Here is a 72,089-nt window from a genome sequence, read left to right as displayed (position 1 = left end):
CAAATTCAATCACTGGACAGAAACCATGAGAGTGTCCGACTCTGTGTTATCTGACTCCCAATCACATGCCCTTTTCTTTATGCCTCATGGATTCTCCCTTCCCTGGAGTCAGTAGAGAGTGTTCTGTGCTATAGGTTTTGGAGAAAAGTTGTAAGGAGTTAAGGAATCAGAGCACCAGTTGAACAGGGTGACATCCAAGGTCCTTTTCAGCCTAGCACATCACAGACCAAGAGGCTGTGCTTTGGAGTAATAGTCTTAGTTCTTCATTCATAAAACAGAGATAATGACACTGCATATCTCGTAAGGTTACTGTAAGGACTGAATAAAGTAATGAATGTAAAACACTTAGTTCAGTGACTAGCACACAATAAGCACGAGACCAATGCCTCCCCTATTATTCTGAATCAATGAAAAGGAATGTACTCTATCTACCTTTCTTTTTTCAAGGGGTGATCATCAAGGTTTCAGTCTCAAATGGTTAAGGCAGACACTTCTAAGAGCTCACTAAGTTTTTCTGATGGGAGGGAAGTTATTTTTTGTTTTCAGATGACGCCCATATATATACAACACTTCAGTCTTTGCTGTGGACTCCAGACTTCTGCTTTGTTCGGTGGCCTGGGCGGGATGGAGACAGGAAGAGGCACTGAGACACAGTGGCCCAGGAGCTGCAGGCCAGGCTGGGAGCAGCAGGGAAGTGGCCCCGTGAGTCACAGGCTGGAAAGCTCCTGCAGGGCCCCTCCGGCTCCTGGGCTTCTCACACTGGGAGACATTTCCTGCTCTTTGCACTCCCCGCACCCCCTCCCCCAAGAGTTCCTTAAAACAAGGTTATATGCCAAGGGAAGGAGCGTTTTTTAGTGTCTGCCAAGGCTGGGAATCTCCCAAGCCTTGAGAAAACTGTGTGTGAGACCAGTTGGTTCTCTTGCTGGGGCTTACCTTGCCATCTTGGCCAAAGGAAGACAGTAGTATCCTTTCCTTGGGGGTTGGAGGGGCCTAGCTCCCTTGTGAGTTAAAAAGTCAAGTGTTACTACCAAAATGGTCCCTGCACAGCACCCCTGGAAAGGGCGAAGACTTCACTTTGGCTTTGGGTTAGGCAGCCCATAATCCCCTGGGATTTGTACACTCAAGCTCCACATTGCATGAAGATCAACATAGGAAGCCCATGTCCCTTGGGGAGAGGAGCTCCTGTGGGTCAACTCGGTCCAGACTCAGCCTTTGACAGGTTTATGGATGACGGAAGGCTTTGGCCTCCCAGCTGGCTCAGGTTGGGACTCTGTCCAGTCCCCACTTTGGACCTGCAGATGGATTAGGCCCCAGACTTTCCTGGGGTCATTTGGAAACTGCACAGGACCTCTAACATATGGCGCTGATAAGAATCTCTCTCTCAGAGATAAGGAGCTGTTTAAGGGAATCTGAGGAAGCCTGGGGGTTTGTTTCCATAAAGCTGGACAATGTAAAGTATAATCCCTACAGAGATGTAATTAGCTGTTAAGCATAGTAAGTAGCAAGGAAGGGAGGCCTTTCTGGTGCACGAATGCATGCGAGACCACACTAGGGGAACTGAGAGGGGTTTCCTTTTCCTGCCAGATCATTAGAGTCACAACTTGCTGACGGACCAAGAGGCTGAGCTTATGGGAGCTGCAGCAACCAGAAGACTCCGCAGGACCTGGGGGAGCTGTGGCTATGCACAACCCAAGGCCCACGGGCCTCTTGTTTCTCTAATATTGGGAGGGTCAGAGAGCTATCTTTGAGGGAGGCTTTGAATAAATCACATCCAGGCTCACTGTGGAGCCAGCTCACTTAGTGCTTTCTGCTAAAGTAGGGTTTGCCACTGCGGTTAGTTTGCCGGGTGGTCTCGGTGAAGGCTGAGAGCCAGGACTGCCGGCTGGGTTGAAGCTGCAGTGTGGCAGACAGAAGGCTCACTTGTGGCCAAGTAGCTACTACATGGCCCTCACTGAGGGTACCAGTGGCACATCTGTGGCACTTCTATTGACTCAATATACTAATAATGGCAAATTATTAAGCGCTTACTCTGTGCTGGGCAGAGTACTAAGCAGCTATGGAACTATCTTCTGATGTATTTCCTGTAACAACCCTATGAGTTAAGTAGTAATATCATCACCAATTTACAGATGAGAGAACTGAGGTTTAGGCAGGTTAAATTTTGTACAAAGTTATACAGTTAGCAAGGAGTGGATACAGGTTTTAATCCCAGAAGCTGATTTAGAGCTAAAATTTATAACAAATACTTTAAGGCTCATTAGAAATCTCTCTCCAGGGATGCCTGGGTAGCTCAGTGGGTTAAAGCCTCTGCCTTTGGCTCTAGTCCCGATCCCAGGGTCCTGGGATCGAGTCCCTCTCACTGCTCGGCAGGGAGCCTGATTCCCCCTCTCTCTCTGCCTACTTGTGATCTCTGTCTGTCAAATAAATAAAATCTTAAAAAAAAAAAAAGAAAATCTCTCTCCACAAGCCTTGTGGAGAAATCTACCATTTCTTAGACTCCAGTTGGTATCAAGATTAACCCCAAATAAAATGTATTTCAAAAATATGTTCGTGGCGTCTATAACAATACACTTTTCTATATCTCCTCTTCGTCTGCCTGATCTAGCCTGATCTTTGGAAAGTCATGTGGGGCTTTTTTTTTTTTTTTTTTTTTGTCATAGTTGACTTTATGTTGTTTGGGAACTTTTCCAGATGATGAAGGAACAAAGTGATCTGTGAAAAGCAATTGTGATCATGGCTTTTGAGTGTCTTCAAATTTTACAGATACCGGGTTTTCTAGGCAAATAACCAAGAGTCAGGGGAGGATGCTGGGGAGATCACTACAAGTTAAAATCTGGGATTAATAAGCGAAATCTAGACAGTGTCTTTCCTTTGACACGGCCAGCTATCACTCCAGTAGTCAGGTTATCGGGAGCTGGTATGCCTGAAGACGGTGAGATGCTCAAGGGTGATGATTGGCATGCTATCTTTTTTGGGGTAACATTCTCTTTCTCTCCCAGCCGCCTTTACACATCTTCCAACCAGAAACCGTTGAACACTAAAAATGTCTGATCTGAGAATCCAATTTGCACTCACTGCAGGGGCAGATTGTCATGTGACTGCTTCAGGACTCAAGGGCTCTCTTCATGACGCTGGCCGGATCTTTGATCCACTGACCTGGGATGGGAATTCCCTAGGGACCAGATCACTCTAAGAGGAAGCTTTAATGATCTCTCTGAAAGGACAGATTATTTTTCCACCAGGCACTTAATTAAATGTCTGTCTCAGGCTACTCCTGACCTCCACCACAAGCAGCTGGGGTTCCTAGTCCATGGTCCTGCTCGGGGCCCTCTCTGTAAGGCACTGATCCGCACAAGGGGACAGGGTGACCGTCTGAGAGTTTGGCGCACCAGATAACAGAGTATGTCCACTAGGCTTAGGATGGCAAGGAAGTAAGTGGCTTTGTGGACAGCAAGAACCAGGTGGTCTTGGAGTAGAGGTGATCCAGTCCGCCAGGCTATGCTGAGACGAAAACACAGCTGACTCCATATCTTATCAATGGCCGTTTTGCGTGATTTAAGACAGCCCAGTATTAAATGGAAAAAGTGTGTGTGGGGGCGGGGGGAGTGGGGCAGGCATGGAGGGAAAACTGAATGCCGAAGTACTAGCTTCCAGAGCCTTCAGGAGATAACGTCCCACCAGGCGCTGTGTGGGGGCATTGAGGGCAGCCTTGCCCTAAGGTGAACTAAGAATCTCAAAGCGATCTTTACATTTTCTGATAAAGCTCTCCCTCTGGCCTACTGGCAGCAGCTGATGAACATTACATTTGAATTAAGCGTTTAGAGCAGCAGGGAGCGTTGAGATAAACCTCCGCAATTATGAACCCCCTCGCTGTTTAATGGCACGAAAACCATCAGTAGTGTGGTAGGCCTGAGCGCATTCCCACAGTGATCCCGCCGTCTTGTGGGCCTGGCTTATTATGTTTTATTGGCAACCCGCAGCCGTGTTAATTGTGTGGCTATTCCCACGAGCAGCTGGTCCCTGAGAGGTGCAGTGTTGTCTCTCCTTAGACCAGCTTGCTTCCTGGTTAGAGAAGGCTGTGGGTCAGTTTGAAAACTGCCATTCTTATTTGTGGCTCTCTGATTTTTTTTCGTCCACGTTTACCTCAAAAGATCCTAAGTCACCACTCCCTGTCCCCCAACTGTCCAGACACACACAGTGCTTTTGATAATCTGTGATGAGATTGGATGCTGTGCCGGATTTTATTTCTGAGAGTTTGTGGAACTCCTCCTCTAGAGGAGTGAAGAGTGATTTGCATGAAAAAAGCTTTCTGAAGCTTGTTGGAATTTATAAAAACGGAGTGTGTGAAGATTCCAGAGCCCAGACCTTCCACAACACACCAACCAAACACATACAATTGTTAAATGTTGTATTCACTTGGTAGTTAAAACTAAACTCGGTAATTACTGAAGTACAGTGAAACCGTTGTTAAAGGTAATGCTTGACAAAGTGTTTTTTTGTAAACAAAAAATAAATGCTTTAATAGAATGATTGAACAGATTATCCACATCCTTGATCCTTAAGGTGTTACAATTACACAGTCACATGAAACAGGCTTGGGGTGGGTTCTATAAGGCTCCCAAGAACTAGACATCAGTCATAATGTATTTTAGAAACAAAGACCTCAGTCCCAGGAGAAACTTACATAGCAAACCCCAAAGCAAATCCCCATTTTGAAGGTTTAAGGAAAACAAGGATAGAGATGTTTGCAAAGGTGTCTTTATCGGTGAAAATGCATTCAGGTGAAACCAAAAGGAAACCCTGACTTGTGGGTTTATCCCTGAAGACCGTGACTTTGCCTTAGAATAATTTGGTAGCTTTCTAATAATTAGTAGCTTTTAAAATCTCCCTGGAGATTCTGACACAGAGTGAAAGTTAAGAACTACTGGTTTAAGTAATAAGAAATATATTACCTCACATGACAGTAAGTCCAGAGAAAGAGGGGCTTCAGCAGCACTACAATGCCCCTGAAAGACCCAGGTTATTTCCATTTCTATGTCTCCCCATCTTCAGTGGCAAGTTGAGTGTTTCACAGGAAGCAAGATGGCTGCCGTTGGCCCAGACCAGGAGAAACCATCTCATCCTGGGCTCCCTCTCAGCAGCAAGCCAAGGGTCCCCAGTAGTTCACCAACTCCAACGAAACTTCACCTGACAGCTCAGTGGCCAGAGCTGGCCCATTTCTGAATCAATCACTGGGTAGGACCAGTCAGGTATCCCCTTGGAACTGGAGGTGGGACTGTGAAGCCCAGAGCTTTGTTGGGAAGCCTTGTGTCCCTGTAGACCCCGGTCTGTTACCAAAGGAAAATGAAGCGTGAATGAGGTAGGCAATTCGAACACTCACTGGAGTATAGTTCTCTACGAGTGTTGATGTGAACTGGAGTAACGTTTGGCTTTATTTTTCTTTGGCTTTTACTACTTTGTTTTCAGGTCACAAAAGTGATATATGTTCTTAGTGCAAAATGTTTGAAATTCAGGAAATTAAAATCATATTTCTTTTTACCTGATAACATTATTAAATTTTGGTTTCTACCCCCATATACATTCTACATATAGATTTATATATATATATTCATATAAATATGTATACTTAGAATATATCCATATAGCATTGTATATATAGTATATTGATATGTATATGGAATATATAAACAGAAAACGTGATTAGAAGCCAAATATATATATAGTTACAAGTCAAATATTAATATTAAAAACACACATATATATATTTTGTGTTTACATGTATATAAGTGTATTCTGTATATATACATACAAATGCATGCATATATGGGGATATGATGGAATTATAATAAACATGGTGTTTTGTACATCTGCTTTTTCACTAAAAATATCCTGTGAACATTTCCTCATTTTATTAAATACTCTTCTAAATTCTAATTGTTGATGGTCACAGTATTCCATTGTTCATAGCCTGTTACGATAGTTGTTACTGGACATTTGCTTCCTTTCCACATTTTCTATATTATAAATAGTAATTTGTTAAACAGGGTCGTGTTGCTCTTTCTTTTGGGGATCTATTCCTAGAGGCAGAGTGGCAGACTTAAAACAAGAACACTGTTTAAAGCCTTTAATAACTATTGCCGATTTATCAACTGACACGATTGGTATGATCAAGGAAAGCAATTTAGCGAATATATTTGGTCAATTGTATCAAAAACCTTTAATATGTGTGTATCTATTAAACCTGTTCCTCGGAATTTATGCTGAAGAATTAATCTGAATTAAACAAAAGTAGGAGAGGGCTATCTGTACAAAGGTGTTACTGGCAGCGTCTTTAGAACATTAAACTCTTGGAAACAATCCGAGTGCATTAGAAACACATTACTTGAGGATTCTTGGAAATCCTGTAACTCTTATTTTTCAGATGTGGAAAAGTAACATTCAGCGAGTTAAAGTAGCTTCCTAGCATCACACAGAAAGTTGAGTTGCTCTGACTCCCATTGTGAATTGTAGGAGTTGACTTCTAAAATGTATAGCTTTCAAATTGTTACAATCTTTTTCATAATGAATACTCAGCTTTACCAAAATTTGCCAATTTTTTTTTTGCCATTACTTTATACATTCATTTCTGATTTCTGGTTTCAGTTTCTTTTTGCATCCATTATTTTCTGTGAGGATTTATGCATTAAGTTTCCTTGTGGGGGCACCTGGGTGGCTCAGTGGGTTAAAGCCTCTGCCTTCGGCTCAGGTCATGATCCCAGGATCCTGGGATTGAGCCCTGCATCCGGTTCGGCGGGGAGCCTGCTTCCTCCTCTCTCTCTGCCTGCCTCTCTGCCTACCGGTGATCTCTGTCAAATAAATAAATAAAATCTTAAAAAAAAAAAAAAAAAGTTTCCTTGTGGTGCCTGGATGGTGCAGTGGGTTAAGCACTTGATTCTTGATCTCAGCTCAGGTCATTATCTCAAGGTTGTGAGACTGAGCCTGGTGCTACCTGTGGAGCCTGCTTAAGATTCTCTCTCTCCCTCTCCCTCACCTGCTTTCTCTCTCTCTCAGAAAAAACTTCCTCAACCTTTGCTAATCTGATATCTATCTCATCTTCAGTCTTGAATGATAATTTAATCAGTTATACAATTCTTTCTTAACAGTTTTTCAGAATTATGATTATTCCATTTTCTTCTTCTTCTTCTTCTTCTTCTTCTTCTTTTTTTTTTTTTTACATTTTACTTATTTATTTAACAGAGACAGACACAGTGAGAGAAGCAACACAAGTGGGAGTCAGAGAGGGAGAAGCAGGCTTCCCACCGGGCAGGGAGCCCAACATAGGGCTCGATCCCAGGATCCCAGGATCATGACTGGAGCCCAAGGCAGACGCCTAATGGCTGAGCCACCCAGGCACCCCTATTCCATTACCTTCTGGTAATTATTACTGCTGATGAGGATTTACTGTCTAATAGCCATTTCTTTGGAGATGATTGTTTTTTCTCCCTTCCAGCTTTAACACTTTTGTTTTTGAATTTAGTATTTGCAGTTCTACTATAATGAGTCTAGCTATAGATTTATTTTTTTTTTTTTATTATTTTTTTTTTTTTAAATTTTTTATTTTTTATAAACATATATTTTTATCCCCAGGGGTACAGGTCTGTGAATCACCAGGTTTACACACTTCACAGCACTCACCAAAGCACATACCCTCCCCAATGACCATAATCCCACCCCCTTCTCCCAAACCCCCTCCCCCCGGCAACCCTCAGTTTGTTTTGTGAGATTAAGAGTCACTTATGGTTTGTCTCCCTCCCAATCCCATCTTGTTTCATTTATTCTTCTTCTACCCACTTAAGCCTCCATGTTGCATCACCACTTCCTCATATCAGGGAGATCATATGATAGTTGTCTTTCTCTGCTTGACTTATTTCGCTAAGCATGATACGCTCTAGTTCCATCCATGTTGTTGCAAATGGCAAGATTTCATTTCTTTTGATGGCTGCATAGTATTCCATTGTGTATATATACCACATCTTCTTGATCCATTCATCTGTTGATGGACATCTAGGTTCTCTTCGACCTCTGCCGCAGCAATATCTTCCTAGGAACAACGCAAAAGGCAAGGGAAGCAAGGGAAAAAATGAACTACTGGGATTTCATCAAGATCAAAAGCTTTTGCACAGCAAAGGAAACAGTTAACAAAATCAAAAGACAACTGACAGAATGGGAGAAGATATTTGCAAACGACATATCAGATAAAGGACTAGTGTCCAGAATCTATAAAGAACTTAGCAAACTCAACACCCAAAGAACAAATAATCCAATCAAGAAATGGGCAGAAGACATGAACAGACATTTCTGCAAAGAAGACATCCAGATGGCGAACAGACACATGAAAAAGTGCTCCATATCACTCGGCATCAGGGAAATACAAATCAAAACCACAATGAGATATCACCTCACACCAGTCAGAATGGCTAAAATCAACAAGTCAGGAAATGACAGATGCTGGCGAGGATGCGGAGAAAGGGGGAACCCTCCTACACTGTTGGTGGGAATGCAAGCTGGTGCAGCCACTCTGGAAAACAGCATGGAGGTTCCTCAAAATGTTGAAAATAGAACTGCCCTATGACCCAGCAATTGCACTATTGGGTATTTACCCTAAAGATACAAATGTAGTGATCCAAAGGGACACATGCACCCGAATGTTTATAGCAGCAATGTCCACAATAGCCAAACTATGGATAGATTTATTTTTATCTATGCTGCTCGGGATGTAGAGTCCCCTTCAATCTGAAGTCTCATTTATTTCCTCATTTCCAGAAAATTCTCAGCTATAATCTCTTTGAATATTGCCTCTTTCCCACTCTTTCTGTTCTTTCTGGAATTTCTAGAGGTGCATTGGAGATTGGAGATTTTCATTCTGTCTTCCAGGTTTCCTTGATTTTTGTTTCACATCTCTCATTTCTTGGCTCCTTACTGCATTAAGGTAATTAACATTTCTGTGCTTTAGTTTCTTTGTCTGTGACTTGTGGATCAAACAGTTCTCACATATGATGGGTTTGTGGGAAGGTAAATGAATTGCAGTAGGCAGCCTGGAAAATGGTCTCCAGTGATATTTAAGGAGGAAGGAGAAAAAGGAGAAGAGAGAGAGAATGAAGTTATTATCCCCAACGTTTTCTTTTTCAAGACATTGCTGCAAGTCAAAAATACAACAAGACTGCTCAAGGCAGTGTGTAGCAAGAAAGAATACCCATGCTTACTATTTGGAGTTTTACCCAGATGAGGTCTTCAGTCCACCTAGGCCAATATAGGAAGAAAAATTTATGAAGGTGAACATTTATAAAATAGCTTAGCCTTAGCATTTTAAAACATTATTTGAGCAACAACAAGGATGAATCCCATCCATAGATGTAATGAGAGGCAGGTGCAAGTGACAAAAAGATACCTAAGGTTAGAATTCTTTTGGTTGAAGTCCATTTGTATGGAGTTCAAAATTAGGCAAACCCAAATTACACTGTTTGGGGACACATACATACTAAAACTGTGAAGAACAACCAGGAATTTTTATCACTAAAGATTACATAGTGATTATCTCTGATGAGGAAACAGGAGAATGTAACTGGGGAGAGCCATGACATGGGGCTTCAGGGGCACTGGTTATATTCAATTTCTTAAATTAGGTAATTGTCCTCTGGGGTGGATCTCTTGGGATTTTGGTCTTAATATGGGCATTAACTTTGTAATTATTTTAACTACATCTAAGTCTTATGCAATATTCTGGACTATGATAGATCTCATATTAAGAAGAAAATATATAGGAATATTATTTTATTTTTTGATCAATTTTTATATCTAGTGATATGATGTATGTTTTCAGAAGTAGAACCATGGTTTATAATATGAAATCTGTACTTGTAACCACTTGACAGCATTTTCACTGTGGCCTAGAAATCGCTTGTTCTAATTCAGATCCATGTAGGTATTAATTTCTAAATAAGGTCCACTCCGATAGGAAGGTTTTTCAACAGAGACTGTGATAGGGAATGGAGGATTGCATTAAGACCTATTTTAGCTACTTCCTGATTTTCTGCAGAATGAGCTTCATCTGATCTGTGGTTCTCACGTCCCCATGGGGTGCTATTCTTGTGCTATTGTTCAGGGGTGCATACGAGCAGAGCAGAAACATTTATACATGTCTAGTGTTCCAAGTGACCTTCAGTGGGGAGAGGAACAGGGCTCTGGAGTGTTCATCAAGGGCATGGAGAAACAGCAGACCCCAGGAGCAGTCCTCTCATGGGGACAGATATCCAAAACAAAACAACAAAAACAAAAAATATTAGTGTGCTGTGTGGGGAATAATAATGCTGGGGCAACTATTTCTATGAGAGGTAGGAAGAGCTTTCTGGTTTGGACAGCCTTGTATTTACTAGAGGGTGAGGAAGAGAGAGGCCAAAGGCCAGGGAGGATGTGCTTCCTTCCTCCTTTTAATTGTTCAAGCAGTTACTAACACACACACACACACACACACACACACACACACACACACACAGTGGTCTACAGTATGGGCTTGCCAAGAGTAGATTCTCCATATATGCACATGTAGAAAAGCAAGCTGACTAGATGCTAGCCTTCCTACCTTTATTTATGTGTTATATTGTAGAGAACACATTTACCTCATACCATGCTAGGTGTTGCAGCTGATAAGCTTTGATGTTAGGCAGCTTATATTTGAATGTTTTGGGTCTTACTAGCAGTATATCATTTAGGAAATTATTTATCCTGGCTAGGCACTGGTTTTCTTATCTCATTCTTACCTTTCAGGATTATTGCAAAGATGGGCAATAAGGTAAGGTGCTTAACATAGTCCCTAGATTTATAGTACTTGCTCAATGAATGGTAGTAGCCATGGTAATTGTTTTGGTTGTTCTCTCATTAGGAGAACATACTAGCCATTTAGACAAAGACATAAAGTTGTGTATTTAGTCAAGATCTTGCTGGAAAGTTTTTTTCTGCTAGAGCTGAGTAGAGAAGTTTGTTGAAATGTGTGGACCATTTATTTTGAAAGTTACTCCAAGATTTCCAATAGGAGGAATCATTAGTGATTTGTTTGTTCAACAAATATTCAACAGGGCTTTAAGACATTGTGCTAGACAGTAAACTAAGTGCTAAAAATAAAATGGTGGGCAAGATAGATGCATTTCTGCCTTTGTGGGGCTTACAGTGTAGGTGTATTTTTTTTTCTTCTTGTTTCCTTTTTAGGGCTCTATAAGAAATATTCTATGGCTAACAGTAGAATAACAAGATCTTTTGAGATGCCCATTTATAGACCTCATCCTCTCAATAGATCTTAGTCTGAGTGTTTTGGGAAGCAAATGCTTACTACATTTGGGGATTCCTAGCTCAATCCCAAACAGGACACCAGCCATGAACTGGCCATGGCAAATTCAGGCAAGGAAATCTACAACTTCAGGAACCTGAACATTTCCGACCTATTCTGGAAGGATTTGAAAACCACTTAATATAGATATCCTGTAAAATTCTGTTCTCCTGGGATCCTTTAGTTAGTTTTTATAGAAGTATTTTCTTCTATCTGTAAAGTAAGAATCACAGCAAAGAAGGAGCAACTCACCAACTACTCTCTCCCTGCCTGCCTACCCCTTTCCCCTTTCCTAAAGAATTTGTGGGCTTTTTGTCTTTTTTAAATGTCCAGGATTTGAACTATGAATACTTCAGGCTACAGTTTGTTTTGTGAGATTAAGAGTCACTTATGGTTTGTCTATGTTTATAAAAAATAAAAAAAAAAAAAATGAAGGAATACTTCAGGCTACAGCATAGTTGAGGGAATTTTACAGCATATACCTGAACATTGTCTACCTACAGTCTGCCATTGACATTTAACTATATTTGCTTTATGTGTATCTGTCCATCTATTCATTTCCCTATCTAACCATTGACCCATTTTCTTCCTTATTGTAAAGTAAATTACAGCATCATTATGCTTCCCTATAAATATTTCAGTTGCATCACATTAAGTAGATTCAGTACTCATAGTTTTTCCTTTGATGTAAAATACACAAATGAATAAATCTTCATAAATATTAAGTATATATTTGCTGATTTTGACAATTCATGAAACTGTATATAACCCAAACCTCTTTCAGGAAAAAAGGCAGTAGCATTAGACCCAGGAAATTTTAATGCCCTTTTCCTTCCCAATTTCTGCCAACTCCTGTCCCCACCAACGTCAACCACAGTTCTGATTTTTTTCTGCCAGAGAATACTTTTTTCCTTGTCCTAGAATTTTGGATAAGTGGATTTGCAGAGAATATGCTCTTTGTGTTAGGCTTTTTCCACTCAACGTAAAATTTGTAAGATTATTCACATTGTCTGTATCAGTAGTTCACTCCTTTGTGTTACTGAGTAGTATTCATTTTATGAATATGCCAGACTCTATCTATTTTCCTATTGATGACACCTGGACTGTTTCCAGTTTGGGGTTATTTTAAATAAAGTCACTGTGAACAATTTTTTTAAAAAAAGATTTTATTTATTTGACAGAGAGAGGACGTGCACAAGCAGGGGGAGTGGGAGAAAGAGAAGTAGGCTCTCCATTGAGCAGGGAGCCCAATGCGGGGCTTGATCCCAGGACGCTGGGATCATGACCTGAGCCAAAGACAGATGCTTAACCCACTGAGTCACTCAGACACCCCTACTATGAACATTCTTATGCAAGTACTTTGTGAATGTATGTTTTTATTTCTTTTGGGTAAATACCTAGAAGTAGAATTGCTGCATCAAAGACAAGTATAGGGTGCCTGGGTGGCTCAGTGGGTTAAGCCTCTGCCTTTGGCTCAGGTCATGATCTCAGGGTCCTGGGATCAAGCCCCAAATCCGACTCTCTGCTCAGCAGGGAGCCTGCTTCCACCCCCCCACCCCGCCTACTTGTGATCTCTCTTTGTCAAATAAATACATAAAATCTTTTTAAAAAAAAGAGACAAATATATGTTTAATTTAATTAGATATTGACAAACTGTTTTCCAAAGTGGATGTACCATGTTATAGTCTATCAATAAATGCATAAGCATTGTAGCTGATTTACATTGGGGGTCGGTATATTTTTTCTGTTAAAGGTCAGAGAGAAAATATTTTAGGCTTTGTGAGCTATATGGACTCTTGCAACTAAACAATTCTGTTATTCACATCTTATAAACATATGAACTTGGTTGTGTTCCAGTAAAAGTTTATTTATGAAAAAAAATGTTTATTTACAAAACCAGGGTGAACTGGCTTTGGCCTGCTGGCAGGAGTTCATCACTCTACCTCTATTCTTCACTAGCATTTGTGTCATTTGTTTTAATTTTAGCCATTCTGGAGCACCTGGGTGGCTCAGTTGGTTAAGCGGTTGCCTTGGGCTCAAGTCATGATTCCAGGGTCCTGGGATCAAGCCTGGCATCAGGCTCCCTGCTTAGCAGAGAGCCTGCTTCTCTTTCTCCCTCTGCCTGCTGCTCTGCTTACTTGTGCTCTCTGTCAAATAAATAAATAAAATCTTAAAAAAATTTTTTTTATCCATTCTAATAGTTGTGGAATGGTATCTCAATGTGGCTTTAATTTGCATTTTCCTGATGACTAATGATATATTTTATAAAGTGTCTATTTCAGCCCTCTGCTCATTTTTTAGCCATACTATCTTGAGTCCTGTGACTTCTTTTCATTCTAGATACAGTTCTTTCTTGGATTAATGAATTGCAAATATTTTCCAAAAGTCTGAGAATTGCCTGTTTATTGCTTGGTCATTCTACTTGGCAGGTGGTGGTCTCTTATTGATGTTTTAATTTGTATTTCTTCGATGAAAGTTGATGTGGGATAGCTTTTCATATGCTTATTTGCCATCTGTTTATCTTCAGTGGAGAGGTGTCTGTTAAGACCTTTGGTCCATTTTTAATCATTTTTTCCCTTATTGTTGAATGTAAGAGTTCTTGTATATTTTGGGTAACAATCCTTTATCCTTTTGAGGTATTATTTTGAAAATATCAATCTGTGGACTGTCTTCTTATTCCTTTAACATTGTTTTTTACAGAGCAGAAGTTCTTTTAATGGAGTTCAGCTTCTCGATTTTTCTTTCATGGATCTCGCCTTTGGTGTTGTATCTAAAAAGTCACTGTCCTCCCCAAGGCCATCAAGATTTTTCCTATGTTCTCTTCAAGGAGATTTCTAGTTTTGCATTTTTACATTTAAGTCTGTGATCAATCATTTAGAGTCAATTTTTGTGGAGGGTTTAAGATCTGTGTTTAAGGTTTCTTTTCTCTTTTCTGCATGTGGGTGTTCAGTTGTTCCCACACCAGTTTCGGGGTTTTTTTGTTTGTTTTTTGCTCTGAGAGAGAGCACAGGCATGCACACATTGTGTGTGGGGTGAGGGGACTGGCAGCAGAGGGAGAGGGAGACAGGGAATCCCAAACAGGCTCCATGCCCGGTGTGGAGCTGACACAGGGCTCAATCTCATGATTCCAAGTTCATTACCTGAATGGAAATCAAGAATCTAATTTCATTACTCTGACTGAGCCCAGACGTTCCACCACACCAATTATTGCAAAGACTGTCTTTGCTCCACTGGGTTGTGATCAGTTGACTTTATTTGGGACTCAATCTGGGCTCTCTGTTCTGTTCCATTGATCTATTGTCTTCTTTTGCTTGTACCACACTGTCATGATTATTGTTACTTTATAGTAAGTGTTGAAGTTGGGAAGTTTTGTTCCTCCAACTTTTTTCTCCTTTAATATTGTGTTGACTATTCTGTTTCTTCCGACTCTCCATGTAAACTTTAGATTAAGTTTGTTGATATTTATAAAATAACTTGCTGAGATTTTAATTGATATTGCATCAGATCTGTAATCAAGTTGGGAATAACTAACATCTTGACAACATTGACTATTCCTGTCCATGAACATGGAATATCTCCCCATTTGTTTAGTTCTTTGATTTTGTTCATTTGTTTTATAGTTTTCCTCAATATAGATCTTATACATGTTTTGTTACATTGATAAGTATTTCATGTTTGAAGGTGGTAGTGTCAATAATATATTTTAAGGAAGTGTGCACAACTTTGAGAAGAATTTTCTGACATGTTCTTGGTCATCTTAAGGAAGCAAGAGAGCAGTTGGCTTAGCTGACAGGTTGGGGTATGTGTGGGATGCCACAAGCAGGAGGATTTTGTATAAGTTGCCTGATCACACACTTGCTGAATCAATGAAGTGGTTCCCCCCACCATCTTCTGCTAAGCCCATCACTCTTTCTGCTTCCAGTGACAAGAAACCACATATGGGAGAGAGTGAAGATATGAAATGGAAGACTCTAAACCTGCTTGACTTTGAGACCTCAGATTGCCATTTATGCATAAGAGGCATCAAATGGTCCCCAGGCCAGCACCCTCCCTTTGGATGAAGAGCATTATAAGAAAGAAACAAGGAGGTGGTCATATTCCAATGGTCACATGTATTCCATTTCATCAGGTTGGTTAAGACAAGCTTCCAGTGGCCAACCTCCTGCCATATTTCACAGAGTATTTTTCTTCCTTTTTAAATTTTTTTTAAGTAAGTTTTTTTTCAAGGGGACAGACATTGGTTGGCTTATAGTTTCCTCTTTTCTTTTCTTTTTTTTAAAAAAGATTTTATTTATTTGACAGAGAGAGACACAGCAAGAGGGGGAATATAAGCAGGGAGAGTGGGAGAGGGAGAAGCAGGCTTCCCACTGAGCGAGCAGAGAGCCTGATTTGGGGCTCGATCCCAGGATGCTGGGATCATGATCTGAGCCGAAGGTAGAGGCTTAACCCACTGAGCCACCCAGGTGCCCCAGTTACTTGTTTTCTAATCCAGGCTGAAGAGAAGGAGTGTGACTGAAATTCATTTGTTGGGGATTTTTTTCAATAACTGTCTTGTATGATACTTTCTTTCTATGCTTCTCTGACTTATTTTGTATTAAAAGCCCAAAATGAATGCCTTTTTACAAAGCAAAAAAAAAAAAAAAGTGTTTTCAATTTCAAATTTCACTTATTCATTGTTGGTTTATAGGAGAGCAATTGACTTTTGTGTTTAATCTTATATCCTGCAAACATGTAATGATTGCTTATTAGTTCCAGGAGTGTTTTTGCTAATTCTTTTGGATTTTGTACATAAAAAACCATGTCATCTGAGAACAAAGACAGTTTTATGTCTTCCTTGTCAATCTCTATGCCTTTTATTTCTTTTTTTGCCTTATTGCATTAGTAGGACTTCCAGTATGATTTTAAAAGGGAGTAGTGAGAGAGAACATCCTTGCCTTCTCCCTGATCTTAATGGGAAAGCTTTGAGTTTCTCACCATTAAGTATGATGTTAGCTATAGGGTTTTTGAAGATAGCTTTTCTCAAGTTGAGGAAGTTTTCCTTTATTCCTATTTTTTTGTTTTCTTTTTTTAAAAAATTTATTTTTTAATTTCTTTTCAGTGTTCCAGAATTCATTGTTTATGCACCACACCCAGTGCTCCATGCAATATGTGCCCTCCACAATACCCACCACCAGGTTCACCCAACCTCCCACCTCTCTCCCCTCCAAAACCCTCAGATTGTTTTTCAGAGTCCACAGTCTCTCATTATTCCTATTTTATCAATCATTTAAAGCATTCCTTTATCATGAATAAGTGTTAGATTTGTCAAATCTTTTTCTGCATCCATTGATATGATCATGCTGTTTTTCTTTTTTGGTCTGTCGAAGTGTTGAATTACATTAATTGATTTTTGAATGTTGATCTAGCCTTGAATACCTGGGACCCCTTCAGTTTTTAATTTTCAGAGTTGTCCACACTCAGCCCCCAACAATTCACCAGTTACAGTTCAAGTTTTTCTATCTTGGCACTGGGTCCCAAGGTGGCTTCTGCTTGTGAATTTCTGCTCCAACAAGTTATGGTTCTCTGTATTCATATGTCTATTTCTCCAGTATGAGGGGGCAGTGGTTTGCCTGTGACCTCACTTCTCTGACAGATCTGAAAAGAGTTGCTAATTTTTCAGTTTGTTATGTTTTTAACTTATTAGGACAGACTGACAACTTCTAAGCTCCTTGATGGACTAGAAACTGGAAATATGTTACATATTTTCTTCATTTTTTTCTTCCTTCCTGTATATTCAAATTTCCATCTGGTATCTTTAGTCTGAAAAAAATTTTTTTAACATTTATTTTAGTATAGGTGTGTTTGCTACAAATTCTCTCAGCCCTTTTACATCTGAAAATGTCTATTACCTTCATTTTTGAAGATTTATTTTAGTTGAATATAGAATTCTATGGGGACAGTTCTATTTCCTTTAAAGATGTTATTCCATTACCTTCTGAAGCATTTTCTGTCTTGCATAGTTTCTAAAGAAAAATCAGTTACCATTCATATCACTGTTCCTTGTAGTATGTCTTTAATTCTCTGGTTACTTTTAAGATGCACCTTTTCTCTTTATGTTTCATCAATTTGATTATCATGTGTTTAGGAGTGGTTTTCTCTGTTTCATTTTTCATGGGACTTGTTGAACTTCACAGATCCATGGTTTGATATTTTCATCAAATTTGGAAAATTTCAGCTATTATTTCTTTGAGTATTTTTTCTACCTGGTTCTCTTCTTTAAGGGACCTCTTTCACCTTAAGGGACTACAATTACATGTATGTTAGACACTTGATATTATTCTGTGCTTATCAATAATCTACTTTCCTAATTTTTTCCTTCTCTTTCCTCTTGTTTGAATAATTTCTATTGATTTTGCTTCCCATTCACTAATCTTTTCTGCAATGTCCACTTGTTACTTGTAGGCCCTCCAATTTCTTAGATTTATTTTTCAGTTCTGTATTTTTAATTTTTTAGTGTTTGAATTATTCTGAAATACTTCATTTCTTTATGAATTATATCCATATTTTTCTATAAATTATTTAACATATTTATAATATGTTTTAAAGTCTTGGTCTGATAATTCTCATAATTGGGCCATTTTTGGATCTGCTTCTATTGACTGGTTCTACATCCTAAGTGGAAATAAGCTCTATCATGCCATTTTTAAAATGCCAATCCTCCTAAAAGATTTTTAGTTGGTGTAGGGAGGATTTCAACATGATCTATGTCAGTGAAGCCTCTTTTCTGGCCCAGAACTTACCTAGAAAATGGAAGACAGAATGGATGCAGAGATGGTGGAGATATTTGAGTGACTCTAGACAACTGAAAAGTCCTGGCTTTTAGGTGTGGGAGATTTTTTGGATTCAGTTCTAGACCGCACCCTTTTCTTATACTCTATATACTTTTATACTGGTTGATATGTTCCATTCTTATGACTCAAATTACCATCTATATGCTATTGAATTCCAAATCTGTTCCTGTATTCTGAACAAGTTCCAAACCCATATATCTGGCCATGTACATTTTCACTTAGAGGTCACTTCTAACTGAGAAGGGTTGAACACTTAACTTACATACATGTTCTCTCTTTCTCTCTCTCTCTCTCTTTCTCTTTTTCTCTCCTGCTAGACTTTAGGCTTTCACAGTAGAAAGTTTATAAAATATTTTATAAAAATTTACAAGAGATTTTTATCTTTACTAAAAATATTTAGGTATCAATACCAGATTCCAAAAGCATGCACTTTAAAAATTAGAGTAACAATCTAGGGGTACCTGGGTGGTTTAGTTGGTTAAATGTCCAATTTCTTGATTTTGGCTTGGGTCATGATCTCAGGGTTGTGAGAGAGCTTAAGATCCCCTCTCTCCATCTTCCTCTGCCCCTACCCCTCTAAAATTAATACAGTAAAAATTTGAGTAGCATACCATATTTACATCATCTTACATTAGATTTTTTCATTATTTAACCTTTGAATATCTATCACTTATATAATCACAAATTTAACAAGCCTATTAAATGAAGTTATTGCCCAGGAGAAAAAATGATTTGGAAGGAACATAAGGGATTGTTTTTGAGTGTATAAAGGGATCATATGCAGAAATGCAATGTCTCTCTGCCACTTCATCCAAAAAACCAAATAAACAGTTCTGCTAACCTTTCTGAGTTGGTGTGAGTTGGTGAACTCCATGAAAGTAAAGTATGAGTATCAGTAATATATTTATCACTGAAACTTGAAAGAACAAGATTTTGTTAGGTTTATCCTTGGGAGTCAAAGGGCATATGTTACATTCCTTAGCCTTACATATGGCATAGTCCCCCCAAATGTGACTGCTAATGTGAAATTTACAGCTAAAACCATTATGTATTTCTCCCAGTATGAGATTACTAGAAAAGATAACCTTCCTTTCTTTCTTTAAACCACACAGGTGGCAATTTGAGGCTCTGTTAGTAGCAGTTGGATTAGGCCATTAAAACAGGGGTACTTAAAAAAAATCTTTAAAAATCTTGTGTAAGATCCATTTCTGATTTCCATGTTCTCCTATTTTACATCTTTAATGGACATGACAACAGAGACTTAGTGTTTGTCTCAAAACTGCCCCTGAGAAATTGCAAGTTCTGCATCCAGGAAGACGCTGGGCTTTCTCTAGAAAAATTCAATGTGTATCTTTACATATTTCAATCCAATTAGACAATGAGACAATCCAATGTGTATCTTTGTGGAAGGCCAACCCCAAGGGACCAGACTCAGCCTGCACCCATGTGTCCAGAGCTGGGTACACAGTTGGTTTTTTTTTTTCATAAGTTGATAAATAGAAAAGACACAAAATCAGATTTTTGAGCACAAAAAATCTGGTCAGAGACCTGTATTCAAGTTCCAGTTCCAAAAACCCCATTAGTTGGCTAACTTTAGGCAATGCTTGCCTTTCCTTTGCTGAAAAAATAGAAATACCAGTACCTTTTTTGCATGGTTGCTACGGTAATTAAATAAGACAATCTAGTACCTCATACCAAGACGGTGTTCTATAAATGTCAATTTTTTCACCATCATTTTTCCTTCTAGTCTCTAGGTAAGTTATGGAAAACAGTGGTGAAAATCATTAGCTACAGCCACAAAGACATCAGTGAAAGTTCTTTGGAGGTGAATATTGTATATGTTTGTATTTTTTATTTATTTTTATTATGTTATGTTTGTCACCATACAGTGCATTATTAGTCTTTGATGTAGTGTTGCATGATTCATTGTTTGCATATAACCCTCAGTGCTCCATGTAATATGTGTCCTCCTTATTACCCATGCCCTTTGTTCTTTGTTAATCCTACAGTTCAGCATGAAAAGAAAGAAGAGAATTATGTTCTACTAAAGTTGTCTACTTTCAGCTATTTGCAATCTGGCAAAATTCCCCCAATCAGAGAGCAGCATCTTGCTGCTACTTTTCTATAGATACCTCAAGCTCTAGAGGTATACCCAGTGAAGAAAAATTGCTTTCGATAGGCATCCTTTGTCCCAGCAGAGGGTAGAGCTTGAAAAACACTCATGAGAAAGCCAATCCTGTTGACAATGCCAAGGATATAACACTGACTCGGGTTTTTCTCAATTCAGTAGTAGCAGCTCTCCACAGTCAGCCTCAAAGGAAAAAGAGGCTATATGAAGAAGGTGAATTTGGTATATAAAAGCAGAGGATTTCTGATATATATATATATATATATATATATATATATATATATATATATATATATCTCAACTATTTTTTTTTCTGGTGGTTCACATGGAAATTAGAACAACACTGCTTTTCTGAAAGCTATTTCAGGGTTCCACACATCTTGTTGTGCTTAAGCAGTGCTGTGCTGGTGAGCTGGCTCTCTGGGAGGAAAAAAAAACCCTGTTTGTGGCACCTGCTGATCTCCATGGTAAATACTGACACCATGGCTGATTGCAGGCTACCAACATGACATTACTGAGCATGGAGTTGGGAAGGGCCATGAGTAATTGGCTCTCTTGAGTTGGTGCAAGCTGGCTCTGGCACACCACTGTGTGAGCTTGAGGCTCACATAAAGGGATAATAGCTATTGGCAATCTCAACAGTTGTTGAAAATAGATGTCATCAAGTTCTAGAATTCACTGCTTCTCCCTCTCCGGCCTGCATTTTGGTCATTGTTTCTCCCACTTTTGGATGCAGCTTAGTAAATCTCACTGCTGTGGACCCCAGACTCTTTGACTTAATGAAGATTGATGTCTTCATTAGATTTCGAAAAGGAATGCTCAAACATTTTATTACCTGGTTGCTGGTGCCTAGTACTCTCTGTTCCATGGCCCATCTCCCCCACCTCCTGTGACACATTCCTGAAAAGGCTCCAGGAAAAAAAATGTTACGGCCTTGGCAGATCAGCGATTTCTGATTGTGCAATGTCCTTCCTGAGAAACCCCATTCCCCAAAGACGGTCATTCTGAAATAGGAACAAGAAATAGGGGTACAGGTTGGCTACTGAGAGGGCAGTAGAGGAGGCCAGATGGCAGTGAACGGGGTCAGCATAAATCTGGGAAATGGGATCCTTGTCTATCTTACCAATTTTAGAGGTTTAGAAAAACTAACAAAGGGTTCATTGGAAAAAAGAAAGGGATGAAATATTTGTTACTTTCCCAAATATTCTACTTCCATTTTAATTATTATTTGCCCTTTACAAAGCAACTACACAAGCATTATCTCATTTGTTCCTTACAGCAGGCTGATGAGACATAACAATATTGTTAATATAATAATATGTTACATGTAATAGAGTGTATAATATAATAAAATAAATATTAATAATGATATGATAATTTTTCCCTTACAGATGAAGACACTGAGACTCAGAGAAGATAAATAACTTGCATAGGGTCATACAGATGTTAATGACAGTGGAGGAATTTGAACTCTAGATGCCAGGCTAGAGGCATGTATGATGTATACATACATCAGACTACGTATATATATATGTGGTGATTGGAACTTTCTGTCAACTCTGATTATTTCATCACTTGCTCTAGGTAGAATCAGAATGGTAGAACATTAAGAAATCACTAAGGTTATGCTACTGTCTGAGAAGTTTCAACATGCTCCTGGGGGTCAGATGATCTCCAAGGTGTAATTTAGGGACTCCCTTATCTAGGGCTGACAGGGAAGGAGAGATTCTGCAAAAGTAAAGTGTGTAATTGTTCATATACCTAAAGCTTCCACATTTCAGATGAAGTCTAAAATTATATTGCATATCACCCTGCATTCTTAAAGGTAGAATGCCAAGCATAGCTTATTTTCTTGTCAAATTTGGGCATCATTGTAAATCTCAATGTTTTTAGACTTTAATTTATAATCCTCTAGGGTTTTATACTCCAAGGTTCCAGACTCCCATGCTTTTTGGAGTTCCTGGTTTTTGTTTTTGTTTTTGTTTTTTAACTCCTCAATTGCTGTATTTACCTTTAAGAGTTTCTACACTCTCTTCTCTCTTGCTATTTCCAATCTGTTAAGGAATGAGGCTCTAGTCCAGAGAGACTTGATCTAGTAGGAGTAGATAGGTTTTAATAAAGACATGGATAATCCTTCTAGGAGTAAACACTTTCTACTGTCTTTATTTTTAGGGGTGTGGTAAGGGCTTTTGCTGTGCTGCTCGGATTCTTTCACCAGACCAGTTCTTTTGTCACTCAGCTGCTGTGAGTGTTGGTGACCAATGGCTTAGAGCCACACCCATCACTGAAGACTTGCTCTTGGTCCTCTGGAGCTGATCCATCCAGAACTGCCTGGGAGGTTGTCCCCTGACTTCTGGGTGTGACTTGGTGACAACTACTGATGAAGTAGTATAAAGGCCCAACCCATTTGCCTCCAGGTGGGACAATTCTGTGAGGCCACCCCTGTCCCAGAACTTCCTATAGGACTGATCTGAGGCTGGACCACAGCTGAACCCATGTCCTCACTTTGCTTCTCTGCCCTGTCTTGCTTCTGTCACTTCCTTACAAATCCTTCCAGTGAGCATTTGCCTAAGATCCCTGACTCAGCCTCTGATTCCAAGGACTCTACTATAACAGGCTTCCCCTGCTCCTGCTTTTCATTTTTTTGGCTATATGCTGGAGAGGTAAGGTAATAAAAGACTTCTGTACTCTTTCCTGTCCCTTCTCTCAACCCAACACTAAGAGGACAGCCTAATCATGAAATAAAGACTGCATAATGAGAAAAAAACAACTTTCTCAGAAAGATATATTGGAAATTCCTTCAGTTCTCGCTCTTGAAAGTTTGATCTGTAAAGGAACTTGAAATTGTCCTGCTGAGGGCTCCTTATGTTAGAGGAGTCTGGCGATCTATATATGGAATCTATCTATACATAAGAATTGATAGGATCAAGAAACATCCGAGAGTATCTCCATCCTCAGACCTCTTATTCTATCCTTGTAGTCTGAAAGGCCACAATTGCAGAGGCTTTCCTTATAATTCACCAGGCTCTCATCCAGCCCTGGGTGAGAGGAAGTGGGGGAATCAGTGGGGATGGAGGACAAAGAATAAGGATTGTGAGCTCATTTTGACAAGGTGGGGCTATGGAAGCAGTGGGGAGGATGCTAAAAGAAGGAAAAAGCAAGAAATCGGAGCTTGAGGAGGTAATATATGTTTTCTTTTCTTCACAGTGCCGATGGGGGCAGGTTCTGTCTGCTTGAATTCACACGAATCACACGTAATTCAAATATTTTGATTATTTTATTACAGACTAAGTAATTCCTGCCTTTGTTCACATTTTCCCTAATAGTAACAATAACAACAACAAATATTGTTTGAACATTACTCTATGCCTGATATTGTGGTAAGAGTTTGCCTATATTAGCTCATTCAGTTCTCCCCCCAAATCTATGCTGGAGGTGTTGTTGGTACTCACTTATCATGGAAGAGGAGATTAGAGTTTAGGGATGTTACTTAACTTGCTCAGAAACACAGATGGTACCTGCCATACCTAGGTTAATCCACCTCCCTCCACAGTCAATACTTAAACCACTGTGCTACAGGACTTTTCCAACCATGGCTATTTTCTTCTTCCTCTGCCATTTTTGATGCTCTTTGTCCTCCGAGGCCCATTTCAAGTTTCCTTCATACTAAATACTATGATTGAGCACCTTCTCTCTGTATTGTGTCCTCGTCCTCCATAAAACTTGCCCACACTGTTTTCTACCTTCTTTAAACACCTTTGAGACTTTAAGGTAGAAAGTGAATCTTACTATGAATAGATTTGTATTGTTTGCTAAGTGTTTTCAGTGGGTTTATTTTGTTTATTTTTCCACAAAGATTTTAAACAATCACTGGGTCAGGATCAAGTCTTTCAGGTCCCCCTTTTTCTCAGCAACACCCAACACAGTGCTGGGAAGATGTGGTAGGAAGCCCCCGACTCTTAACCCATCCAGTGGCTGCATTTTAAGGAAAGAGAAAGGCACATGTGTGGATCTGATAAGTTCCAAGTGCTATCTGTAGAAGATGTCCCATCAAGTGACGATCAGCTATGTTTACCATTGAAGTCCATAGCAGCAAGCCAAGAAAACTGTCGCAGAGCCTGGGGACAGAAGTTCATGAAGATCACTGCTTGACAGGTCAGGGTAAAGGTCCCTTTCTTTCAAAATATGTGAAGGGGCAGGAAACGTGTGCACCAGGTGTTTTGTGTTCATGGCTGCCTGGGAAAGATAATTCTGTCTGTTCGATAAGAACATTGTGCTCTACACAGCAGGTTGTTTTTCCAGCAGCTATTTTCTGCCTGTAAAAAAGAGCATCGCTGGCTCTCAACTTCTTTCCGCAAATCCCTTGGGCTATAAACAATAACAAAAGGTATCTTATATTTATACAAAGCTGTCCTTAGAAAAGCTCAAGGACCCAAACGAAGCTTGTTTTCATATATGAGGTCTTATATAATACAATCCCCAAGGGAAAGAAGTAGAGGGTGACAATTTAGTTAGGAATGCTGTCATTCTCAGCTAACAAAAATCGAAAAGTGAGCTCTACCGTGCCACACGCAGACGGTCGTGACCCGGACAGGAAGTCCGTCTTCTCCACTTCCTGTCCCGGGTTCTGCACCCTGGGCCACACTGCCTTGTCAGAAATCTGAGAGGAGGAGACACTGGAGGAGAAAGATTGTTGAGAGAAAGCCCAGGCACACGAGAAGAGATGCTGCAGTCTCACGGTCTTCAGGGACTGCTGTCTCCCCTGCTCAAGATTCTCCAGCTCCTCCAGTGAGCGTCCTTCTTGTCCTTAGTAGAAGACAAGGACAAGTGCTATCTGTAGAAGATGCCCCATCATCTGGGGGAGAATTTCCAGCACCCTCATTAGGAGTTATAGCTGAATCACAGCACATTTTGGAGGTCTGGGTGGTTTAGGGGAGAAGAGCCATCCGAGCAAAGGGCATCCTGTAAATATTTATTGCACACTTGGATACAAAGATGAGTAAGGCATAAGCTCCACATTCAGTAAGTGCATCATCTAGCAGGGGATATAAACACAGGATGAAAGGCTCTAGGAGTGCTGGCTGAATACAATAATGGAAAGGCTGTTACTTTTTTTTTTTTTTTTAAAGATTTTATCTATTTATTTGACAGACAAAGATCACAAGCAGGCAGAGAGGCAGGCAGAGAGAGGAGGAAGCAGGCTCCCCCAGGAGCAGAGAGCCCGATGCGGGGCTCGATCCCAGGACTCTGGGATCACAACCGGAGCCAAAGGCAGAGGCTTTAGCCCGCTGAGGCACCCAGGCGCCCCAGCTGTTACTTTTGATTGTAAATTTCAGTCAGAATGCTATCAGGCTGGGAAAGAGGCATTTTGGCTGGAGTTTGAAGGATAAGCAGGAATAGTTTTCTTTTTTTAAAAAAGATTTTGTTTATTTACTTGAGAAAGAGAGGGAGGAGAGCATGAGAGGGGAGGTCAGTGGGTGAAGCAGACTCCCCATGGAGCTGGAAGCCCAATGTTGTACTCCATCCCAGGACTCCAGGGTCAATCACCTGAGTTGAAGGCAGTCACTTAACCAACTGAGCCACCCAGGCACCTTAAGCAGGAATAGTTTTAAAGGATATCTTCTTACTGAGATGGTCACTGTATTAAAATCACCTGAGGAGCTTTTAGAACATACCCCATCCTTAACTAATTAGATGAAATTCATCCAAATGTAGCCTGGACATTAGTATTGTTAAAGAGCTCCCAGGTGATTTCACTGAGCAACCAATACAGACAACCAGAGAAAAAGCATCAGCTTCAGAATTAACTCGTTCTAGCACCCAGTGACCTTGGGCAAGGTCCACTGGGGGGTGCCACAGTGTGAGTCTTCCACAACTTCACTGTTTGTTTCCTCCTACTTCTACCCACACCTGTGAGGAAACTCTGGCATGGGAGAGTCCCTCTCTGACAAACTTTCCTTGAGAGAAAAACTGTGGATCAGGAGTCAGGAAATCTGCATTCCATCCCAGCTCTGCCACTGAGGTGCTGTGTGGGTGTGCTGAGTCACATAAGGAAAGAAAACAAAACATTTAGAATTACTATTGGCAAGATATTGCACTAGGTACCCAAGGCATTTCTAGATCTCAAGTACCCCATCTGTTGAGGTTTCTAGACCAGTATTTCTAGGTCATAAAGTCTATTTAATAGACTATAACCAGAATTATTTTTTTAAAGATTTTATTTATTTATCTGACAGACAGAGATCACAAGTAGGCAGAGAGGCAGGCAGAGAGAGAGGGGGAAACAGGCTCCCCCTGAGCAGAGAGCCTGATGCAGGGCTCAATCCCAGGACTCTGGGATCATGACCCAAGCTGAAGGCAGAGGCTTCTATCCCACTGAGCCACCCAGGTGCCCCTAACCAGAATTATTTTAAAAGAAAGATATAAAACATAGTAGAAAAATGAAGTGCACCACATGGAGTAGGGAAAATATTGCGTAGTAAAATTTTATTTCAGTTATTTGTGCATGTGTTTACTGGGTCATGATGTAAAATATATTTCACGTTGTAGCTTGGAAGTTTAAAAGTTTGAGACTGCTCTCTTTAGCAGCACATATGCTAAAGCTGAAATGACACTGAGAAGATTATTGTGGCCCCTTTGCAAGGATGCCATGCAACTTCGTGAAGCAGTCCATATTTTTTTACGTTATATGATTTTAATCACATGTTTTTTCAAAAAGTTTGAGAAACGTGGGATTAGGTGCTCCTTATGGACCCCTCCCTTCTAACCTATAGCACAGGACTACTCTAACCTGCTGAGAACTCTCCTTTCTGTGACCTTCTTTTACTTAGTATCATGTAATTCTGGCTTATCATTTATTCCTTTTAAGGGGAACCAGTATGTTGTAGTGGTTAAAAGCACTCTCTTGAGTTAGCTAACTGCATGTTTGAATTTTTCTTCACTTGTTAGTTGATTGATCTAGAAAATGTACGCAACTTTTCTCCACCTTGTTTTTCATATAGGTGATAACACCCAGGACCAATATGGTTATACAATTAAATAGGAGGGTGTAGGTAAAACTCTTAACACAAATCACCTTGTTCACAGAAAGTACCCAGTGATGATATGACCTCTTGTTCTGCTCAGACTTTTTAAAAAGATTTTATTTATTTGAAAGAGAGAGTGAGAGAAGGAGAAAGCACACATAGAGAGGGTTGAGCAAAGGGAGAGGAGAATCAGATTCTCTGCTGAGTAGGGAGCTCAATGTGGGACTCAATCCCAGAACCCTGAGATCATGACCTGAGCTGAAACCAAGAGTCAGATGTTTAACCGACTGAGCCACCCAGGTGCCCCCCACCCAACCCCACAGTCAGGTTTCAAGGTACAGTATATAATTTAGTGCCTGGCTTATACAAAATCATAAATACCTTCTGCTTATCTGGAAAAACAAGGATTTCCGCTTCAAGCGAACCTAATGCTGGAGAGCAGTTGTTCTCTCTTGACATGCCACATTACCATACAGGTCTTGGGATGAGAAGCTGGGCATTCTTTGTGTCCTCTGCCTATACATTACTTCATACTTTTCCTCTCATATGGTCAGCTCAACCTGGGAAGGTAAAGCAGGAGGAGGCAGATCCTGGCTATGACTTGCTTCAAGGATCAAAACAACCATGACATTTCAGTGCCAACAAAATCAACAGGTAGATAGAACCTCACAGACTGGGCATCTATCTGAGAAGGTTTTGGAAAGAAGCCTAGGACAAAGAAATGAGAAAGAGCTGTTGGCCCAAACACTAGAAACTAGGGATAAGATTCAGGTATTATACCAGAATAAATGGCCATTATCAAGAAGTCAACCAATAAACAACTCATAGGTCCTAATTGCCTCAGAAATAGGTCAGGGACCAAGACATTGTCTTGTAAATGATTCATTTCAGAAAATGCCTACTAATCAATTACTAGGATTTCTATAAAGTAGCTTTGCCTGATTTATAGGTGGTGATCATGGGAATTGGCTCATTGATTCTAGAATGAGAGAAGCAGTGATACTGGTAACCTAATCTACTTACTCCGAGTAGCTACAGAGAAATTAGCTGCTGTTAGTGGAAGCCAGCTCATTACCAAAGAGTGAAAAGAAACCCATTCATCATGGCAGAGCCTCACACCAACCCAGTCTCCCTGGAGCATTCAGCTATGCTGAGAAGATGTTGATGGAGAAGGGGATAATGACCCATAAACAGATAGATGAAAAAAGGAGTAGGGGGTGATGAGAAGGATTGAGGGAAGCCTCATGAGCTTGCACATGGGAAAAATGGGCCTTAAAATTATAAATATGTTAAAGTACAGTATTATAAGGACTATATAAATAGTATTACAAAGAAGAGAATTGTTGAAAGTAGCCCTCATTGCTAGTATGTTTTTTTTTCTGGAAGAAAACTTGGTTTGAAATTGGTGAAAAGAAAAAAAAATGTATGTGAATAACATAGCCCCACCTAAAAATATGTTGCTAACACAATGGTTTTTCAGGAAAGAAAAGGCAAGGATGCCTAGAAATAGCTGCGTCTAATCAGCCCCCATCCCAAGCAATCAAATGAAGTCCAGGAAATTCCATATGTAACCAGAAGAATAGACATCCTGGAGCATTTTGCCACAGTTCAGATTAGCGGAAACAGACCCCCATCAGCCCTAGGAACAAAAAAGAACTAAAGGTGAAGAAACCACTGCAGGTCCCTGTGCCTCCCTTCTGGGAAGGTGGTGGCCTCGAGGTGAGAAGGATGGGACTGGGGCTGTTACTGGGGCCACACCAACAGCCCTTTGCTCTGAGACTGCCCCTTCGAGAGCAACACAGAGTGCTCTGTTTCTCCTGGGAAAATAATAAAAACAACAGTGGGTAGGGCTCAGCTTATCCTCCTGATTTATTCTAACCATCTTTAAAAAATGTTTGTTAACACAGCCATGGTTTATGATGAACACTTTTTGGGTCTTGTTTAAGAAATCCTTCTCTACCTAAAGGCTGTAAGGGTCACTCTGCTGTAGTTTTTTTTTCTAAAAGATCCCAAGTTTTCCCATTCACAATGAATTCCTCTTCTCTATGGAAATGAAAGTCACAAATTTCACTTCATTGAAATTAACAACTTCTGCTTACTGAAAATATCATGAAGAGAATAAAAAGATCAGCCATGAACTCTGAGAAAAATCTTGATACTACATCTGACAAAGCAATAGGTCCCAGAATATATAAAGGATGTCTGCAACTTGTCAAAAAAATGTTTAGAAAACATGTTGTAATTCCCAAAAATAAACATGATATAATTCACAAAAATAAATAAAGAACTAAAAAATTCTCAACTTTGAGGCAACTGAGTGGCATCCAACTCTTGGTTTCGGCTCAGGTCATGATCTCAGGGTCCTGGGATCGAACTCCACATTGGGCTATTTGCTCAACACAGAGTCTGCTTGAGATTCTCTCTCTCCCACTGCCCCTCCTGTTCTCATGGTGTCTTTCTCTCTCCCACTCACTAAATAAATAAATAATCTTTAAAAAAATTTAAAAATTCTTAGGGTTCCTGGTTGGTTCAGTCAGTTAAGTGTCAGCCTTTGGTTCAGGTCATGATCCCAGGATTCTGGGATCCAGCCCCATGTCAGTCTCCCTCTCCCTCTGATGCTTCCCCTGCTTGTGCTCTCTCACTCTCTCTGCCAAATAAATACATAAAATCTTTTTAAAAATACATAAAATTAAAGGATTCTCAACTTTGTTAATAATCAGGGAAATACAAATTAAAATCATAATGAGATATCATTTTATATCCACTAGATGGACAAAAAATTCTGAAGTGTGATAATACTAAATGTTGGTGAGGATGTGGAAAAACAGAACCTTATATACTACAGTTGGGACTATAAAAGAGCACAAGTTCTTTGGAAAATAACTTGGCATATCTAGCACAGGTAAAGGTTACATTTCTGTGGTCCAACAATTTTATTCTTGGGTACATACCCTAGAGAAACCCTTGCACATGTGCATTAGGAGATATGTATAAGACCATGGTGAAAGCACTATCCATACTTTCTCAGAGCTGAGCAAATATTGTTTGGGGAGAAAGACATTGTGGTCAATTATTTTTAAAAAGCAAGGGTATGATAAACACAAAAATCAGGAAAGTGGTTGAATATTTGAGGAGAAGGCAGGAGGATGGGAATGGGAGAGGAAGACATGGCTAATTTCAATTATATTTTTAATATTGGGATCTTCTGTTGGCCAAAGGGGCTTACATGTTTTTCACATATTCCATTGTAGGCACAGAATGTTATATAATAAATTGCCTTTAATTTGTTTAAAAAAGGAGTGGGGGGTGGAGAGAGAACAAAGAACAAAAATTTCTAACAGCTCAATGCCAAGAAAAGTGAGATCTTGGTAATAGCAGTCTCACTAAAATGTGGGGGTATGAGAGGGAAGGGTCCCATGAGAAGTGATGGATTGCTCTCCGTGGAGGGTCTGCATAATATGTGTGCCCCTGGAGGCCCTCCCAGAGCATGGGCAGCTGTCCTTGTGAATAGGGCCTGTGCCCAGGCTCACATCCCATTACTCAGGTTGGCAAGTATGCTGAGTGAGCAAGTGGTGATCAGTATGGGAAAGACATGCCACTCAGCACATGAATGTTGTATGTGGTAGATTTATTTTAGATAAGTTTATATGCAGAAAACTGAGGGCTGTTCTGGGGTAAGGCCTTTGATCCACTTTTGGGGATACTCTACTTTTTACCCTGATTGTATAAATTTGACATTGAATTAACTATTTTTTCAATAGTTACCATTTTGAATGTTATTCTAAAGACTCAATACTTGGGTCTTGGTGTTGTTGGACTTTGTAACCCCAAAACTACTCATAGCTACAACCCTCTTTCTGTTGCTATTTGTATTTTTAATATATTTGGGTTTTACCCACTTTCTTAAAAGGATTATAGTCAACCAGATGACAGGATTTTCTAAAGCTCTGTTTTGTTCATCCTTAATGTCAAGACTTGGCAAAATAAGTGCTTGATAGGCTTTTTACTTTGAAAAAATTATAAATTCAAAGGAAATTGAAAAAGTAGTACAGAGAAGTCCTGTGTATTTTTCACTCATTTTCCCCCAATGATTATACCTTACATAACTATGGAATAATGTCAAAAGAGGAAACTGACATTGCTGAAATGTGTGTGTGTGTGTGGTTCTATGCCATTTTATCATATGTATAGATTCATGTAACCACCAACCAAAGTTGAGATGCAGAACTGTTCCATTATCACAAAGATCTCCTTTTATAGTCATACCCAGCCCTTTCCCCTCCATTCCTAACCCCTGGCAGTGGCTAATCTGCTTTTTATTTTTATAATTTTGTCATTTTTTTTAGAATGTTATATAAATGGAATCATTTGGAATATGATCTTTTTAAAAAATATTTTATTTATTTATTTGATAGAGAGAGGGAGATATACAGTGAGAGAGGGAACACAAGCAGGGGGAGTGGAAGAAGGAGAAGCAGGCTTCCCGCTGAGCAGGGCGCCCTATGCGGGGCTTGATCTTAGGACTCTGGGATCATGACCTGAGCTAAGGCAGATGCTTAACCATCTGAACCACCCAGGCGCCCCAGTATATGACCTTTTGAGACTGACTTTTTTCACTCAGCCAAATGCCACTTTCCCATACTGATCGCTTAGCCAAGTGCCACTGAGTTAGGTCATGTTTTTAAATCTAATTTGCCAGCTTCTGTCTTTTAATTGGTATATTCAAACCACTTACATTTAATGTAATAATTGATATGTGAGGGCTTAAATATGTTTTTAATTTATTTTTTTGTTTTTATTTTATTTTTTCTTTTCTTTTCTTTCTTCTGTTCCGATTGTAATTGTTCTATCTCTAAGCACTAATTCTTTCCTCTGTCCTCTCTAGTCTGTCATTGAGCCCATTCAGTGAGTTTTAAAATTTGGATTATTTTTCCAGTTCTTAAATTCCTATTTGATTTTTCTTTATATATTTTTTATTTTTTTACTGAGTTTTTTTTCTATTTTCAATTTGTTTCAAGTATATTTGTAATTGTTTGTTGAAGCATTTTTGTGATAACTGCTTTAAAATCTTTGTCATCGGGTGTCTGGGTGGCTTAGGTCATGATCCCAGGGTCCTGGAATTGAGCCCTGCACCAAGCTTGCTGCTCAGGGAGAAGCCTGCTTCTCCCTCTCCCACTCCCCTTCTGTTTCCTCTCTCATTGTGTCTCTCTCTGTCAAATAAATAAATAAAATATTTAAAAATAAATAAATAAAATCTTTGTCAGATAATGTCAACATTTATGTCATTTCTGTGTTGGCATCTACTGATTGTATTTTCTCATTCAAGTTGAGATTTTTCCTAGATTTTTCCTCCCCTGGTTTTTAGCATACTAAAAATTGTATCTTGGATATTTTGAATATTATATTATTGGAGTCAATCTTATTTGACTCTTCTGTTTTAATAGATTCTCTTTGATACAGTGCTGATAGAGAGGATAGTGGGCACTGTCTTACTCCTATCTGATGGAGAGAAGTTGAGGTTTTCCTCTTGGCCTCTGTGGACACTGAGAGGCATGGTATCTCATTATGGCTGGGTGGGTAGGAGATCAGACTCCTTACCAGGCCTCCACTGATACAAGTTGGCTGGGAGGGAAAGGAGCACTTGATACTGCTCCTATTTGGCCTTTGATAATGGTGGTGGGGCCACATTTTTTCTCCAAGGTGTTTACCTAGAGTACAGTAGTTACTGTCTAAAAGTTTACTGTCTTGCTAGGTTGTTCCTTTCCTGGTCCTTTGTAGAGAGAATAGACTTTGAGAGGACATTCTTTGTCTCTGTCCAGTGGCACTTCCTGATTGTCTGCTGCTCTAGCATCTAGTCTGAGATAAAGAGGAAAAATAAAACCCAGGGCATTCACCTCTGTGCCATTCTTTGGGTCATGAGGTCATTAGACAGTCTGCCTTCTCTCTGAAGCTCAAGTCTTCTTATATTCCTTTTATATATAATGTGGTTTCAACTCTATTTAGTGGGAGTAATGGGGGAACTGTGTCTATTCCATTTTGTCCTGGAACCAGAAACAGTACATAGGTTTTAATTGAATGGATTGGTGAATCTCTACCCTTCTTCTCTATTTCCCAACGTTCACAGAATGGAAAAAGAGCATACAGTACATTCTAGAATACATACTACCTTGGAAGAAACAGAGGGTCATCTTTATAGACATGAGAAATTGATAGAACATATCTTTTTCTATCCAGAGTTAAAAGAGCCACATCTTATTTTTCGTTTCTTTGAACTATCCCACTACAAAAAAAAAAAAAAAAAAAAAAAAAAAGTATCACAGAAGTTGGATATATGTTAAGTCCTATCTCATTATAATTCCTGATGCCCTATATGTAGTTGACATACTACACAAAAAGTGCAGATACTTGTTCTAGTCACTGGGTATACAGCAGTAAGCATAATTTAGTATTTTAGTATTTGGCAATAATGTTATGTGGCCTGATCTTCTTTTATCATAATGGATACTCAGTGGTTTTTTTTCAATCCAGAAACTTCTTTCTTTAGTACTAAGAGACTTTCTTGTTTTATATATTTCATAATTTCTTTCCTTCTATTTTCTCTGTTTGCTCTTTTGGAACTTCTATTTGTAGGATATTAGACCTATGCTTTTGATTCTCTGATATTTCCTATCTTTTTGATTATCTTTGGTTTTCTAATCTTTTCTTATCTTCTCTTTCATATTTTACACCTGGATGTCTTCTGAAAATTTTTCTCAATTTTATTTTCAGACATTTTATTAATTTTTATTTCTGCTATCTTACCTGAGGTCTATTTCCTATCTTATACTATCTTTTTCTGGTCCTGGTATCAAGTTACAATAGTCTTATAAACTTTGGGAGGACATTCTTTGTCTGTGTCCCTTGAAACTTCCTGGTTGTCAGCTTCTCCAGCATCCAGTGTAAGATGAAGAGGAAAAATAAAACTCAGAGCATTCACCACTGTGCCATTCTTTGGGTCATGAGGTCATTAGACCTTCTCGAAAGTCCTAGTCTTCTTATATTTCTTTCATGTATAATGTTAGTGGTTTTAACTCTATTTAGTGGTAGTAATAGGGGGAAGTATGTCTACTGCATATAGACACTCCATGTGTAGTATTTCTTTCCTTCCTTCCCCCCTTCCTTTTTGCTCTCTAAGTTTGTGCAAGATGGACATTATCTGTTCTTTGAATGTTTGTTGAATGCTCAACTAAAATGTTAGGACTGACTTTGACTTTGTGGAGAGATTTTAAATTATTTATTTTATTTCTTTAATAAATGTAGGATTAGTTAGGTTATCTATATCTTCTAGAGTTGCTTTTGTTTTTGTGTTTTTCCTTTAAATTTGTTCATGTTATCTATGTTTTCAAATTTAGTTGTTACTAATACTCACTATTATCCCATCAATCTATTCTGCAATAGTAATGATGTTCACTTAATTATTTCAAAAATTGTTAATTCATTCCTTCTCTTTTTTCTTCTCTTTTCAATTTAGTCAGAATTTTGTTGATTTATTACTGTTTAGAAGGAGACAAATTTTACTTTGATAATATTCTGGTTTTTAAAATTTCATTAACTTAAGCTTGTATATTTACTACTGCTTTCTACTTTAATTATTTTCTGTTTTTCTATTACTTCATTCCTAGGTTACATACTTAGCTTGCTAACATTTCGGACTTTTTTTTTTTTTGAGCAAAACATTTAAGTTTCCAAATTTCCCTCTGAGTATTGCTGTGGCTGCATCACACATGTTTTACTATCTTTCCATTTTAGGTATTTAAATTTTTTCCTTTTAATTTCTTCTTTGATTAAAGTTATTTAGAAGTATGTTTTTAAAATTTCAAAACAAAAAAGATTTGATTATATTTTTGTTATTAGCTTCCTACATAATTATATACTAGTCAGATAACTTGTTTTGTATAAATTCTGATTTTTTGAAATTTGTTGAGACTTATTTTGTGGTCTTACACATAACCAACTTTCATATGTATTCTATGTATGATTGAAAATAATGTTAATGACCAAAATTTATATATATTGTTCTATACATGTCCATTAGATCAAGCCTGTCAATTATATTGCTCAAGTTCATATTTTTTTTTCTAAAGATTTTATTTACTTATTTGACAGAGAGAAATTACAAGTACACTGAGAGGCAGGCAGAGAGAGAGAGAAGGAAGCAGGCTCCCTGCTGAGCAGAGAGCCCGATGCGGGACTCGATCCCAGGACCCTGAGATCATGACCCGAGCCGAAGGCAGCGGCTTAACCAATGAGCCACCCAGGCGCCCCTCAAGTTCATATTTTTACTTGTTCTTTTGTCTCTCTGGTCTCCCATTTACTAAGAAAGATATATTAAAAATTCTCACTATGGTGTTAAGTGTGTTAATTTTATAGTTCCTATACCTTGTTAACAAGTTTAATTTTTAAAAAAATTATGTAGTAACTCTATATGTTTTGTGATTTAAAATTTATTTTATCTAATGTCAACTTAACTTTTATTTGGTATTTGCATGATAATATCTGTTCATCCTTTTGCTCTGAACCTTTTTTGTGTCCTTTTATTTGGGTCTCTTGTAAATAACATATAGGTGGATTTGTTACTTTATCAGTCTGATGGTCTTTGACTTTTAACTAAAGAGTTTATGTGTTTACTGGTGTATTTGAATTTGTTTTGCCATTTATGTTGTGTTTTCTTTTTATCTTTTTACATGCCTTTTTCTCTTTTTTAATTACTTTATTTTGGATTAAGTTTGGTTTTTCCCTCATTTAATTTTCCCCTCAACTAATTGGAAATTATATCTCCATTTTTATTTTTAAATGATTCCCTATAAATTATAGAATGCATTTTAATTTAGCAAGTCTAAAGTGAATTCATTCATTTATTCTTTTCTCAAGTGATATAAACAACTTAAAATGCTTGAATTTTGATTGTCCTTTCCCCACTTATGAGTATTTGCTATAATTATCCAATACTTTAGTTCTTCTAGTCATTAACCTCTCAAATTACAATGTTGTTTTAGATTCACCCACTGATTTAACATTTTCTCTGCTCATGATATCTTCCTGTATCTCAGAATTCCCTGGGGCTCATTCATCTTTCTTGATTACATCTTCTAGAAATTCTTTTTGAGAGGGTCTGAATAGATGGCAGAGGAGTAACAGACTGAGATGACATTGGGTCACAGGAGTTCAGCTAGATAGTTATCAAACCATTCCAAACACCTACAAACTCAACAGGAGATCAAAGAGAAGAGCAGCAATTCTAGAAACAGAAAATTGACCACTTTCTGAAAGGTAGAATGTGAAGAGAAGTGAATCCAAAGCAACCAGGAAGATAGACCATGAGGGGAGGGGCCAGCTCCCAGCAAGTGGTGGAACAATGGAGCACAACATCTGAACTTTTAAAAGTCTGCTCACTGAGGACATTGCTCCAGAGGCTAAGTGGGAGTGGAGCCCTCATGGGGACAGTGTGGTCTCAGGTCCCATGGAGTCACAGAGGATCAGGGGTGTCTGAGTGTCACAGAGCTTGCAGGTATTAAAGAGGGGAAGCCAGCTACAGAGATGGAGCCAAGGAGTGAGCTCTCAGCTCAGAGTTACCTTAAACTGTGATCCATGGCACAGTCATGCCACTGATCTTTGAGCTGGGACCCCGTAACTATATGATACTCTCAATAGATGCTGGAAAAACATTTGACAAAGTACAGCATCCTTTCTTGATCAAAACTCTTCAAAGTAAGGGATAGAGGGTACATATCTCAATATCATCAAAGCCATCGATGAAAAACCCACAGCGAACATCATTCTCAATGGGGAAAAACTGAGTGCTTTTCCACTAGGGTCAGGAACATGGCAGGGATGTCCATTATCACCCTGCTATGCAACATAGTACTAGAAGTCCTAGCCTCGGCAATCAGACAACAAAGAACAATAAAAGGCATCCGAATCAGCAAAGAAGTCCAACTCTCACTCTTTGCGGATGATAGGATACTTTATGTGGAAAACCCAAAAGACTCCACTCCAAAACTGCTAGACCTCATACAGGAATTCAGTAAAGTGTCAGGATATAAAAATCAATGCATCACTAGCCATCAGGGAGATTCAGATTAAAACTACATTGAGATACCACCTTATACCAGTTAGAATGGCCAAAATTAGCAAGACAGGAAACAACCTGTGTTGGAGAAGATGTGGAGAAAGGGGAACCCTCTTACACTGTTGGTGGGAATGCAAGTTGGTGCAGCCACTTTGGAAAACAGTGTGGAGATTCCTCAAGAAATTAAAAATAGAGCTTCCCTATGGCCCTGCCATTGCACTACTGGGGATTTACCCCAAAGATACAGATGTAGTGAAAAGAAGGGCCATCTGTACCCCAATGTTTATAGCAGCAATGGCTACGGTTGCCAAACTGTGGAAAGAACCAAGATGCCCTTCAACGGATGATGGATAAGGAAAATGTGGTCCATATACACTATGGAGTATTATGCCTCCATCAGAAAGGATGGATACCCAACTTTTGTAGCAACATGGACGGGACTGGAAGAGATTATGCTGAGTGAAATAGGTCAAGCAGAGAGAGGTCAATTGTCATATGGTTTCACTTATTTGTGGAGCATAACAAATAGCATGGAGGACAAGGGGAGATGGAGAGGAGAAGGAAGTTGAGGGAAATTGGAAGGGGAGGTGAACCATGAGAGGCTATGGACTCTGAAAAACAACCTGAGGGGTTTGAAGGGGCAGGGGGAGGGAGGTTGGGGGAACCAGGTGGTGGGTATTAGAGAGGGCACAGATTGCATGGAGCACTGGGTGTGGTGCAAAAATAATTAATACTGTTATGCTGAAAAAATAAAAAATTAAAAAATTTTTAAAAGTCAATGCACAGAAATCAGTTGCATTTCTCTATACCAACAACAAGACAGAAGAAAGAGAAATTAATGAGTCAATCCCATTTGTAATTGCACCCAAAAACACAAGATACCTAGGAATAAACCTAACCAAAAAGGCAAAGAATCTGTACTCAGAAAATTGTAAAGTACTCATGAAAGAAATTGAGGAAGACACAAAGAAATAGAAAACTGGTCCGTGCTCCTGGATTGGAAGAACAATGTTGTGAAAATGTCTATGCTATCTAAAGCAATCTACACGTTTAATGCAATCCCTATCAAAATACCATCAATTTTTTTCAAAGAAATAGAACAAATAATCCTGAAATTTATATGGAACCAGAAAAGACCTCAAATAGCCAGAGGAATGTTGAAAAAAAAAAAAGCCATCACAGCTTTAATGATGCTGATGGCAGCATCACAATTCCAGACTTTAAGTTCTATTACAAATTGTCATCATCAAGACAGTACGGCACTGACAAAAAACAGACACATAGATCAATGGGACAGAATAGAGAGCCCATAAACAGACACTCAATATCAACTACTCTTTGACAAAGCAGGAAAGAATGTCCAGTGGAAAAAAGATAATCTCTTCAACAAATGGTATTGGGAATATTGGACAGCCACATGCAGAAGAATGAAACTGGACCATTTCCTTACACCACACACAAAAATAGACTCAAAATGGATGAAAGAACTCAATGTGAGAAAGAAATCCATCAAAATCCTTGAGGAGAACACAGGCAGCAACCTCTTTGCCCTCAGCCACATTACTTCTTCCTAGAAACAGTGCCAAAGACCAGGGAAGCAAGGGCAAAAATGAATTATTGGGACTTTATCAAGATCAGAAGCTTTTGCACAGCAAAGGAAACACTCAACAAAACCAAAAGACAACTGACAGAAGGGGAGAAGATATTTGCAAACAACATATCAGATAAAGGGCTAGTATCCAAAATCTATAAAGAACTTATCAAAGTCAACACCCAAAGAACAAATAATCCAATCAAGAAATGGGCAGAGGACACAAAGAGACATATCTACAAAGACATCCAGATGGCCAACAGACACATGAAAAAGTGCTCCACCTCACTCGGCATCAGGGAACTACAAATCCAAACCACAATGAGATACCATCTCATACCAGTCAGAATGGCTAGAATTAACAAGTTAGGAAATGACAGATGCTGGCGAGGATGTGGAGAAAGGGGAACCCTCCTACACTGTTGGTAGGAATGTAAGCTGGTGCAGCCACTCTGGAAAACAACATGGAGATTCCTCGAAAGGTTGAAAATAGAGCTACCCTACAACCCAGCAACCTCACTACTGGGTATTTACCTCAAAGATAAAAATGTAGTGATCCAAAGGGGCATGTGCACCTGAATGTTTACAGCAGCAATGTCCACAATAGCCAAACTATGGAAAGAACCTAGATTTCCACCAACAGATGGATGATATATGTTAATGAATGGATAAAGAAGACGTGGTATATTACCTTCTAACCTGAACTTTTTGATACATACACCTGTGTTTTCCTTTTGCATTTCTATTTTTTAAATTTCTTTTTTTTTAATTTTAGTTTAGTTTAGTTTATTCTTTTTTTAAATTTTTATTTTCTAATATTCATATAGAGTTAAACTTCAAGGTAATCCCCTTTCCCCAATCAATGCCACCCCTATAGGTAAACCAATTCCTAATCCCCCCTTATCTTAGGAAAGTTGAGTCCTTTAACAAAGATATCAAGATATATCCAGGAAGAATCAAAACAACTTTCCTCACCCACACTGAGAATTTACAACCACTCTCCCATCTTTTTCTTCCACCAGTATTTCTGTGTTTTTGTATTTGTCCTGATAGTATATAAATCTTACACTCGGGGTTCTTTTTGATGAGGTTCTTCCTTTATTTGCATATATAAATATGCAAATATATATATACATAGTTTTTTCTTTTGTCATATATTTTTATCAGTCTTTTTGTTTGTCTGTGTCTGTTTGTATACTTCATAAATCTTACCTTGGGGCCCATTTGGGCTGAACCTTCTCTTTTATCTCACCTTTCGTTCCTGTCTCTCTCCCTCTCTCTTTTTTTCTTTTCCTTTTCTTTTTCCTCTCAATTGGGTGGGGAACCCTGATTGCTCAGAAGCATTCCAGGGTGCACCTTGACTGCACCACAGTCGATACACCCAGCTACACCCGTTCAGCCATCTCTCACCAAAATGACTAGGAGGAGGAATGCCCAACAGAAGAAAAATACAGAGGATGGACCTTCTGCAACAGAGCTAATGGCTATCAACATAGACAATATGTCGGAAAGAGAATTCAGGCTAACAATTATCCAAGCAATAGCTAGGTTGGAGAAAGCCATGGGTGACCAGAAGGAATTGATTAGGGCCGAACTGAAAACGACCAGAGATCATGTTTTCAATATTAGGGAAGAGCTGAAAGCTACCAGGGATGAGCTTACAATGCTCTCAATGAGTTCCAATCTAATCTAAATTCTCTCAATGCTAGAGTAACTGAGACAGAAGATAGAATTAATGATCTGGAGGACAAACAGATAGAGAGAAAGGATCAGGGGGAAGCCTGGAACAAACAGCTTAGAAGCCACGAAAACAGAATCAGAGAAATAAATGATTCCATGAAACTTTCCAATGTCAGAATTATTGGAATCCCTGAAGGGGAGGAGAAAGAAAGAAGTCTAGAAGATATAGTGGAACAAGTTCTTCATGAAAATTTTCTGAATCTCGTGAATGGAACCAGTGTTCATGTACTAGAGGCCGAAAGGTTTCCCCCCAAGTTTACAGATTCTTGAAAGTCCTCGAGACACCTAATAGTAAGAATGAAGAATTATAATTGTAGGCAGAACCTCTTGAAAGCAGCTAGGACAAAGAAGATCGTTACGTACAGAGGAAAGCCCATCAGAATAACATCAGACCTGTCCACAGAGACCTGGCAAGCCAGAAAGGGCTGGCAAGATATATTCAGGGCACTGAATGAGAAGAACATGCAGCCAAGAATACTTTATCCAGCAAGACTGACATTCAAAATGGATGGAGAGATAGTTTCCCAAACCAGCAAGGCTTAAAAGACTATGCAACCATCAAGCCGATACTGCAGGAAATATTAAGGGGGCTTCTTTAAAGGAGGAAAAAGCCCAAGAATAGCATTGAACAGAAATATAGAGACAATCTACAGAAAGAAAGACTTCAAAGGTAACATGATGTCAATAAAAACATATCTATCAATAATCACCCTCAATGTGAATGGCCTAAATGCGCTCATAAAACAGCACAGGGTTGCAGACTGGATAAAACGACAGGACCCATCCATAAGTTGTCTACAAGAGACCCATTTTGAACCTAAAGATACACCCAGACTGAATGTGAAGGGATAGAGAAGCATCTTTCATGCCAATGGGCCTCAAAAGAAGGCTGGGGTAGAGATTCTCATATCAGACAAATTACATTTTAAACTAAAGACTAGTCAGAAATACAGAAGGACACTACATCATTCTTAAAGGGACTATCCACCAAGATGATCTAACAGTTGTAAATATCTATGCCCCCAATATGGGAGCAGCCAATTACATAAGAAAACTGTTAATCAAGATAAAGAGTCATATTGATATGAATACACTAATCGTTGGAGATCTTAACACTCCTCTCTCAGAAATAGATCATTGAAGCAGAAAATCAATAAAGAAACAAGAGCATTGAATGACACATTGGACCAGATGGACCTCATAGATATATACAGAACATTCCACCCTAAAACAACAGAATACTCATTCTTCTCGAGTTCACATGGGACCTTCTCAAGAATAGACCACATACTGGGTCACAAATCAGGACTCAACCGATACCAAAAGACTGAGATTACATATATATATATATATATATATATATATATATATATATATATATATATACCGATACCAAAAGACTGAGATTACATATATATATATATATATATATATATATATATATATATATACACACACACAATGGAATACTATGCAACTATCAAAAGAAATGAAATCTTGTCATTTGCAATGATGTGGATGGAACTAGAAGGTATTATGCTGAGCGAAATAAGTCAATCAGAGAAAGAGAATTATCATATGGTCTCCTTGACATGAAGAATTTGAGAGGCAAAGTGGGAGGTGTGGGGGATAGGGAAGGAAAAAATGAAACAAGATGGGATCAGGAGGGAGAAAAACCGTAAGAGACTCTTACTCTCACAAAACAAACTAAGGGTTGCCAGGGAGAGGGGGTAGGGATAGGGTGGTTGGGTTATGGACGTTGGGGAGGGTATGTGTTATGGTGAGTTCTGTAAAGTGTATAAGCCTGATGGTTCAAAGACCTGTTCCCCTGGGTCTAATAATACATTATATGTTAATAAAAAAAGTTATTTATTTTTATGAAAAAAAGAGAAAGAAATTAGAGCTAAAGAAGAAAGGTTTAATTTTGTTTAAGATGTGAAAACAAGCAAGTCATTGTTTTAGCTTGAGTGTGAAATGAGAAATGGAAAACGTTTTATTAAATAATTATTTTAAGAATAATTATATTTCTTTAAGAAGATAATTGAGTAGGATATCTAATCACTGGGCTATATGTCCACTCGAGGTAAAAGAGTTCTCACTTTGAGATGAACAAATGAGGATACAGGGAAAGCAAGAGAGAGACTGAGAAATTGACTAATTGGTTAATTGAGGATAGGGGGTGAGAAGGAAGAAAGGAGGGAGAGGGAGAGTGTGCAAGTGAGAGTTGCTGTTCTGAAAGCAGCAATATGTGAAATGATGTCTATAAAAGAACTTATAGAGCAGCCACTGCAAATTAAATAAATGATGTTTAGTTATAAAAAAAAAAGAGTCTGAGTATTTTGTATTTTTTTAGTTTCTGAATATTGCCTTAAGTTTATTTTTGTTCTTGATAGACAATTTCTATGGTCATAGCATACTTTTTTTTAAAAGATTGGTTGATTGATTGATTGATTTCACAGAGAGACACAGCGAGAGAGGGAACACAAGCAGGGGAAGTGGGAGAGGGAGAGGCAGGTTTCTCTTGAGCCCCAGTGCAGGGCTTCATCCCAAGACCCTGGGATCATGACCTGAGTTGAAGGCAGACACTTAACGACTGAACACCTAGGTGCCCCTATGGTCATATCATTCTTGATGGTTATTTCCTTTCTGCTTAAGAAAATTCCATTATATTCAGATTTTTCATTGTGGCTATTTGGAAATCAGATGTCAATCTAACTTACTTATTTGCCTTTGCCAGTAATCTTTTTTTCCTAGCTGCTTTTAAGGTTCTCTTTTTTTCCCTCCCTCCCTCCCCTCCCCTCCCCTCCCCTTCCTTTCTCTTCTCAATTCTCCTCTCCTCTTCTCTTCCCTTTCCTTCCCTTCCCTTTTCTCTCCTCCCTCCCTCCTTTCCTCCCTCCCCTCCTCTCCTTTTCCTTCCTTCCTTCCTTCCTTCCTTCCTTCCTTCCTTCTATATCCTTCCTTCCATCTTTTGATGTTCTGTAGTATCTTTACAATGAATCTATCTGTCTTGTATTTCTTTTTATTTATTCTGCTGGAGATTCAATGGGTTTCTTAAATCTGAGGATTTCTGTCTTTTGTAAATTCATAATAATTCTTTGTAAACATCTCTTTGAATATTGCTTCTTCGTTTTCTCTATTACTTCTTTCTTGTATTCTAATTTAATGTGTTAGATATCTTAATTATAGTCTCCATGTCTTCTTTCTCAAATATATGTGTTCATTTTTATTTTTTTCCTTTAAAGTTTAATAGCTTAAAACATGCAGATCTCTGGTAGTTTTATAACTACCAGTATATTAAAAATATTTTTGTTAAGAGCATTTAAATCACAAAACCAGCATAGGTTACTGCAAATCCAGTTAAAATCTTGCTCAATGAAACTAACAACAGCAATAGCTCTCATCCTAAATATATTCAGTGCACACATCTTGAACTGTCTTAGCATCTGCAGTGTTAAGTTCAGATTTTCTTCTTTTTCTTTACCCTTGCATTGCAGTCAGCTTCAAGCTCAGGGGATGGGAATTCTTCTATTATAATATAACATTATCATTATAATTTGAACTTGAACCATAGAGTTGCAACAACATGTTTGTTTTTAGAGGAATTTTGGCTTATGCAACTTTATTTTCAGTGATATGAATCCATAATCACATTTATTTTTTAGGAATAATATGTAACATGTCTGCAATTATGGCTGATTCACAACTCATATAGCTTCCCTACAATTCTATATCTGTGTAGGAAATATGGAAAGACTAGAAGCTAGGACAGAGGTTGCCATGACAAATGAACTTAGTTGTTTTGCTAGATAAATTTATTCCTCCTCTGGAATGGCAATTTTAGTTGTCAATCAGTGTGTTTACACTCCTGAAAGAGATTGTATATGGATGTGCCTAACCAACAGTTTCAACAGCTCTTGCGAGGTGTGTCAAAGCCACCTTGTCATTCTTCATTCAGTTCTTATTTCCTGTGAATTTTCATGGAGGCAGAGTTGGTATTTCTTCTTTGGGTGTGGACAAAAGTCACAAAAATGAAACCTTGATAACTCAAGTTATTCATCATAGAAAATTCTTGGGGACTCTTCTTGGCCCCTTATGTGATTACATAGTTCACTAAGTCCTTATGATTTTTAGGGTTGATGTTTTCCATTGGTCCCCAAATCACCCATCGAAGAGCAGTATTTTGATAAGTTGTGACATGTAGATAATAAAAAACAACTTCTTGGCTTTGACTCTGTTTCTCCCAATGTACTGTTTTTCATTATATCATCAAGAATTTCTAAAGCTGTTGGAAAATCTTTAAAGAGTTCTTTGGCAAATATATGGTCTACTTTCTGGAGGTATAGGCATTGAAATGAGCGCCTACGCTTTCATTTTTAAGATCCAGATCTAATTTGGGTCTCTTCTTGATGCCCTTGAAATCCATATGTTCCAGAGAATAAAATGTTCCATTATATTCTTTCTTTTTTAAAAAAAGATTTTATTTATTTATTTGACAGATGGAGATCACAAGTAGGCAGAGAGGCAGGCAAAGAGAGAGAATGAAGCAGGATCCCTGCTGAGCAGCAAGCCCAGTGTGTGGGGCTTGATCCAGGAACCTGGGATCATGACCCAAGCCGAAGGCAGGGGCTTTAACCCACTGAGCCACCCAGATGCCTGTCCATTATTTTTCTTATTTTCACTTTAAGCTTCTAAGATTAACCAATCAAAGCCCTACTGTGTAATTTGAGAACCCAGAGTCTTCAGAGGCCCAAGTCCATTTTCAAACATGTTATTCAATCCATTAGGAATATCCAGAACAACTTATGTAGTGGCTTACATATTTCATTGACACCTCTGATCAAGAGCCTCTCAGAGAAACCCCAGAGTATCCATAACAGCGTGACTACAATGGCTACTGCTATCATCTCCTTCACGTGTCTTAACTTTCATTTAAATTTTTTTCAATTTCTTTTCCCTTCTTCTGCATATTGAATAACTCTTCAGTTCTTCCTTCCAGTTCATTAATTCTCTCTTTCATTGTATCTAATGCTATATCCATCTACTGTGTTTTTAGTTCATTTATTATGTGTTTTTTTTTTTTTTTCACCTGGAAGTTCTATTTGGTTCTTTTTACAAATCTACCTGATCACACTTCATAGTTCCTATACCTTATTATACCTCAAATATTCTTTTTGTAAAAATAATTATATCAAACCTAACCACTTTATATTTCCTAATTGATAATTCCAATATCAGCCATTTTTGTAACTATAATCCTGTTGTTATTTCTACTCATTCTCATTCAAATGTCTTGTTTCCTCTTGTGTTTTGTATTTTTATATTTTAGTGAGTTTATAATTACCTGAGGAAATACTTGAGGCCTTTGCTTAAGGTATGTATATTTACCTAGGAAGGCATTAGTAATCTTGAGTCACTTTAAATTAAATTCTAAGGGGGCATGTGGGTGGCTCAGTCCTTAAGCAACTATCTTTGGCTCAGGTCATGATCCTGGAGTTCTGGGATTGAGCCCTGCATCAGGCTCTGTGCTCACAGAGAAGCCTGCTTCTCTCTCTCCCACTCTCCCTGCTTGTGTTCCCTCTCTTGCTGTGTCTCTGTCAAATAAATAAATAAGATCTTTAAAAAAAATAAATTCTAAGGTTAGGTATTTGGGGATCACATATGGAGTGTAAATTCTAGATTCTGGCTCTAAACCTTATGAGAACTACTTGTGAATAGGAATTTTAGACTCTACTCAGAGTCAAGATTGAGATAAAATATTTATTTACTATGTTCTTTTGTGGGCTAGATTTTCTTCTTTTGGTTTACCCTTGCATTAAAGATGTCAACTTCTGGGTCCTGGCCTATTTAGGGATTTGTGTGTGTGTTCATCCTGTTCAGGTCCTAGGCATTGTATCTTTATCCCTCCTTGATTTCCATTAAAATGAAGACTCTAGGCCACCAGGAATAAGCAAATGTTTTCAGGGTCCCATTACTTTAGGGTGGTTACCTTTGAAAATTTGTATTTTCTTGTATTTTTAGACTCTAATGATTTCCATTATTTTTCTGACAACTCATTTAAGCATTTTAACATCTTTTATCCAGCATTTTTAGGTGTCATAAGCCAGGAAGTTCTTCATGATATTTATTCTTTAATTTGTGGGAAGTGGAAGTTTGGGAGTATTCTTACATACTCTAATTTACAAGGTTTCTATTGTAAAGTAAGCTGAATTGAGGAATTGACATAGTTCTTCTCCTGCCCAGTAAAAAAAAAAAAAAAAAAAGTCATCTGAACACTCAAAATTCCTGAGCTTTTGGAGCCACATTATAATTTTGCCTCATTATAGCATGGTTGCTACTGTCCTAGTGTAACCCTGGACAACTTATGCCAGTAGAAGATAGACTAAATGTATAGAGAGTGATGAGGAACAATGTCTGGTTCATGAATCAGCACTCACCATGAGTTACCTACTCTGAGATTCACAACAACCTAATGAAATGGGTAGCATTGCTTTCATTTTATAAATAAGAAATCTAAGCCTCAGTGATGTTAAGTAACTCATCAGAAGAAGACAGGAGGAGCTGGAATGTTCTGCAAGATCATCGAGGCATGTCTTCCTAGAACAAGCCTTCAGATGATCCCGTAGGTCAGTCATTTATTCATTTATCCATCCATCCATCCATCCATCCATCCATCCGTGAATTCATTCAATAAACCTTTCTTGAGAACTTGCCACGTGTGTCACGCTGTGCTAGATACTGACAAGAAAAATGGATAAGATCAAGAGCTTACATTCTTATGCGGAAGACATATAAACAATTTTAATATATTTAATAAATTGTATATTTAATAATATAATATAAATGATTTAATATAAATTTAATATATTTAATTTAAAATATAACCATTTAAATTAAATGATAGGGATTTTGAGACCATTGGGAAGGGCATTACCACTGATACCAGCTCATGTATAGTTGGGGTGGGAAAAGGGAAGGTGGTTGCTGACTGAAATGGGTGGTGAGATAAAGGGTAGAGGTAGGAACATCAATAACAAGTAAAGATGGAGCATTCTTTTAGGAGATGGCTGCTCCTTTTTCTCTAAAAGAAGTGGAAATAATAAGAGCTTAAAACTATTGTATTTAAAAAGGATTTATTCCTTACAGTTACCGGCACAAAAGCTTTTCAGATTCCGCCACTTGCTGGATGGAATAGATCAGTGATGGTTTGGTTATCCAGCTTGTGATCTTTTCTGGAATTGAAACATCACACAGAGGAAAGACTTGTCTGGTACAACTGCTTTTAACTTCGTTTTCTTCTTGATTGTTCAAGCCCTTATATCAGAAACTCTAATCCAATTTTCTCATAGCCCATCTCCCTACTGATCAACAAAGGTTCCATGCTGGGTCTTGCAAAATTAAGCTGTAAGCTTTTCTTCTACCAAAGGTTCAAATCTGAGCACAGATGTCAGAGTTAATCCAGTTACCCTGGCACTCTTAAGCCCCTAGAAAGTAGATTTGTCTTGATGCCTTTTTAATGGTACAGAATTTTCCTCCACACAGCAACTTTCTTCACTTTCTTGGTTATACCTAATTGGGTTTATCTTTGTCTGAGGCAACATGATGGACAGACCTCTTGGCAAGCGGACTGTGTTTACTTCTAGGGCTTAAAATGTGGGTCATAGACACTGCTAGCGACTAAATATCCACTGGGAATCCTTATCCCCCTCTAGCTGTTTGTTCTGAAAACAAAACTGTCATCAATGATCCTGGAAAACAGAACCTGGAGCTTTAAGGATGTGTAGAAGTTACATGATATTACAGCTAAACTGAGTATGCCCAGTGGTGTTAATTGGGGTCAACTTCCAACATGCTTTTGAGGTCTGTGATTGCTATCATTACAGCTTAAGTCTCAAAGGCTGCACATTTATCACTAGTCTAACCCAATCCCTGGTCTTCTAGATAAGTCATTTGCCATCATAGTTGAACATAGAAATTGAGATTGTGGTCTTTCTTAACTCAATTTCTGCTGAATGATCTCTACTCAGTCCTTTATATCTGTAATTCTTGGCAGTACAGTTTGGACAGGACAGAAAGACTTGTATCAAACTCTGACTATAAATGCTTTTTAAATATATTACCTTGGGACAATGACTCAACCTTCATCAGCTTCTTCATGTGCAAAATTGGATAATAATGTTCATTTCAAAGGTTTCTTTGAGGACTAATTGAAATGTATGTAAAACACCTAGCATAGGACATGGGCTTAGAATGAGTGCTCAGTAAATAAAGTAAGTAGTGTCATTCTGATTTCCTTATTAACAAAGGAATCATGTCTTCAGTTCTACCAAGAATGGGTTGCTGACTGATTGCCAAGAAAAGAGGGACTATAGATTTAGGTTAAAGATTGTATGGAGAACAATAATGAAAAGTCAAATGGAGACTGGTAGACTCATTTCCTACACTCACCTCTGTCCTGTCTTTGGCAAATACTTTACAATATTGCAAGAAATACTAAACAAAATGGAAGGATGTTCAGAAGGTGAGTGAGGTTGAAATTATGCCATTTTTTGCAGTCCTGATCCTGTCCGTTGCCATAGCTTGAGTCCATCATCCCGCTTGTGTACAGGTCTCTGTTGGCTGCTCTTCGCTTCTCACTCCAGGATTCTTGAGATCACTTTGTCTTGTGTGCCAGGAGTTGGCTCTTAAACTAAAGGAGCTCTGTTGGGTGTGGTGATGAAGGAGGCATGCTGAAAAGTGACTGTAAGAAAAGCCCAGCCACAGTTGTATACTGGATGCTGTGATAGGAATGTGGGGAAAATGGCCATGAGATAGCATCTCTGTCCTTAAACTGCTCACCACAGTTCAGTACGTGAGACTGACCAGCACACAGACAATGCCACTGCAGAGCAGTGAGTGTCACACAGGCTTCAACAGAGAGTTCTAGGAGTTACACCCAGAGATATAGGGACATTAATGCTCAAAGGTAAAGATGTAAATAAGGAGTCAGCCAGAAGAGCTGGCATGTGTGCACAGGTTTAGTGGGATATAAGGTGGGAATAGGAATGTGAGGGAGAGACAAGGAGCATTTGGAAAATGCTTCTGGTGTGAAGGTACACTTTTGCGGTGCTTGGAGGTGAGAAGAGCAAGGGATACTTGAGGAACTGTTTGCTAAACTGCTACTGATGCCCCGCCTTGCCTCTCTGGTGTCTGGTAAATGGGTTCTTTTGTCTATGAAAGATTCTCTGGTGACCTGCCCAGCAGCAAGGTGGAGTATTCCTCTGCTCTGAAGACCCACTGTGAGAGCCTAGTCCTCTTCTCATTTCATCTCTTCGGTATTTTTTCTTTTTTTCTCTCTTCCTCCGCCTTTACTTCCCTAAATGTTTCTACTTCGACTCTGTGCTATGTTGAAGGAGCTTTGCTGCAATGTGGAACTCTCAGGGAACAAACCCACAGGGGTAGGATCTGCGGTGCAGTCCGTGGCGACCTTCCTCCCTAGGCATTCCCTGTTCATCAGGCGTTGACACTCACAATCTGAGCTTCCTGCTGTGTTGAGCCCCCACTTTGGCCCTGGTCTGTAATCCCCAGGGCCTCTTTGTCAGCTTTCTTCTAAAAGAGGGCTTTTCTTTCAGCTCCTATGTTCAGAAAAGAAACCATTGTGTTTCTTCCTGCATCCCGTTCTGTCTCTCAACTCCTAAGTGAAAGTGTTTTACAGTCATCAGAATCCTGACCAGGAAAATCATCCATAATCCACCATTCACAGAAATATCGCTGCAACAATTTCAGTCTTCCTCCTTCTTCCTCTCTCCCTGTCCCTTTTTCTCCCCAACCCCTCTCCCTTGTGTCTCCTCTCTCGCTCTCCATTTCTCTCCCCTTCTCTTCTCCCTCCCACCATGTACAAAAAATCTCTTGGCTGGCTCTCCTCAACTTTCAAAGCTTTTACAATGATCATTTCCCAGTTTCCCAGTCTCCCAGCCCTTTCCACGCAATCCAAAATTTATGTCTTTCTAAAAGTCTAACTAATAGTTATTGAGACTCTAATATATGCTACATGCCACACACACACACACACACACACACATAGTGATTATATCTACTCTTTTAGGTGAAAAAATTAAAGGTCATAGATATAAAGTAATTTGACTAAGATCAGCTAGTTTATAGCTGAAAATTCAGTTCAAGTCTGACTTAAAAGGAATACAAATTCCTTTTGTATTTTATAATTTTTTTCTGATTGTGAAACATTTAGGTAGGAAAAATCACAGATGTACCTTCATCTTAATTTTATTTTATTAAAAGAAAACCAATTAAGAATATATAGACTAAAAAGTAAAAAAATAAATAAGCAAAGAAGTACCTTCCCATATGCTGCATCCTAACTCACCATTAACATTTTGTGGCTTATGTTCTGTCTTTATCGTATACAGTCTTAAATAAATATTTATAAAATTGGCACATATAAGTGCATGTATATATTTTTCCAGCTTGAGATATATAATAATATGCACACATATAACCTTGTGTAAGTTTAAGGTATACAATGTGATAATTTGATACACATATATTACAAAATGATTGCCAAAATAAGATAAGTTAACATATCAATTACCTCATGTAATTATCTCTTTCGTACAAAAGACTTGATGAAAATATTTAAGTTTGACTTTCTTATTAACTGTTAAGTACACAAAATGGTATTATTAAAATACTAGTCACCACGCTGGGCATTAGACCCCCAGAATTCATTCATCTTATAACTGGAAATTTGTATGCTGTGACCAACATCTTCCCCTTACCCCAATCTCCAGCTCCCAGCCACCACAATTCTACTTTCTATTTTTGAGTTTGGTTTTTAAATTCCATGTATAAGTTATATCATACCATATTTGTCTTTCTCTGATTTATTTCATTTAACATGATATGTATGTATACATTATATATATATATGTGTATATGTATACATATATATAATTTTCTACAACTTATTAATTTCAGGCTGAATTTCACCCATTCACACCCTTTTCAGAAGTATATAAAATCATCCCACTGAACATCTTCTAACAATAACTTCTTAAAAATTATTTGTCAGTTGTTTGTTGATAAACAATTACATCATTGTTTAGATTTATAATTCTTAGATTCCTACTACATTGAATATTTTTTAAATGTTTATTGATTGTTAATATTTCTTAATTTCATTTTCTTTAGAGCAAGGTTTGGCAAACCAAGTCCATGGGCCAAATCTAGTTCTCAGTCTGTTTCTGAAAGCAGAACTTTATTGGGATATAGCCACATCTCTTTCATTTATGTGTTTTCTATGACTGCTTTTGTGCCTTTTTGCAGAGCTGTGTAATTGAGACAGAAACAGTATGGTCTGCAAAGTTTAAAATATGGACCTTTACAAATCTGGACCTTTACATAAAGTTTTCTCACCCCTGCTCTTGAGAATAAACTCCTATATTGTCAATCTCTTATTTCCTTTATCTTGTATTTTCAGTACTTTTCTCATATGTCTTGAGTTGATTTTCTTCATGCTACTCCTCCTCAGTAAGAGAGATATCTCTATGTGTTTTCCAATAAGCAAGATGCAGGGATTTCCCTTGATTGTCCTTCCTGAATCCCAGCCTTCTGGTTGAGCCCCTTCTCAGTTCTATGGAAAAATGATTGTACATTTCACACCTAGTTACCAGGGTCCAGCGGGTGCTCATGTGACCTGGCTCTGAGATTCTAAGAGAAGGTTTTCTATTACCATTCACTGTTTGTTTCACTGATGTAAACCATTAATGAAATCACTGGTATTTCTATTATTTTTTTTCTATTCTTTTTTTTTTAAATTTTTTATTTTTTTATAAACATGTATTTTTATCCCCAGGAGTACAGGTCTGTGAATCGCCAGGTTTACACACTTCACAGCACTCACCAAAGCACATACCCTCCCCAATGTCCATAACCCCACCCCCGCTTCTCCCAACACCCCTCCCCCCAGCAACCCTCAGTTTGTTTTGTAAGATTAAGAGTCACTTATGGTTTGTCTCCCTCCCAATCCCATCTTGTTTCATTGATTCTTCTCCTACCCACTTAAGCCCCCATGTTGCATCACCACTTCCTCATATCAGGGAGATCATATGATAGTTGTCTTTCTCTGATTGACTTATTTCGCTAAGCATGATACGTTCTGGTTCCATCCATGTTGTCGCAAATGGCAAGATTTCATTTCTTTTGATGGCTGATGGTATTTCTATTATTTTTGAGAGGCATTATGATATAATTTTTAGAAGCATGGATCCTGGAATCAGATTGTCTGGTTAAAGTATTAGGTCTACCACTTTTTAAAAAAATTTTTTATTTCTTTTCAGTATAACAGTATATTCATTTTTTTTTTAACCAAACTGTTACAACTTAGCACATTCTTTTTTTAATTAATTAGTTTATTTTCAGAAACACAGTATTCATTATTTTTTCACCACACCTAGTGCTCCATACAATCCGCACCCTCTTTAATACCCACCACCTGGTACCCCAACCTCCCACCCCCGCCCCTTCAAACCCCTCAGATTGTTTTTCAGAGTCCATAGTCTCTCATGATTCACCTCCCCTTCCAATTTACCCCAACTCCCTTCTCCTCTCTAACACTCTTTGTCCTCCATGATATTTGTTATGCTCCACAAATAAGTGAAACCATATGATAACTGACTCTATCTGCTTGACTTATTTCACTCAGCATAATCTCTTCCAGTCCCATCCATGTTGCTACAAAAGTTGGGTATTCGTCCTTTCTGATGGAGGCATAATACTCCATAGTGTATATGGACCACATCTTCCTTATCCATTCGTCCGTTGAAGGGCATCTTGTTTCTTTCCACAGTTTGGCAACTGTAGCCATTGCTGCTATAAACATTGGGGTACAGATGGCCCTTCTTTTCACTACATCTGTATCTTTGGGGTAAATCCCCAGTAGTGCAATGGCAGGGCCATAGGGAAGCTCTATTTTTAATTTCTTGAGGAATCTCCACACTGTTTTCCAAATTGGCTGCACAAACTTGCATTCCCACCAATAGTGTAAGAGGGTTCCCCTTTTTCCACATCCTCTCCAACACAGGTTATTTCCTGTCTTGCTAATTTTGGCCATTCTAACTGGTGTAAGGTGGTATCTCAATGTGGTTTTAATTTGAATCTCCCTGATGGCTAGTGATGATGAACATTTTTTCATGTGTCTGATAGCCATTTGTATGTCTTCATTGGAGAAGTGTCTGTTCATATCTTCTGCCCATTTTTTGACATGATTTTCTGTTTTGTGTGTGTTGAGTTTGAGGAGTTCTTTATAGATTCTGGATATCAACCTTTTGTCTGTACTGTCATTTGCAAATATCTTCTCCCATTCTGTGGGTTGCCTCTTTGTTTTGTTAACTGTTTCCTTTGCTCTGCAGAAGATTTTGATCTTGATGAAGTCCCAAAAGTTCATCTTTGCTTTTGTTTCCTTTGCCTTTGGAGACATATCTTGAAAGAAGTTGCTGTGGCCTATGTTCTCCTCTAGGATTCTGATGGATTCCTATCTCACGTTGAGGTCTTTTATCCATTTTGAGTTTATCTTTGTGTATGGTGTAAGAGAATGGTCGAGTTTCATTCTTCTCCATATAGCTGTCCAGTTCTCCTAGCACCATTTATTGAAGAGACTGTCTTTTTTCCACTGTATATTTTTTCCTGTTTTGTCAAAGATTATTTGACTGTAGAGTTGAGGGTCCATATCTGGGCTCTCTACTCTGTTCTACTGGTCTATGTCTGTTTTTATGCCAGCTTGTCTCCAGGTCTACCACTTATTAACTGCGAATTTAGGCAAATTATTTTTGCTTGTTTGCCAGTTTCCCATCATCCATAAAATTCATGGGGATTATGCTATTATCTTTCTCATATGGTTGTAAATGAGACTGTGCTCCCTGGGATATCCCTGGGCTCTTCAACATTCCCCAGCCTCCCTTGCTGTGATTTGGGCCATGTGACTACTTCTGGCCAATGGCCTGGGAGTGGAAAAGTCATATATTATTTCAAGACTGGGGCAGGTAAGGGCCAGTTTGCCCTCTGCATCCCTCTCTTTCTATACAACAGTGTCCTTGGGTGGTATCTCAAGGTGGAGGGTCCCTGAATCCTTGAGTTTCGAGCTGCAGGAGAGTCACTGCTTACCCAAATCAAACCTTGAATGAATAAGAAATAAACTTGTGCCAAAGATGGAGATTTTGGAGTTACTTTATTTTTCACACGACATAGCTTATGCTAGTATTCTGACTAATACAGGGTTGTTCTAAACACTAACTAATATATAAAAAGCACTTGGATGAATGCCTAGCATATTAAGTGCTATAAGAATGTTTTCCTTATTATCCCTCTTCTTATTAAAAAGATGGTAATTCTTAGCATTGACTCTTTTGCTTTCTACTCATACCTTTATCCCTCTACTTACTCTATTTATAAACACCTGCATAAGGATGGATACACACACACACACACACACACACAAAATGTTGTCTTAGAGAAGTTAGTGGTCTATAAGTAGGTCTAGAATATGACTTAAAGTAAGTCTTAAATAAGTCTTAAATATGACTCTGTGTCCCTGAGCAAGAGAAAGGAATATGTGTGTCTTGTTACCTTTTCTCAGGTTGCTAATAGTTTTGTTTCATGTGGGAACGCACAGACATTCATTTTGTTTTCCCAGTACACTTCAGTTCGCCTTAAGGTTAGTAGAAATTTCTCCCAGATTCTGCAGTAGGCTGCTTTATCTCTCAGTGTTAATCATTTTCATCTTTTTCTGAGTCTCCATTGATTCTTTATCAAACCATCAGTCTTGTGTCTGATCTCCACTGGTATTCACTCACTCATGCTTCTTACACAGATTACAGTCAGTCCATACATTCTTCATAAAGTTATTTTCATTCCAAAGCTGTTTGCTTTGATTACTCTTTCATTAGTTGGAACATGGAACACAGGAAAACAGATGCGATTAAGAGAGTTGCTGAAGTTCAGTATTTTCAATCCCCTATATTGTTGCTCATTTCGAATACCAAGCCATCCTTTGTTTCTTCTTTGACATATCAGTTCTGCATAATCTAACTTACTTGTTCTTGGAAAATGTAACCCTATTATTCACTGTCTACATCTGAGCTCCAGTGTATATCATCTCTCCATGCTCTTTTGGAGTCAATAGATTTAAGAAAGTGTAAATGGGCCAATGATTTAACATGGAGTGGAAAAATGAGTAGAGTGCAAACCATGAGGGGATTTAAATTTGAAACTTAAGACTTTGCATTGTATGGAATGTGGTAACTCCATACAATATGCATTTTGGAATGATGATCCTGGTAAGAAACACAGAAGACAGTGAAGAGGAGGAAGATGAGGAGGCCCGGAACAAGGTGAATAAGAATGTGTGTGTGACCCAAAAGCATTTGGTTTACCGACTCACCCTTCGGGGTATAGGGAGGAATGATAAAACAGTTTTGAGGAAGGTAGAACTGATAGGACTTGACATCTGTTTAAAGAAGCCACAGGGTGATTCTAGGTTTTTTATTTGAGTCACTGTGAGTGTTGGTGTCATTTATTCATCAAAGTTCATCCCATAAGAGGCAAAGAAGATTTTTGGAGAAGGTAATTTCTTTTTCGTATGTGTTCTGTTTGAGATGTCTTCAGGATATCCCGTCGGGATGTCTGAAAGGCATTTGAATGTATAAGTGCAAGCTCAGAGAAAGTAGGCAGAGTAGGGAAGAGTAAAGAAGTAGCTCAGTAATCGTCAGTGTAGCGGAGACAGCTGAGAGGTGGCAGTACCACTGGTGGAGCCCTGAGGTGTGCGAATAGGCAGCTGGGACCTGAGGAACAGCAGCAGTGTTACTAAAGGATAGCATTAGTCTGCTGTGCCCATGACACCCAGGGGGTTCCTGGGGATTCTAAAGGTGAGAGAATCCTAATGGAAAAGAAACAGGTGTTCAGCTGATGTTGATGTCCCGATGTTCAGCTGATGGGGCTCTGGAGCCAGCAAAAGCTGACATATTAAAGTGATCTCATCAGCACGTACATGCAGAATGGCTTATCCATTACTATTCAGTAATGGAAATACTTCATGTTTTTCTCTTCAAAATACTATCTTGGTCTTTTTCCTCTCTCATTTGCACAGAGATCATTGCCCCATATGGAGGCAGCATATTGTGAAAATAGCAGGGACTTCAGAAACTTTTATTTTAGATCTACATTCTGGGTAGAAACTTACTAACTAGGTAAAATTGGTAAAAACGGCTTTGCTTCCCTGAGCCTCAGTTTCCTTGGGAACCTCACATACTGTTGAGAAGTTTAAACAAGGTAATATGAAAACATTTGAAACAGTTTTCTTTATTTTAAATGATTGGTACTTTCATGCTTTCCCAGGTTGTCTTCCAGAGACCTTTTTCTTCTCCACAAAAGAGTGTCAGTGTACCACTTTCTGGCAAATGTTCCAGTGCCCTTCACTGAGGCCCAAGAACCTCACCCTCATTTTAATGACTGTTAGCTTTATCTTCCTTTCAGGTGTGCATCTGATAGACTCTGACTAATTAAGTAGGGTTATTTTTCACTTTGATGAAGTTCCAGAAAACCATTCAACAAAACAGATGGGTTCCCTAACCCTTTTATGTGGGCCTTGGAAATGGCAGTCAAATCCTCTGGTAGTACAGCCTTGTGTAAAGCAACTTCATTTTTCTGAGCACTGTGGACAGAGATCTCTGCTGCCTCTGTTTCTCTTTCTGCCCATGAAGGTCTCATCTGTCTCACTGATCTCCTTGAGATTGTGACCTTGAATTCCTCTTTTATTTATCCTTGTGGTCATTGATTGAACCGTCACATCCTCTCAGTAGTTTTTGGCCTGGGGAATTATGTGGATTCCTCTAATCTTCTGTAAATGATATAGCCATTTTACTGGGATGTTCAAATACTTGATAAAAGATAGGGCTCTGTCCACCAAAACACTGTGGTCATAGTTTGGTTATGGCCTTACTGAGAAAACACACAGAGAAGAACTTTAATGGTTCTTATATTTTCTTTTCATCTACTTCAAGATAGATTCTTTGTGTGGCTCCTTCCCTTTATCATTATTAGCCTGAGACCAAGGGCATTGAGTACAGTTGGGAAGCCTGACTCACAATCCCTAATCTTGGACCTCAGAGATATCTTAAAGGTGAAGCTTATGTACTGGAGGATTTCCAAAGCAATATGGAAGGACCATTCTCCTTTTCTTGGCCAGTCTTATTGATTTTTAAGAAAAGGAGCCATTACCACAACCTCTTTAATTCATGTCATTGTTTGAATGTCTCTTTGTCCCTTTCAACAGTTAAATACTTAGTGTTTTATATCCTAAAGTGACCTGCATCAGACTATAGAGTACTTTGTTTTATCTTAACTACCTTCAGAAAAATGACTGAAGCTACTATCCTCATAGGCACCTTATAAGTCTTATTGCTCTAAACTATTTTAAAATTAGTAACTGGTGGAAAATTATTTTGTAACATTTGTGAACAGCATCATAGCCTACTGAAGAGCTTTTTAACATAATAATGACCTCCTTTTTTTTTTTTTTTTTTTTTTTTTTTAAACTCTGGAGTTGCCCTTCTGTTTTCTGAAGTTACTTTAAGGATCATCTTTCAGAAGGAAAACAACCTGGCATATAAACCACTTCTGAGCCTGTTTATCCAGAGTGAAGAGTGAAGATACTATTAGGTGTGAAAAAACAATTAATTTCATGGGTATTAAGCAGTAGTTTCAAGATTCATCTTCAGGGGTCAAGTGTCTCAGGCTGCTGTTGAACAAGAGGATATTGATGCAATGCCCCTGAGGAAGACAAGAAGTTAGATTGAATTTTGCTGAATTTGTTTTTTGAATAAATATTTAGAAAGATGCACTCTTTACTTTTCATCTTTTCACCTGCATAACCAATTATACATCTATCAAAGTAAAAAGTCCACAACGAGGACCAGATGCATCGTACCTCCTGGGAGAGGGAAGAGGGGTGGGAGAAAAGGAGTGGGGGGATGACCAGGAAAGGGAAGACAAATGAAGCAGCCAGAGATGTGTCTCAGGAAGAGCCTGGGGAGATGATTCTGGAACCTCCTTGGTCTGTGAACTAGACTGGAAAGTTTCAGCCTGAGCTAAGAACTCATAAATACCACTGGTAAGTGAGTTAATCATTTATTTGAATATGGAAACTATGCACAGGACTCAGGGTTAAAGGTTAACAGGTGGGGCTTTAAAAACAATTTCTCTAAGTAGGCAGTAATAGACTACAACTAATGTCTTCTGTCCCCACATTAAAACAAGAAACGGATTCAAATGAACTAATGCATCCTGGATTCAAAATTATAAAAAAGCTATGATTGAGAAGTTAAGGAAAGCTGAAATCTTAAAATAGAAATAAAAGAACTATATATTATATAGCGTATAACAGATATTGGGAAGTTATTTGTGCATATGTTGATCTTTCTCAATAGATAGTGGTTCAAGGAAGGACTTTGTCTTCATGTTTCTGTTCCTCACAGTGGGTTAACTCAATAAACAGGAGTTGAAGTCAATTCAAGTCAACTTCACACTTGCATTGTGGTTGTATATTGTGTATGCTGAAGAAAAAAATCAATGAAATTGTTTATAGTACCGAGAATCCCCTAAACTGGATTTAATTGACATGTACCTTCAAACTGGGAAAAACAGAAAAAATGATATACTTATTACTTAGTAAAATTAAGGTATATGTTTTAAGCAACCAGAAATAAATCCAGCTGTTTTGTTTCATACACCCCAAAATCAAGTGGACTGAAAATAGATGACTAACCAGCAAAACCATCACAATTATAGCAAACATTCAGAGTAGAGACACTATTCCAGATATTTTACATATTAGTGCATTTAATTCTCGTAAAACCCTTTAAGATAGCTAAGTATTGTCCTCATTTTACAAAGAAATAAACTGAGGCACAGAGAGGTTATACTACTTGCCCAAGGTGATACAACCAGTTAGTGGCAGGACCTGGATTTGAATCAATGAAGTTATGTTCTAGACTGGGGTGGACCCTTACTTTCTACTTCACTATGGTACTGTGAAAAAAGCTGGAATAAGCATAGAAAAAAAATACTATAAAATTACTAGATAAGGAACATTTCATTTCATGTGGGGTATTCAAGGAAGACTTTAAAAAGGAGGCACAATGTGAGTTAAATAAATGAGTTAGATGTCAGCAGGTGGAGAAGGAAACAGATCAGGGAAGAATGGGGTGGGTTTGCAATGATGGATGGAGGAGATGAAGGAAGGTGTTTCCGATGAGAAAAAAAGGAGAAGAAATAGTATGGAGTAAGATGATTTGGGGAAATAGTAGATAGGCCAATTTAGTTAGAGAAGACAAATGTAGTGCTGACCCAGGAGATAACCTTGGAAAAGCACAGATGACGGAGGGGTGAATTTGATCCCTAAGGCAATAGGGAATTTATTGAAAACTTTTAAGCTAGTAAATGACATGAATAGAAAACAGTCCTGGCTTTCTCTAGACCAAGAATGGGCCTAGAGACTCGGAAACCAATCCTGCTCCATACTGAATTTAATTAAAAGTCAAGCCCAAGAATAGAGCATGGGTTTCAAGGGTCTCAAATCTTAGTTGTACAATTATGTTATTTTGTTTACTTTCCTTTCCGCATTAAAGGACTATTGTAGATCCAAAGAAGGTATTAATGATAAGAGCAAACAAAACTAGCTCTGTCCTCAGAAAGCTAATCTAGTGAGGAGACATAATTTACAAGATAAAATAAGTAAAAATAATATCCGAATGTTACTGATAAAAGAAACGAAAAAAAAAAAAAGAAGAAGGGAAGGGAACAAGAATAGTGAGGGCGTTGAATTTTGGACAGACTTTACTTTTGAGTAAAGACTTAAAGAAGTTAATGAGTAAGCCTTGTGGAAGAACAGCTTTCCAGGAAGAGGGAAGAGCAAGGGCAAAGGCCCTGGGGTGGAAGCATGCTTGAAATATCTGAAGAAGAGGGTGTAGTGGATAGTGCAGGGAATAAAGGTGAGATTAACAGCAGATAGTGAGCAAGATAAGTTAGAGACAGATTAACAAAGGTCCTCCTGCAGGTAGTGAGAACTTAACCTTTACTCTGATGACATTGTGGGTTTTAAGCAGAGGACAGACACGGTCTGACTAATATTTTAATGGAATCAGTGTGGCTAGCATGTTGAGATTGGGCCAGGAGGATAAATATGAGTAGGAGACAAAAGCAAAAGCAGGGAGACCTGCTAGGAGTAGGGTGGTCACAGTAGAGAGCGTATTCAATCTTGAGTATATTTTTAAGATAGGGCCTATAGAATATTGATGGATAAGATGGGGAATGTAAGGTGTGGAGAGGAGGTAGTCCAAGGACAGCATGATGGATTTTTGCCTGAATGACTGGATTATTGGAGGAATTGTTTCTTTTGATAGTAGTGGAAAGAGAGCTGTTATGGCCTCAATTTAACATAGAACAGTTTGGGAAATGTCTACTAGACATTCAAGTAGAAATATCAAGCAGGAATATAGATATAAGATCTGGGGTTCATATTGGGGTTGTAGCGCATGGATGGTAGTAAAGACATAAACTGGCTGAGGTCACCTAAAGAGTGAGCATAGATAGAAAAGTAGAGGTCCACTTACTGATCCCTGGACACTGAACATTCAGAGCCTGGAGGAAGGGGGAGAATCAGCAGAAGAATCCAAGAACAAATGGCCAGTGAGGTAGGAAGAAAACAGTCAGTGTGATGTCCTAAAAGCCAGGGGAAGACAAGTTTTCAAGAAGAAAGTTATCAATGCTGCTAATGGGGCAAATAAGATGAGGCCTGAAAAAAAGCCCTGGATGTAGTAACATAGAGGTCATTGCGACCTTGAAAAGCAGCAACAGTCAGAAGGAGAGAGTGTGAGTTAGTGGGTTTGAGAAACTGGACCAGTCTACTTAATTTTAGTAATGCCGTTCTCTTGGCTTGACATCTACTGGGTACCAGTGGAGAAAAGGTTTTGCTTTGTTTTGTTTTTGAAGTGTTTTCATGGAGCTCTGCCTGTGCATGGCTTTTATCATGTGTTAATTTGTGATTCAAGGGTTTTCTTGCCAATAAACCCATATATTTTTAAAAATTTTTATTTATTTATTTTACAGAGAGAGAGAGATCACAAGTAGGCAGAGCAGCAGACAGAGAGAGAGGGGGATACAGCCTCCCTGCAGAGCAGAGAGCTGGATGTGGGGCTCGATCCCAGGACCCTGAGATCACGACCTGAGCCAAAGGCAGAGGCTTAACCCACTGAGCCCCCCATGTGCCCCCAATAAACCCATATCGACGGAATCTTTCTCTGGGCAAAAGCATGGGAATGCAGAGAAATGGGAGACATAATTCTAGTGGTTGCTATTATGCCCATCACACTTCCTCTTCCTTCACTCTGGATTCATGCTTCACTGTGGCGAACGTATGGCTTAGGTTGCCTCCCTTCCAACCAATAGCAGGCAGCTGACCTAGACTGGGTCAACCAGAAGCCCACATTTCCTTTGTCACAGTGACTGGTTCAAGGGCCAGCACCAGCCATCATGCCAAAAGCTCCACCCTCTAGCACCTGCATCCAATAGTGTACCTGGCTTGGGGAGTATGGGTACCAGTGCCTAGAAGGAGAGAAGTCTTCAGCTCCCCCTAGAGGCCACAAACTGTCACCATGCATAAGGTAGGAGGCTGTGTGCCTTCCCAGGGCAAATGTCAGGCTCCATTAGCAAGTGGGCAGTTGTCACTGCAGGGAGATCCCTGGCAGAAGGGCAAGTCACACAGGGAACCTCCCTTTCCGACTTGGCCCCCAACAGCTGACTCAGTACTTCATTGGAGCGACAAGAGCTGCCTGGCTGTTTTGCATTATCAGCATCCATTACAAAGCCACATGATAAATGATGGCCTGTTTCCTCACTTCTGTTTTTGAGGGCACCACAAAAGGACATCACACTCAACAGTCATGCTGGCCCAGAACTCCCCCTGCCCCCACCCTCCCATCCCCACCAGGAGTAAGAGTCTCTCCAGTGCCTGACTGATCACAGGAATGGCAGGACTCCAGCTGACGCTGGAGAGAGAGGAAGGATGGGCAGTGGGATTAAAGTGAATGGAAAAGTTAAAAGAGTGAAAATTTTTATTTTTGCAATGTGCCCCTCTGCTAACCATTATTTCAAAGCTTCCTGAATGGAAACAAATCAGGAAACAGCAGTGGGACTAATAAAACCTTACAGAGAACAGCTGGGGATAGCATCGGTGATCATTAAAAATACCACTATTGTGTGGGACCTTTGGTCATACATAAGCTTGGCTAATATCCCCTTTTCCCAAATAGCCCCAAGTTTGTTTTTTGGACAATAAGAGTGTGATTCAGAAAGTTAAGTGACTTGCCCAAGATCACTGCCACAGTGGATCAAGACAGAACAAAAAGTTCACGCTATGTTCTTGAATTTGTTTCTTTACCTTCCAGGCTGGATGTGTTTAACTTTCCTGGTTGTGCTCTTGTATTACCACTTCAACCCTGGTGGCGGATCCAACTCATTTTCAGTGTCAGCTAACATGGCTAACAATGTTACTTTCAACAGAAAGCCAGAAAAGAAACGTCCTAGAACAAATCCCTGGTAATTTCTCTGGTAATTGACCTGGTTGAACTGGTCTGAATATTGCCTTATGCGAAAGCAGTTTAGACCTTAAAAAATTTATTTTCTTTGATTCTCTGTTCCTTCTCTTTTTCCTCCTGGTCCTCAATTTAAAAGATGCACACTGATCTTAGCTTCTCTTTCTGTTCATTTGCTTTTTCATTCATCCATCAAATAAGTTCATAAAGCAGCAATCTTTACTGAGCACTTACTATGGGCCAGGTGTCATGCTAAGTTATGGAAGGACAAGGGTCCATTCTAATTTAGGGGTTAGGAAATCTTTCCCCAAGGCAGGACTGACTAAGCTGCCTGACTAAGCTAGGACTTGAGGGATGAGAAGGCGTTAGCCAGGTGAGGCGGGGGATCAAAGAGTCTTCCAGGATAGGAGGTACATGTACCTGGAGGCAGTAAAAAGCAGAGCCCCTCAGGCAAGTGCCAGTGTGTTCAATCAGTGAGTAGGGGACTTGGAAAAGTGGACCAGAATCATGAAGACATTTAAGGAGTGTTGACTTTCTTACAAGAAAGCTGGGTAGCCGGGAGGATTTTAAACACACATATTTCTAGTTCCATCCCTCCCTCTCATCATTAAACCATAATGGCTATGGGAGAAAATCAAACACTTCTCGATAAATACCTGAGTTCTCAGGCTCTAGCCACTCCCATACCTCTAACCCTGGGTATGAATTCCCCCCAGGACCTCAGATTAAAGTAAATTAATCTGCCTTGGGGAAGAGAGGAGGGAGCGGCGCCAAGAACTACTGATCATCCCATGGCCAGATCTAGTTTCAAGAGTGGCCCTGAAAAGAAAATAGTTAAGAGAACTCCAGGGACCAAGGCAATTGAGAGAAGGGGATTAGGGAATAAGCACAGCTAGGAAGAAACAATTCAGTCCTAAAATTCTGTGATCCAAGGCCAAATTCCACGAGTGCTTCACAAGACACCAAGCAGCACTCGTAACTGCATGAGGAATCAAAACCCTAGGCTCCTTGTTTCCTGTTGATTTGTTTTGGGTGTGCCCTTTAGATTCCAGTTCTTAGTCTCCTCTTAGGAAATGGAATCTTGGAACGTATTCCACCCCCTCCCCGCTTTTTTTTTTTTTAACTTTTTTACCCCTCCTTTTCACCCAGACACAGCCCTGTTCCGAAGAGCTGTCCCTGTTGAAATCATCTTCTTGTTGTTGCTGCTGCTTCAAAGTCATCCCCTCTGCGCCCATGGAGAATAACCATCTTGTCTGAGGCCTCCGTGATAGAGGAAGAGATGGAATGCAAGTCTCAGGGTAACCAATCATTGGTTCTGCCTCAGGACCTTTGCTTGGGCTGCTGTATCAGCCCAGACACCTCCTTGAGAGATCTGCCTAGCTATTTGCCTTTGCTTATAAATTATCTTCTTCCCAAGACCCACCCGACCTTATTTAATACCACTCACCTGCCCAATCCTCCTTACCCTATTTTTCTTGTCTTTTTTTTTGTTGTCATTATACATCTGTCTTACAATATATTGTCATTTACTGATTTACTATGCTTATTTTTTTTATTGTTGTTTTCTCTAACTACAATATAAGCTCACTGAGGGGATAGGTATGTCCCAAATGTATAAGAGCAATATGTATTCATCAAATATCCAGAGTGGAGGAATGCTCTTTCAGCAGAATGATACACAATTGTCTCCATTGTTGCTTTCAAACCATGTGGACAGTAGATGCAGATATCAAGGTGCATGGTGTTATGCACTGATAACTATCTCTGCTCTCCTCTGAGTTATTCTCAATATTCAGTCAATTCTCCTTAGCTGGATCAATGAAACAAAGGATAAGGAATTGATTTCTGATAGGCATTAAGGACCAAAGAGAAAAGGTTTGATGCCTATAGGCAAACTTATAAGCAAATGCTTTTAAAATGGGGGAGAGGGATTTCTGAATCCTGGAGAACTGTCCCATCGTATGGACCCTCGTGAGATCAGGAGGTGTCAGGCCAGCAAACATTGACCACACTTTAATCAACAAGGTCCGTGAAGAATTGATACAGGAAGTCATCCATTTTTAATATTGCAATTGCTTTCCTGTTTTCCTTTATTTGGTATGTTACCACAGGATCCCAGTTCCAAGAGTTTTGTTTGAATGCTTTCCTCTCCTATTTTTCTTTTTTAAATTTGGGTGCAAGCTGATATTTCCAGACAGCAAATGTTCTCTCAATATTTAAAGAAAGTGCGGAGGTTGGGTCTGTTAGGCTGAACAAAGCTGGACTGATGTAAAGGGTTAGGGTCACAAAAGTAGTGTGATTTTAAGTGGTAAGGCGGAAAGTGAGCTCTTTGGGGGAACAGTGTGAAAGGTTGTACAACAAGCAGAGAAGGTCGGGATGTGGGCTGGGTAAGCCAGCCCAGAGAAGCAGGAGACTCTTTGCCGAGCTGGCAGGACTTGAAGTAAGTCCCTCGTTGTCCGGCTCCCACCCCAGCCCTACCTCACCACACCCTCGTGGTGTGGCACTCCTTACAGACCCAAAGCAGTCCAAGCCTCTCTTGAATGTGTTTTTCTGGCCAATTATCTGTAATCCAGCTGACATTTCGTAGACTTTTTATTTTTCAAGCACCAAAATTGTAAAGTTTCACAACCATTTGATTATAATTCATCAATTGACATTTGTTTGTTTTATCCTTTGGTTCGCCCTTTGCAGAGGCTGATTGGCAAAGCCTGGGTGGGAACAGAAGCAAAAGCACTCGAGAGCTTCCCAGAACACAGATTCTTCATTGTAATGAAATTAACGTTGAGCTATGTCTTGGCCCGGCTAACGCAATTCACTGGGTCCCAAGTCATAAGCCTACTCCTCCCCTCTGTGTGGATGAAGGACTTAGAGTTGGATTGATGGACTGTTGGTCCTTCTTAGTGTCTGCTCCCTGGTCTTCAGTGAACCTCTGGGGTCCTGGGTTATGCAGCATTTTAGTGCTGCCACAGTGGCCCCAAGCAATGCCCTTCTCTCTCTGAGAAGCAGCCCTGGACTTCTTGCCCTGACTTTGCTCATATTTCCATAATTTCTCCTAGAAATCTTGATGGTTCTGTGTCCCTGCAAGTCCTAAATTTTTGATTTAGGACTTGTTTGGTGTCTCTGAGTCACATTCAGATGTCCAGATTGGGTTCCTTTTTGCTGTAGCAGGCTCTACTTGTTTTTCTGGTGAGCTCAGCAGACTTTTAAAGGAAATGGTTTCATAGAACAGAAAGACTATAAGCACACTCATCTGTCACAAAAACAAGGATTAACATTGCAACTAAGATAGGAATGACCCAGAACTTTCCACATTCAAAATTATTTCAAACATTAACCCGTTGATCCAAATGGAGTTGAGCAGTGAGCAATGCCAACCCCGTATTAGAAAAGTGAACTTGTCAAGGTTGAATCATTCATTGCTAGTCAAGACAGAAGCCCAGCATAGACCTCTCACCACTTTTACCACCTCCAGAACAGGAGTTACGTTTTAGGAAAACAAAACTTTCCACCTAATAAGAGTCCAGCAAAGAGCCCCTTGTTCTAGAGACTCAGCACTGTTATCTCAAGCATTCATACACTGAAGAAAATTACATTTTTGAGCAAGAATTAGCTGATTAATATCCCATACCTTGTCCAACAAACAATACAGGAAATACATACATATAATAAAATAGAAGTTTAAAATTGAATAACAGGGCTGGAGAAGTGTAAATTAGAACAAGTACAAAATAAAGATGAAGGAACTAAAAACATCTTACACAGTTACAATAATTGAGCAGTAAATTAACCTCAAAGTTTTCTGATAGCCAAAGCAAAGAAAGATAGGGTCATTTACAAAAATATTATTATTCACTAGGGAAAAAATACTCTTTCCTCAGGAAGCAAAGCAGTTTGGTTTTTGGTTCTGAAGATGTCTCATGGAAGACTTCAGCAAACGAAGGAATGTTTTCATGAAATGTTTTAAGATATATCCTTGAAATTAAACCTTGGGTAGGCTGTAGAATCTCTCTGAATAGCAGTCCACCACAATGTCAATCCATTTTAGAGGACCCATCACCCATGCTTGGGCAAAGCTGAAGCTGACACATTTTTATGAAATGTATCTAAAAATTTCATGTGTGCAGCACTGTGCTAGCGCTCTGGGAACGTAAGATTTAAAAAAGAGAGAGATGTGGTCTTTGTCCCCTGCAGCCATAGCCCAGTGAAGGGGAACACATAAAAACACAAATAATTCTCATACAGAGTAGCTTGTTGTCTTAGTTGGTTTGGGTTGCTAAGATAGAATACCATAGGCTGGGTGGCTTACACAACAGACATTTATTTCTGTTCTTCAAGTTGGTAAATCCATGATCAAGACACGGACAGAAACAGTGTCTGGTGAGGACCTTCTTTCTGGACAGAGGGCTGTCTCCTCGATGTATCTTTACATGGCAGAGAGCTGAGAGAGGGCACAAACTCTCCTGTCTCTTCTTATAGGGGCACTAATCTCATTCATGAGGACCCCAACCTCAGATATCAGACTAGATCACTTCCCAAAGACTAACGCTCCCCAAAACCATCACATCTGGGTTAGGATTTCGACATCTGAATCCTGGGGGACACAAACATTCAGTCCATAACACTTGTGTTTAGTGTTGTTTTAAAGTGTAAACAAACAACTTTGGGAAAAATTCATTTTCAAAAGAATTTTTTCCTACCCTTCTGATATAATTATGTTATGAGGCTGGACTCAGACAGTTTTGAAACTACGCCAGCATAAGAGTAGCTACAGACTCCAGGGTTTTTCTCTGACTGACTTGGTGAGAAATGTGCCAATCCCTAAACCAACCTCACCAGCCAGGGTGCAGTGCTCTTGGAGCTCTAGAAGCAGCTTGGGCCACATGCCCATCCTGGTAGCCTGGACTGAGACCAGGGAGGTGCGATTGTCCAAGGGAAGGTGTACAGTCTGTTGCCAAAATAAAGGCTGCTGGGAAGCTCAAAGCCTCAAATATCCATCTCCTGGTTTTCCCTTCTTCAAATATGTCCCTTGTTTACTAGGTAGGACAATTTAGTTTCTTCTGAGATCCCTATGACCCAGATACAGTGGTTTATATATACACCTGAATTTGGGGGAGACACAGCGAACACATATCATTTATCTTTCTTATTATTGGGAGAGAAATAGTTAACTGTAAGGAAGCAAAAGTTCTGCCTCCTTTTCTGGTTAAAGCAGATTAATTTATAAAATGTTCCCTAACACCTCATTGTGTTACCAGGGAAGCTTGGTGGAAACCCTCCATCTCTTGTGCTATTCCTTAAGTCCTGTGCCTCTATTAGCCACCAAATCCTGCTTGGGTCACTTGACTCCAGAATAGCAAGACTGAAAAACAAACACACACCCTAAGAGACTCACCGTGAAGAATTAATCAGCTCTTGATGTGAATTATGGCATAAGACCAAGGAACACACTTACATATACCACAGTAGGAGGGGCCCTCCTTAGACTGCATCATGGGGATTTGGGGGCTGCATCTTTGACATATAGGCAGTTGAACGAAGTTTGTCCAAAGAGATACAGCTCTCCACTCAGATCACACAGTACTGTTAGAATATTTGTACCTATCAGGGGAATGTATGAACAGGTAATGCAAAATAAAAGATAATATCAAACATCATTTTCCTCCCAAGCCAATTTTTTATACTGTATATGCAATATGTCATCATGGTAACGCACACTTGAGATATGTTAGCCATTGCACAATTATATAGAACAGACTTACCTGTCTAATTCTGTTGAGCTAGAAATCATTTTTCCATCATCTCCAAAATCTCAATAGAAAATTTCCCCCGGGATGTCCCTTTTGAACCTCAAATTCAGTATGTCAGTAAGACTTCTGTATGACCCAAACCTCAGAATTATGTTATTTTCATCTCCTTTTCTCTACAAATTGTTTATCAGTCTTCTTGTTAATCAACCTGTCTTCCCCTCAGTAAATACCTACTGAACTCCTCCTATTCTACTGGCACTGTGCAAGGCTCTGGATGTATGAGGAGGGGGAATAGCAGACATGGTGCCTGCCTCCTGGTGGCTGCTGTCTGCCAGAGGAGACAGATGTTACTTAAGACATCAGAGACACAAGTAAGGAGTCCCAACCAGGACAGGTGCTGAAAGGAGAAATGAGCTCAGTTGTTGCCTCTTCATGATTACTCCTGAGTCTACCTGTTCCTTATCTCCCTTTCCCATAGCCACATTTATCCCCTCAGAGATAGCTCTCTGCATCAGACCCTCCCTTCTGTTTCTCTCAGCACAATCTGAGGACTCATCCTTGCCAACACCTATAGGGCCTTTTTGCCTGGCTGCCTCATTCTTTGATTTGCCTTTCCTATCTGACCCACTCCCAAATGTTATCTATCCCACTTCCACCACTCTTTAAAACCCAACAGCAGTGCAACCTATTCTTTGAGTCTGTCCTGCTATCTTCAGCCAGAGCTGATCTCTTCTCTCCACAAGTGACACTCTTTGTCCACATCACTTTAGTGGGCTATCTTACATGCTATGGTCATTTGTGTGCCTCTTTTCTCCTGTCAGTTTTGTAAGTGCCTGGAGGTCAAGGACTCAATGTAGTGGTCACGTGTTATTGTTTTGGATGTACGAGCATCTGAAGTCCTTTTCTCTATTTTGAGAATTGAGTCCTTGTTGAAGACCCATCCCACCTTCTACTATGGAAGTTTCCAGATGCTCCCGTTCCCAGCTTTCTTTATAGTTAAAATGTATACACGTGACTTATATTCTCCCAAACAAATGCCTCAAATGAGGCTGTGAAGGGAAAGCTAGGCAAGGCAGCAAGAACAGCAAAGATGCTCTTTGCTAGAGGTGGCAATGCAGCAGGACAAAGCCCCCAGGGCAGCAGTGGTCATGCTGCTCATGGAATCTTTCGGTGCCCATGAGAGTAAAGTCAGTGTGACAGTTTCCTCACCAGATTGGGTCTGTGATGTGACTTTAGGCTCTGTCCCTGTTGGCAGAGCCGCGTCTCCCTAGGATTCTGTGAGCGATTCAATATCTTTAATGAATCCCTTTCTGTTTAGCACAGTCAGAGTCTGTTTCAGCCTCTGAAGATACTAACACAGACCCTCAATCACTGCAGAAATGTAATATTTCTGTAATAAAGTGTAAATATTTGCTACATGGGTAAATGAATAAATCTTTTATTGCTATCTGTAATAGCCTAAGATTATATTTCTTCATCGATAAACAGGCTAATAATTCCTATTCCAAATGGATGTTGTAAGAATTGAATAGGATAATGTATGCAGACAACTGGTACTTAGTAGGTAAGTAGTAAAAAGTAGTTATTATTGATAGAAATATGAATCTCATGATGGTGATAACAATAAATCAGCAAATAACCTGTTTCTTGCATAGGAGGAGAGAGTTTGAGTAGGTGGGATATGTATCTTAGACTTACTTTTTTTTTTTTTTTAAAGATTTTATTTATTTGACAGACAGAGATCACAAGTAGGCAGAGAGGCAGGCAGAGAGAGAGAGAGAGAGAGGGAAGCAGGCTTCCTGCGGAGCAGGGAGCCCGATGCGGGGCTCGATCCCAGGACCCTGAGATCATGACCCGAGCCGAAGGCAGCAGCCCAAACCACTGAGCCACCCAGGCGCCCCTTACTTTTTTTTTTTTAAGATTTATTTATTTTAGAGAGAGAGAGAGAAAGAGAGAAAGAGCAAGCACAAGTGGGAGGGGCAGAGAGAGAGGGAGAGAAAAATCTCCAGCACACTCTGAGCTGAGTGCGGAGCCCAATACAGGACTCAATCTCATGACCCTGACATCATGCGTCAGAGCTGAAACCAAGAGTCAGACGTTTAACTGACTGCCACCTAGGCACCCCACACATCCGAGACTTCTAAACTTGCTTCTTTTATTCCATATTTGAATACCGGTTGCCCATCTGTTCCATGAAATGTGCGATGTGCGAGTTGTTGGCATAGACGTCACCTGGCTGGATTGGTGAAAGCAGTTCTATTATTTATTTATTTATTTATTTATTTATTTATTTATTTATTTTTGTTGGACAATTGTGGAAATTTATTTTTTTTTAATTTTTTATAAACATATAATGTATTTTTATCCCCAGGGCTACAGGTCAGTGAATCACCAGGGGTGAATGCAGTTCTATGTGCACAATGCACCTGAGAGTGAGTCACTACATTAAAGCAGGTGATTCTTTTTGGTTTTTTTTTTAGCATTTTTAAAATTTTATTTAAAATTAATTAATTAACATATAGTATATTATTAGTTTCAGGGGTAGAGTTTAGTGACTCACCAGTTGCATAGAACATCCAGTGCTCACTATACGAAGGGTTCTCCTTAACGCCCATCACCCAATTCCCATCCCCCACCCACCTCCTCTCCAGCAACCCTCAGTTTGTTTCCTATAGTTAAGTTTCTTATGGTTTGTCTCTCTAGTTTCATCTTATTTGTTTTCCCCCCATCCCCCTATGTTCATCTATTTTGTTTCTTAAATTCCACCTATGAGTGAAATCACATGATAATTGTCTTTCTCCGATTGACTTATTTCACTTAGCGTAATACTCTCCAGTTCCATCCATGTGGTTGCAAATGGTAAGATTTCATTTTTTGATGGCTGGATAATACTCCACTGTGTATATATGCCACCTCTTCTTTAT

The 72,089-nt window shown here is 39.2% G+C and overlaps 1 non-coding gene and 1 pseudogene across 1 annotated transcript; one reads left to right on the top strand and one right to left on the bottom strand.

The window, feature by feature from the left end:
• Nucleotides 1-26,889: 26,889 nt before the first annotated feature.
• LOC123392082 lies at nt 26,890-26,996 on the top strand. The gene has a single exon (XR_006606744.1). It is a non-coding gene; the product is annotated as a U6 spliceosomal RNA (small nuclear RNA).
• Nucleotides 26,997-44,309: 17,313 nt separating this feature from the next.
• LOC101679958 lies at nt 44,310-45,917 on the bottom strand (annotated as a pseudogene).
• Between the last annotated feature and the right edge of the window lie 26,172 nt (nt 45,918-72,089).

The sequence above is a fragment of the Mustela putorius genome, unplaced genomic scaffold (genome assembly GCF_011764305.1).
Source record: "Mustela putorius furo isolate JIRA1106 unplaced genomic scaffold, ASM1176430v1.1 tig00000430_pilon_pilon_pilon, whole genome shotgun sequence".
NCBI lineage: Eukaryota > Metazoa > Chordata > Mammalia > Carnivora > Mustelidae > Mustela > Mustela putorius.
This window is presented reverse-complemented; position numbering and strand designations above follow the sequence as displayed.